The following is a 72,089-nucleotide window of genomic DNA, read 5'->3' on the forward strand; positions in this document are numbered from 1 at the left end:
GAACACATCTTGTTTGCAGCTCAAGAAGGACTAGGAAATTCAGTTCAGCTCTGAAATACATAGGTATGCTTGTATGTTTGGTTACAATTTCCACGAGTCATGAAGTAGCTATAAACCTGTATCAGATTAAATACTGCTTTTTTGGTAGAATAAATATGGTCAAACAGGAAATGACAATGTCAAAGGTACAGCTTTTTCAAGATAAATTTATAATAAACAAGGAACTATCTATCACAAGATATACAACCAGAACCCCAAATTTTATTCATTTTCCTTATATCCAATCTAATCCTTTATCTTCAGCCTGAGATATTTTAAATTCTTCTTTTTGTGCTTGCAATTACATTTCTAATCTAGACTGTATTGATTTTTCCCTTCTCCTATCTACTTCCTTATTGACTTCCCCACTGCTTCCCTTTCCACAAAGTTAAATGTTATGACTAAAGCTATTATTCCTTTGAGTTACATAAAGAAAATTACTAAATAATAACATTAGTGTTTTTCACATAAAGGGTAAGTTATTTTGCTTTCAATCTGGAAGCTACACATTAAATGCTCACCTAAATCTATTTTAGCCTATTGTTCTCTACATATTTCCATATCACTTTTCTCTACCATATCGTCTAGACTTACATCTATAAAACAGCATTCCTGTTCTTTATCAATACTCTATTAAGTGCTTTTAAAATTTCCTTCCCAAATCCTTTACTGGAAGATTGCTTTGGCCATAATCAGAGGAATAATGAAACTTTACTTCCTATTCTGTCAGCATTGCTGATGAGCAGGAAATATGATGCTAGACCACTCTCTTCCTCAGTCATTACATAAAATCCAATGCAGTCAATAATGTTGTAAAGATTTTGTAGGGTTATCTGATGGACACTTGTCTTATTAGGGAGACCACTTCATGGACAGTGTAGGTGCTTGACCACTGCAGTGTACACTTGAAGCTGAAGCTGAATAATAATGAATGTGAACTACAATTTATATATATATATATATATATATATATATATATATATATAATATATATGTGTGTGTGTACATATGGTCACAGGAAGTGGAGTACATATATATGGTCATAAGGAATAGAGACAGTGAAAATGTAACAGCTGTGTGCAATGTCAGAGGGGTAGTAGATTGGGGGAGGGGAGTTATCACTTTGTGAGGGGTGTAAATGTCTAACTATTATATTGTTTTGTACACCTGAAACTAATAATAAAAAAGTCCAATGCAAATGAAGTAACATTTCCTTCTGTTATGCATAAATGATCACCTCTGAATCAATCTGCAGACTGCAGGAAGATGTGATAAAAGTGAGTTCTTGAATATAAACAATGAAATCAACATTCTCGAGCTCTATGCTATTAGATTAGGCTAGGCGATGCGGTGGTAACAAAAAAGACCCCAAATCTCAGTGGCTTCACATATAACAATTTATTTTTCACTCTGAAACCGTTCACTGCAAGTCCATCAAGCCTCCAGGGCAGGTCCCTTACAAACCGTGACTTAGGGATCCCCGTTGCATCAATCTTGTAGGTATGCTGTCTGCAGCATGGTGCTTTCAGGTTACTGTGGCAGGTAAAGAGAGAGCTGGAGGATCCACGCAGGACTTATTATTGTTCCAGTAGCGAAACAACACATCACTTCTGTTTACAATCTCTCTGCAATCCCTCTGCTAGAAGTAGTCCAATGGCGTTGCCTAACTACAAGGGGCTGGGAAGTGACGGGAGCACAGAGATATTTCATAAGCTGTTAATATCTTTGCCACATTCTACAAATAATATAAGCTTTTCCAAATTTCAATGAACAACAATTTTGAAAAATTCTATATGGATACAAAATACCCCTGAAATATAATAATTTTATCAGTATATAGATATATATATATATATTTTAGGAAACAGATGTTATGAAGCTTTAAGGTGATCTGACATGGCATTACATTTATAATTTTCCAAGAACCTTATTGAGAGATGTTGGTATTTCCACTCCCAAAATTTTGGGGGGCCAGTATGTTATTTATCTCTTAGATGATTTCTACATTTATAATAATTTTGCTTGAGATTCAAAGAAGCTGACATGAAATCAGCTATTTAAAAAAATAGCTATTGACTGTCTCATCATGCCAAAATATTTTGTACATATGACATTACAATTAGCATAACCTCTGCAACAGGTGTTTTTTGAGACACCAATTTATAAATCACATTACTCTGATATATAAAAATGTAAAGTAAAAATAATTTTCAACTCATTTCAGCATTAGTGGTAAACGTGAATCAGCAACAGAAATGAGGCACCGAATCTTAGTAAAATATAAGACCAATGATGTCATTATATCCCAAATTTAATTCCTAGTTTAATTCAATATTAATGCTTAAGACAACAAACTTTTACACAGCACATTTACTAAGAGTGTGGCAGTAGTTTTAAGTAACAAGACACACAGCGTACTAGAGGTCTGGCACTCAACTTGCTTACAGTAAACCAGCTTCAATATGAAGGCATTAAATATTTTTAAAAAACCTTCTTTTTATATGCTATTTTGGCAAGTGTGCAATTAAACACAGTAATGAAATGAATATAGTAAGATTAAGAATTACAAACTTGAAACTTGTATCTTAAGCATAAATCATATAAAAAAGGATTACTGGTTATATAGAATATCCCTGGATAATCAAAACTTAATAGTATAAAACATGCAAAATATTTCAGAATCTTTATTAATCAAAAAATACCAGGGTCTATGTAAAATTATTCCCTTCCAAAGGGTATCAAAGTTAAATCAAATCATGTAACACTCTAACGCTAAATACTATTCAGTACTGTTGAAGTAGAGGTAAATTTCATAGAATTGGGGGCTTACTTACACTGTTACGTTGCTGTCTTTTCTAGTTCACTTGAAGCAGCATACAACAACATCCCAGAATTTCACTAAGTAAGAAAAGAATGGCTGCTGCACTGGCAAAAATAGAATGTATAAGGATCAAAGGCACACTATTCAGCTAGCCAAAGTGATAGCAAACATTTTTTCCCCCACAAGCCCTTTCCACATGTAAACAAAAAAAAATTATTAAGGAGAAAAGTAAACTAAACTAAATTTATCTTCAAAAGTAAATATTTTGAGACATCAATGTTAAATCTATGCTTCAAAAATGTCAACTATAGAGGTCTGGACTGTATTTCAGACTGTATTTTAAAGATGTATCCAAATTAGATAGTTTTAACATTAGATATACTTTTTTGTCAAAATTATCTAAAACATTTTAATTCCAAACATTTTAACCACTAGTATGATAACAGGGTTTTAGCTCTCAGAGTAATTAAAACACTGTAAGGAAAAACACACAAACGAAATCCAATATTTAAGCTGCAGACAACAATTATGGCCCTTTCTGGCACAATGGCATTTGACTGGCAACTCAAAGTCCAATAATGATTCTAGTAACACAGGGAGACATGCATTTTGGTAAATGTGCCCTAACATTCACAGTTGAAATTTCCTTTAGACCTTGCTTTTTTAAAATAAGGAAATCTTGCTTTTTTTTCTTGATGTCATCCTGACTCGTGACTTAATTCGACTTCTTTTTCTTCTTCTTACCATGTTTCTTGTGCTTCTTCTTCTTCTTCTTCTTCGCTTTTTCTGCTGGTTTTTCTCTCTCTTCATATCTTCTCTTCTTTTTTGCTTGGACCTCCTCTTCATAATCTGATTCTGATGAGGACTCTGATGATAAAGGCTTATCCTCAGGGTAAGTCTTCTTTCTTTTTCTGCTGACATTTATATACTTTTCTTTCTCCGTTTCATCCTTTGATTTCTTTTTCTTTTTTCCAGATTCTTTGCTCTCTGATTCAGATTCACATGTAGAACTTTCTGATGATTTGTGTGAGCGATTCTTCTTTTTCTTTCTCTTTTTTCCTTGTTTCTTTTCCTCATCCTCAGAATCTGAAGAACTGCTTGAAGAATCAGAGCTTGATGAAGAAGATGAAGACCGACAAGATTTCTTCTTTTTCTTTTTCTTCCGTTCTCTTTTTTTGGATGAACTCTCATTTCCACTTAATACTTTTTCTCTGCTTTTTTCTAGTTCCTTCTTCCAATTCTCATTCATTTTCTCTTCAAATTCAGCTAATGCCTTGGAGCCTTTCTTTTTATTTTCTAATTGCTTCTTCACTTCTTCCCAGGTGGGCCTTGGTCGATTGAGATAATCTTGTATTGTTGGGCCTGCAGACTGAGCTGGGCCCCTCCACCTGGCCATGGCTATAGGATTCATGTAGGCTACCCGATTATCCCGCTTTCCCATTGTGCCTAATGGTTCCCAGAGCAGATTCTCAGTGGCTGAGGAGATTAAGGTTAGATGCTCTCCTTAAGTTCTTCAACTGCTGGTACGCCAAGTGGGTGCCATTCTGTGAGAGAAGCAGATGGAATGATTACAAAACACCTTTAATGTAAGACAAATTAAACACACAGCTTAATGGTTCACTGTCCATCACAAAGTACAGTAGAAATTTTCCAAATCTCAGACCTCGGGAACAAAATATACATATTTAAGATCTGTGCATATTTTAGACACTGTGGTATAAATATAACGTAAACTTAACATGTTTTATATACCTCATGAAGGTACTGACTGTTACCTAAAATTTTTAATATTTCCTATTATATTTCCTTTTAGTATTTCCTTTCATATTGTATAACATATATCTTTTTTTCTTTCTTTCATTCTGCTTTATATGGTATAAAGACAGAAACTTTTATTGCTAAATTCTGTACCAGGCAGACCTTTCCAACTTACAAAAATGCAGCACAATCTACTCCATTCTTTGACAGAAATCCAGAAATTCAGAAACATCTGAAAAAAGCCGTCCTTCTCTCATCCAATCCATTACTAAATCCTGCTGCTTAAACCTCTACAACAGATCTCACACCCATTCACGTCTTTCCAAATATGCTCTCATCAAGTTAGTCCAGGCAGTGTCATGTGTCACTTGGACTATTAATTTCTAGTATCTACAAGTCTTTATTTTCTACCAGGGACTTCTCAGTATTTTGCAATGGATTATCTCATTCAATCTCTAGACTACTATTATGAGGTTGATTCTGTTGTTACCCCTAATTCACAGACAGAGAAACTGAGGCTTAGAGAATGTGACTAACTTACATAAAGAAACTGAATAAATGGCAGAACCAGAATTTAAACCAAGGCAGCCTGACTCCAAACCTTTCACACTTAACACAACATTATACCATCTCCTTCTAGCAACCTTTTAATTGATTGCCCTATTTCTACCCTTACTCTTTTTTCCATTCCAGTCCCACACAGCAATCAGAAGGTTCTTAAAATAATCCAGTGGCTTTACATGTTAATAAGAATCATATCCACACTCTTATAAAGGTCCTATATGATCTGTCCTGCTTATTCATCTAGAGTCACTTACCCCTTTTCTCAATTCTATCTTTTTCAGTCTTCTCTTTCTGAACATACCAATTTTTATATTCTGGAACACACCAATCTGCAAGCTAAGCCATCATGGCCAGTTCCACATTATTCTTCACGTCTCAGTTTAAATGTCAATTAATCAGAAAGGCAACTATTAGGTTGAACTACATAAAATTGCCAATTTTATAAGACAAAAACAGTCGAACACCAGCAATTTCATATGGCTCAACCTTATACGAAAGTAGGTTGCCTTTATATCTACCACTCATGTTCGTTACTCTGTATCTGAGTTCCTTGTTTCTTTTATTCATAGCACATAGTAAATTGGTGATTATTTGATTTGTCCAATTATTTGAATGTGTGTGTGTGTGTGTGTGTGTGTGTGTGTGTATAAGGCCAGACAATTAAGTTTCCAAACTCATCCTAGAAAAAGTGCTACATACCTCATTGCTGAATATCACTATGGTCACCTTCTAAGTACTCCCCTTGGGAAGCTATGCAGCAAAACCGAAAGATTAGCAGCATCATTGCAACCAGTTCATGAATGTAACTGTCAGACCTCCTATATGTGTATCCACTGCTAAATAGGCCTGGAAGTGTAAAGGTCATGTTTGATCTGTCTTATCGACCATCGAGTTCCCATTACCTAATATGGCAGCTGGATCACATCAAGTACTTAATAAATATTTGCTCAATAATAAACAAACAAATGAATGGATAGATGGATGGGGAACTCTGGAGGACAGGGGCATTCAGAGAAGTCTCCTGGAGTTGGACATGTCTGTATGGGATTTTGAAGGATACATAGTTTACCCAGGAAATGAGAAACGAAGGACATTCCAGGCAGAGGAAACAGTATGTTAAAAAAAAAAGGAATCTGAAAGAGTACCATGTATTTAGTGCTGATGGAGCTTAAATTGAAGAGGTCAGTGGTGGGAGGTGAGGCTGCACAGACGGGAACGTAGCCCGATCAGGGAGGCCCTCTTTGTTTATTTTAAAATCTTAGATATTGTCCTATAGTTGTTAGGAAGCCAATAAAGTCTTTTAAATAGAAGAGAAAGATGATCAGCCATATTATAGATTTTTCTGTCAGTCTCCATCTGGAGTTTGACCCGTTTGAGTCAACCAAACATACCTATCTATCATACACTCAATGCCACAGACTTTACAGAGACGATTGGTGAAAGTTTCCTGCATTTCGTTTGCTGTGTTCTTATTCGTATTATCTTTCCCCTTCAGTTCAGTCCATCTCCTCTTTGGTCTTTCTGTCTTTTCCATTCTTACTCCTCCTCTAAAGATATGTCAAATATCATTCTTTCCTTGACTTGATCATCAAAACCCCTTAAGAATTTTAGTTCATATTCAACTTGCTGGTTCTCTTTGATACTGGACATTTAGAATAGCACAATCCATTCTAATTTCAGTTCCTTGAGACTCAGTCCTGACATCAGCTAGAAATATAGGTAGAGACCAGTTCACAAAGGCTTTGGATGTGATGCTAAGGAGGCTGGAATTTATTCTGTGGGGCTTACAGTGAAGCTAATGGGGAGACATTGACTATTTTAAGCAGGAGAGTGACATGCTCATATTTCAGTGTTTAAGAGACATTTTTTTACAGTATGAAAGATGAGTTGGAGGCAGAGAATATTGAAGGCAATGAATCACTTAAGTATTCATGCAAACAAGAAATGAAAGCATCTGACTAAAAACAGCGGCAATGCTACTGAAAAGAGGGGAAATATATGAGACATGTTGAGAGAATTCTACTGAAATTAAGGGCCAACTGTTTACAAAGGCTGAGGGTAAGAAAGGAATCTAGGTCAAGGTTCTGGCTTCAGAGATTAGATAAAAGGCAATGCCGAAGACTAAGTAATATAGGAAGTGGCATAGACTTTGCAAAAATGTCTAGGTTTGGCATTGGACTCATAAAGTTTGAGGTGCCTGTGAGACATCTGAATCAATCTGCATGTAGGAGACTGAATATACGAGTACCGGCAATCTGGAATGTGACCTGAGTTAGAGATATAGGATTGGCAGTCACGGAGTGATGACTAAAGTCATGGGAGAAAATTAATTTACCGTGGGGAGGATTTCAAGTAAAAAGAGGTTCAAACACTAGATCCAATTTAATAACAACATGCAAGGGTTTGGAAGAGAAAGTAAAGCCTACAAAGAAAACTTCAGAAAATTAGCGAGAGTGTTAAGAGCTAGACCAGTATCAAAAAACAAAAAGTAACAATCACAGAAACTTAAGGGAGAGAATAAAGTTTCAAGATGAGGACAATAATTCTCAAAGGCATATGTTCATGAATTTCACTTGAGCAATTTTTAAATATCAAAATGTTGGTAAATGAACTCAATATTCATGAATAACAAATGGGTTATATGAATTTTAGTACACGAGTATGTATATAATGGACTACTATATGCACAACATATTGTTGAGAAAAATTCACCAAATGTAAACATTGATTGTCTCTGCACATTGGGGAGGCATTATCTCCTTTTGTACATTTTCCTATACTGTCTACATTTTCTACAATGACTGGGTATTATCTTTACTTTCCAAAAATCCAGAAAAGAAAGAAAGATGTCATGAACAACAATATTAAATGCAGAACAGGGCAAGTAAGATAAGATCTTACTTATGTCCATTATATTTGGTTACTCAGAAATCACTAGTATGGTAATCCTTAACTTTTTGAGGAATCTCCATACTGTATTCCATAGCAGCTGTACCAATTTACATTCCCACCAACAGTATATGAGGGTTCCTTTTTCTCCACAGCCTCTGTAACACTTTTTATTATTTGCCTTCTTGATGATAGCCATTCTAAAGGGTGTGAGCTGATAGATATCTCATTGTTGTTTTGGTTTGCACTTCCCTAACAGCTAGTGAAATTGAGCATTTTTATTTTCATAAATCTGTTTGCCATTTGACCCAGCAATCCCTCTCCTGGGTAGGCACCAAAAAAAATCTGAAAACATTTATACGTAAAGACATATATACTCCGATGTTCACTGCAGCATTATTCACGTTGGCCAAGACATGGAAACAACCAAAGTGCTCTTCAATAGATGACTGGATTAAGAAGATGTGGTATATATACACAATGGAATACGACTTGGCCATAAGAAAAGATGAAATACTGCCATTTGGAACAACATGAATGGATATTGAGATTATCATGCTAAGTGAAATAAGTCAGAAAGATGAAGTCGAGAACTATATGACTTCACTCATATGTGGAATATAAAACTGAAAGCAACAAAGGAACAAGACAAAGAAACAAAAACTCATAGACACAGACAACAGTTTAGTGGTTACCAGAGGGTAAGAGTGGAGGGGGATGGTAGAAGAGGGTAAAGGGGATCAAATATATGGTGATGGAAGGAGAACTGACTCTAGGTGGTGAGCACACAATGTGATATATAGATGATGTATTGTAGAATTGTACATTTGAAACCTATGTATTTTTACTATTGTCACCCCAATAAATTTAATTAAAAGAAATCACTAGTAACCTTTGCTAATGCAATTTTAATTAAATAGTGAGGATAGAAACCAAATGACAGTAGGTTAAAGACTAAATGAGAGGTGAGAAAATAGAGACGTAGGTTAGACTCATTTAAGATTGAAAGTAAAGATACAGGAACATAACTATAATGAGGATGCAGAATTAAACAAAAATATGTTTTTATTGTTTGTTTTTATCATAGAATGAACAACCATATTGACAGGGTGACATGAAGGATAAAGTATAAAGAGAAAATTTTAAGAAGATAGGAAAAGGAAGAAATAACAGGTATGGCAAAACCGCAGAGGAAACAGAGAGGAATCAAATTCAAGTCATAGGCAGAAGACATCTCTTCATGGCAGAGCAGAGGCAAAAAAAAAAAAAAAAAAAAAAAGGTGTGGCTGCAAGGTTTTTTTGGGGGTGTGGATGAGCTATGAAAGGGAGAAAGTTGAAGTATTTTTCACATTATAGCCTTCATTTTCACTCAAAGGTAGGTGCCAAGGTCATCTGCTAAGATTAAGGCAGTTGAGGTAGCACGGGAGTTTGGGGACCAATAATTAAAATTACAGACACATGTAAAAAATGTAATTGGACTACTTTCTTATACTATATACAAAAATATACTCAAAATGGATTAAAGACGTAAATGTTAGGCCTGAAACCATAAAACTGCTAGAAGAAAATATAGGCAGTAAACTCCTCTGACATCACTCTTATCAGTATCTTTTTGGATATATCCCCTCAAGCCAGGGAAACAAAAGGATAAACAAACAAATAGGAATACATCAAACTAAGTTTTTGCACAGCAAAGAAACCAGCAACAAAACAAAAAGACAACCTAATGAATGGGAGAAGATATTTCCAAGTGATACACCTGATAAGGAGTTCATATTCAAAATATGAAAGAAGGCATACAACTTAACACCAAACAGACAAACAATCCAATTAAAACAAGGGCAAAGCACCTTAAATGGGGAGAGGACCATTTCTCCCAAGAGGACATACAGATGACCAACAGATATACGGAAAGATGCTTAATATCACAAATCATCAAAGAAACAAATTAAAACCACAATGAGATATCACCTCACACCTGTCAGAATGGCCATCATCAATAAATCAGCAAATAACAAGTGTTGGTGAGGATGTGGAGATAATGGAACCCTCCTACATTTTTGGGTGTGATTGTAAATTAGAAACAGAATGGAGATTGCTCAAAAAATTAAAATTATGGCGTTAAGGAAAGATAATATAGGAGCATTTGTGACAACATGGATGGATCTTGAGAGTATAATGCTAAGTGAAATAAGTCAGACAGACAAAACAGAGAACCCTATGATTTCACTGATATGTGGTATATAAATCAAAAACAACAAGACAAACAAATGAGAAACAAAAACTCATAGACACAGACAATAGTTTAGTGGTTACCAGAGGGTAAGGGGGTGGGGCGTGGGTGATGAGGGTAAAGGGGATCAAATATATGGTGATGGAAGGGGAACTGACTCTGGGTGGTGAACACACAATGGGATTTATAGACGATGTAATACAGAATTGTACACCTGAAATCTATGTAACTTTACTAACAATTGTCACCCCAATAAATTTAATTTAAAAAAAAATCACCTTAAACTGTAATTTGGGGACCCTTACAAATTTCATGGAGAGGAACAGCATGTTAACTATGTTTATATACTTTTATTTCAGTTAATAAAATTTAACAGTCAAAAAAAAATTAAAATTAGAGCTGTCATACAATGCAGCAATCACACTTCTGGACATTTATCCAAAGAAAGAAAAACATTAATTTGAAAAGATACATGCTCCCCTATGTTCATTGCAGCATTATTAGCAATAGCCCAGATATGGAAGCAACCTAGATATCTATTAACAGATAAATGAAAGAAGAAGATGACACACACAAACTCATACACACACAGGAATGTTATTCAGCAATAAAACAGAATGAAATGTTCCCATTTATGACAATGTGGATGGACACAGAAGGTATTATGCTAAGTGAAATAAGTCGGAGAAAGACGCATACCATATGATCTCACTTATATGTGGAATCTAAATAAAATAAACAAAACAAAGCAAAAACAGACCCCTAGATATTGAGAAAAAGCTGATGGTTGCTAAAGAAAAAGCTGATGGTTGCTAAAGGGGATGAACTTTAAAACATCAAAATTTAAAAAGGAGTTATTCTGATAATGGTTGCATAATTACATAATAAAAATGTCAAAAAATTAAAAGTAAAAAAATAACATTTGGAATAACTTCAGAGGGGAATTGGGAAAGGGTGCTGGCACAACACAACATGTAGGAGGCCTTCAGAACTGCAGAATCTGTGTGTTCTTTTCTCATAAGATTAAAGTACAGAGAAAAGAGAAAAAGTAACACCAACCAAGGCTCTTGTTCAAATACTCTTTGTTTAAAAGTATTGTGGCTTACTTTCTGTTTCTATCATAAAAATTAAATTGATTTTCTGTATCTTTATTTATATGGAGTATGCTAATTTTGTAAAAAAAGATTAGATATAACTTGTGACAGCCCTGTTGGTTAATCTGGGTGTTATCATAGTTATTTGTTCATTCATTCTTACAAGAACTCACATTTGATCATCTATTATGAGGCAGATACCATGTTATATGCCATGGAGATTACAGTCTAGCAAAGGCAATAGTCATTACACAAATATTAAGTGAATGAGTATATAATTATTATTGTGATTGGGACAATGAAGTAAATTTATAGGATGCTATAAGAGGTATAAGGAGGGATCTAATTCAGAGCGGAAGGTCAACTTTGAGATACTCATATATAATTTTAGACCTGATAGATAAATCAGAATTAGCAAGATGAAGGAGTTAAACAAGATGGGAATAATAAAAAGAGTCAAATTTGATCGAATGTTCCAGGCAGAAGGAAGAACAGATGCTAAGGCCCTGAACTGAAAAGGAAAAGCCAAATACAATGCAAAATATTCACATTATTATATTGTTGTAAACCAGCTGTCATATCACTTTTTCTCCTTCTTGAAAGTGATTGTGTCTATACCATTTTTCATTGGACATGCTCAGGTACAAATCAGTATGAATTTAAGTTACTTAAAAGCATATTTTAATGTTTCACAGTGTAATTTCTATTGTAAGTATCACCAAGTTTTGTTATTTTAGAGACCTACTCTATTTTACAAATAATTTCACTGAATTTTCAATTATATGTCTAACTGTAGATGGATTCTCACAGACAATGCAGTTGAGTTGAAAATCCTTTTAAAAATAGTGGGTAATCAGAAATAAATCCATGCCTATATGGTCATTTAATCTATGACAAAGGAAGGTAGAATTTATATTGGGGCAAAGACAATCTGTTTAATAAATTGTGCTGAGAAAACTGGACAGATACATGTAAAAATATGAAACTGGACTGACTACCTTCTTATGCTATATATAAGAATAAACTAAAAATGGATTAAAGACTTAAACGTAAGACCCAAAACCATAAAAATCCTAGAAGAAAATACAGGAAGTAATTTTGCAGACATTATCCTTAGTAATATTTTTTACTGATATATCTCCTTGGGCAAGGGAAGCAAAAGAAAAATAAACATGTGGGACTACATCAAACTAAAAAGCTGTTTCACAGCAAAGGAAAACATCAACAAAACAAAGAGACATCCTACTGAATGGGAGAAGATATTTGCCAATGATACATCTAATAAGGGGTTAATATCCAAAAGTTATTTAAAAAAAAAAAACTCGTACAACTCAACACCAAAAAACCAAAGAGCCCAATTAAAAAATGGGCAGAGGACATGAAGAGACATTTCCTTAAAGAGCACATACAAATGGCCAACAGACATATGAAAAGATGCTCAACGTCACTAATCATTAGAGAACAGCAAATAAAAACCACAATGAGATACCACCTCACTTCTGTCAGAATGGCTATCACCAATAAATCAACAAATAACAACTGTTGGAGAGGATATGGAGAAAAGGGAACCCTTATGCACTGCTGGTGGGATTGCAGATTGGTGCAGCCACTATGGAAAGTACTATGGAGGTTCCTCAAAAAATTAAAAATGGAACTACTTTATGATCCAGCAATTCCACTACTGGGTATTTATCCAAAGAAATCCAAAACATTAATTCGAAAAAAAAATAAATATGCACCCTTATGTTTATTGCAATGGTATTCACAATAGCCAAGATATGGAAACCAAAATTCCCATCAATAGATGATTGGATAAAGAAACTGTGGTATATTTATACAATGGAGTACTACTTGGCCATAAAAAAGAATTAAGTCTTACCATTTGCAACAACATGGATGGACATAGAGAATATTACGCTAAGTGAAATAAGTCAGACAGAGAAAGACAAATACCATATGATCTCACTTACATGTGGAATCTAAAGAACAGAATAAATGAGCCAACAAAACAGAAACAGACTCAGAGATACAGAGAAAAAACTAATGGTTGCTAGATTGGAGGGGGATGGGGTTGGGGGATAAAGTGAAGGGATTAGAAAGTACAAATCGGTAGTCACAAAATAGTCATGGGGATGTGAAGTACAGTATGGGGAATATAATCAATAATGCTGTAAAGATCATGTAAGGTGCCAGATGGGCACTGGACTTATCAGGGGGTTCACATCATAGACTGTGTAGATGCCTGATCATTGCACGATACACCTGAAGCTGAAGTAGAATAATATTGAATGTCAGCTATAATTAAATATACATATACATGCATATATATGTCACACACACACACACACACACACACCGCGGGTGCCAAAAAAATGTATTCACATAACTTGTATTCATCTTTTATTATTGGTATATATTGAGTATTACAATATTGTTTTTTTTCCTTTCTTAAAATGTGTATACATTTTTTTGGCATCCTCTGTAGTCATTAGGTGTATAGTACAGCATAGGGAACATAGTCAATGGTATTGTAACAGCTATGTATGGTGTCAGAGGTGTAGTAGACTGGGGGGTTATCACTTTGTGAATGGTTTAAATGTCTAACTATTATGTTGCTTTGCACACCTGAAACTAATAAAAAATATAAAAATAAGTAAAAAAATAAAAATAGTTCACAACCGCTCCAAGACTTAATCTGAAGTACTCAACTCTTTGATGAAGGTATGGACATTTGGATGAGGCCCTCTATAAAAATAAACAGGGTGTTTTTCGTTCATACTAGCTAATGTAAGTTTAAGTACCATGCTACTGGTACTTAAGGCCTCTTACAAAGCAACTTGAAGAATTTAAGATAGCAATTAATTACTAAATTACAAAATAATATTCTACACATATATACTAACAATACTTTTAATTATCACACTATGTTTCGCCATTTCATGTTGAATGATCACATAGAGAATAGCTGTAGCACCATCTAATTCACAGGCCAAGCAAGAGACAAAGAGGGTTTATAGAGAAATTTAATGATATCTCTCAATTTCCTGAGAGTATCTAGCTCTAACAAGTGTATGCAATATGATATCCTTCCCTCTCAATAAAACTCAAGCATGAACACATTTTATTCTAGTTGTTAGCATGACTGTTTTGAAGGAGGAACTATCGCTCTTATCTTGACTGGGATCAACATGATAGACAACCGTGATATACTGAAGCCATTCTCCTCATGTGAATTTCCTCTAGTACAGTTGTGTCAGGGAGCATTTGTCATTCTAGAGAAAAGGTGCAAAATTTGAAATGCTGCCTCCTCTTCCTTCCTTCTACAGAATTATCAAATGACAAGATATCAGTCTCTACCATTTTAAGGATGATACCAGAAAGCTTGTATCAGCAACAAAATATTGCAGATGCACAAGATAAAAATAGAAAAGAATGAATATAAGGGTAGAAGCTCTAAGTGTAAATTTTAGCTAAGTGTTTGTTTTAGAGAAACAAGTACTTCACCCATTTAATATACTAATACATTTTGGATGTTATATTCAGAAAAACAAATGGTGTAATTGTTTAGCTTTTATGCTAATGAAGTAAAATGCTTTTTTTAAGCAAACATTTTTTTTAATTATTGAATTTATTGGGGTGACAATGGTTAGCAAAATTACATGTTTCAAGTGTAGCATTCTGTAACATATCACCTATATATTGCATACTGTGTTCACCACCCAGTTAGTTCTCCTTCCATCACCATATATTTGATCCCCTTTACCTTCTTCTACCACCCTCCACCCCCTTTCCTTCTTATTTTAGAATGGTTTTAAATTTACAGAAAAGTTGCAAGTATAATAGAGAATAGCTGTATCCTCTGCACCCAGTTTCTCTTACTGCTAATATCTTACATTAATGTTGAACAGTTGCCACAACTAATAAGCCAATATGGACACATTAATCTTAAGTCCATTCTTTATAATCAAATTTCATTAGCTTTTAGCTAATGTCCTTTTTCTGTCCAAGGAATCCATCAAGGGTACCACATTACATTTAGTCACCATGTTGCTTAGACTCCTCTAGATCGGCAGTTTGTCAGAATTTCCTTGGTTTTGATGATTTTACTGTTTTGAGAAATACTGATCAGGTATTTATCTTTTAGAATGCACTTCAATTCAGGTTTGTCTGATGTTTTTCTCATGGTTAGAGTTAGGTTGTAAGTTCTTGGGAGGCAGAAAACAGATCAAGTACCATTCTCATTACATCATATTAAGAGTACAAACTCACATCACTGACGTTAACCTCGATCACTTGACTTGGGCAATGCTTGCCAGCTTTCTCCACTGTAAGATGCCCCTCCCATTCCATACTGTACTCTTTGGAAGGAAGTCACTATGTGCAGTCCATACTTAAGGAGTGGGGACTTATGTTCCACCTCCTTGATGGAAGAATATCTACATAGATTATTTGGAATTCATGTGTATCAGAGACTTGTCAATTCATCTGCATTAATTTATTATTCCAATCATTTATTGGTATCAGTATGGATCATAAATATTGACTTTATACTTTAGGTAATATTTTAATACTACTTTATTGTGTTGCTAAAATTGTTCCAGTTTTAGACTTTGGGAGCTCTTTTAGTTGACTTTTAAGTCCCTTTGACATACCACCATCATTTTGTTTCTTAAGCACTTACTTTCTAACTCTACAAGATGCCCCAGGATCATTTTGTATATCCCCTCCATTGGCCCTAGAATCCTACTGGGGAATCACTGCTTCTCGGCCCTCTTAGCAGACAGGGCTGGGAAATATATGAAATTATTCTAATTTATTCACTCGTATATTAAGTTTGAACTAAGTAGCTGGCACTTGGATGACAAATATACATTATTCAGAGATGGTATGCAGACCATTGTTTTGACTCTAATGTGACATCTAGGTGACATGACTGACTCATCATCAACCAAGTCCATGTTATGGTTATTTCTTGAGTAATAGGAAAGGATATCTTCTGCATACATTTCCGAAACTGTGTGGAAAGTCTAAGAGTATAGTAAAAATAAAAGAGCAAAGGCCCTCAGAAGAGCTAGCCTTGCCCCTTAAGCACTTTGTCCTAGTCAAGAAGCCATAAACAAAATGTTATCGTTTATAGCGCCAGTGTCAATGTTTTAAGAAACTGTAGAAATCCATTACAGGTAACCCCCATATAACACGGTTGTTAAGTACCTTAAAAATACAGTGTTATGCAAATCCGTGTTACATGAAACAAAGAACTAGTACAAAAAAAAGGATAAGGTTCCAAAAAATTTAAAAAACATACTATTATATTTTTATAATTCAGAGAAATATCTTTATTAAGGCAATTTTCACCAAAAGTATAACATATTAATATGTATTAAATAATGTTTTCTTTATCATCACTCCTAAGTACCATTAGCCGAGGGTGTTTTCTTTTTGACAAGGTATTTTCATCCGTTGAACTTTCTTCAGCATTATCTTGACTTCTATTCTGTAATTTTTGCCAAAAAAATCTGTTATTTTAGATTCCTTGCTTTTAGCTGAGAGATCTTTATAAATTTTGTTATATGGTGCTAAGCACTCATGAAATTCTCTCTTAAACTTTGTGCTTTTTTCGGTGGAAGGATCTTCATTTAGGAAATGCTGCAGTAAAATCTGATACGACATCCACGTTTGAGTGAAAAATTTCAAGTGAGAAATCTTTAGCTCTTAAAAGCTTTTATTACGTTTCTTGTTGTTCAGAGATTTCCCTAATTTTGAATGAAATATTTTTTGCTCTTAAAAGCTCTTATTACACTCCGTGTTGTTCGGGAATTTCTCTAATTCTCAAACCCTGTTAGAGTAAAACCCTGTGCTAGGATGCCGTGTTGTACGAGGGTTTTCCCCAATTCTTGAACTGTGTTAGAGCAAAACCGTGTTGTAGAAGTGCTGTGTTATACGGGGGTTACCCACATATACATACGAGGTCTGACAATTAAGTTTGTGAACTCATTCTAGAAAAAGCGCTACATACCTCATTGCTGAATATCACTACGATCACCTTTGAAGTACTCCCCTTGGGAAGCTATGCATGGATGCCAGCACCTAGTACACCCTTCAAAGCAATTTTGGAACTCTTTTTCTGGAATGGCCATCGGAGCTGTCGTCGTATTACCCTTGATGTCCTGAATGTCATCAAAATGACTTCCTTTCCATATTTCCTTTCTCTTTGGGTAAAGAAAGAAGTCACTGGGGGCCAGATCAGGTGACTAAGGAGGGTGTTCCAATACAGTTATTTGTTTACTGGCTAAAAACTCCCTCACAGACAGTGCCATGTGAGCTGGTGCATTGTCATGATACAAAAGCCACGAATTGCTGGAGAAAAGTTCAGGTCGTCTAACCTTTTCACACAGTCTTTTCAGCACTTCCAAATAGTCAACTTGGTTAACTGTTTGTCCATTTGATATAAACTCATTATGAATAAACCCTCTGATATCCTAAAAAGGTTAGCGACATCGTTTTGACTCTTGATTTGAACTGATGGAACTTTTTTGGTCATGAAGAATTGGCTGACTTCCATTGTGTTCTTTGATGCTTTATTTCAAGGTCATATTGGTACACCCATATTTCATCACCAATGACAACATGGCCCAAAACATCATCTTGCCTCTCCAAAAGGTCTCGGCAAATTTCAGCTTTCCTTTGCTTTTGTTCATCGGTGAGCTCCTTCAGGACCATTTCTACACACACCTTTTTCAGGCCAAGATTTTTAGTTAAGATTTTCCTGTCTTCCTGCCGATATTTACTTGGGTCTTCTATGCTTCTCACAGTCAGCCAACGATTTGGACGCACAATTTGACGAATTTTTGCAATGTTTTCATCAGTTCTCGTTACTGGTGGCCCTGACCTCTCTTCATCGGTGACACGTTCTCTCCCCTCAGAAAAATGTTTAATCCATTTGTGCACTGTTGTTTTCTTCATGGCATTATCCCCATAAACTTGGACTAACATGTCCCTGATCTCACTTCCACTCTTGCCAAGTTTAGTAAGAAATTTAATGTTTGTTCTTTGCTGTAATTCAAGCTCAGACATTCTCGCAACGGCACACAAGAACACTCAACAACAATAAAGAACGCCACTCAGCAAGATATCGCCACACATCAACATGAACACAGCTATGAGGCACTGATATACCAAGGTATGGTAGGTATGAAACCTTACCTAGGTGTTTGTACAGTGCTGCCCACGTAAGCACAGGGTGGCAAGATCGCGAACTTAATTGTCAGACGTTGTACACACCAAATTCAACTAAGTGTTTGCCGGGAAGGAACTTATTTTGTTAGTGCAATTGGTAAGTTTTGGATACACACTAGTGACTTCTTTGACTTTTGCATGACAACAGATTTCAACCTGTAATGAATGTTTAGATGTGGTAAAATGAAGCAATAGATGATGTAAATAAAATGTCTTAGGAGCACTGTTCCTGAAGGAGCACTGAATAGTGGAAAATTCCTGTTCTACTATTCAAGGGGCCATCTTACATGAACCAAAGCTAACTGAATTCTACTTTCTTTCCATCTGTGTGACATAATACCTATGAAAATACACTGCGAAAATAAGGTGCCACGTGTATTCATTGTTCCAGTTTCTATTTAACAAATGTCTCATAATATGAATTTTATAGAAACCCTTGACAAGATTCTTCAAGTCACAAAGCTTGGTAAGTCAATGTTTTTTAGCACTGAGCATCTAAAATCAATTTCATTCACATCTGACCAGGATATAAATGGAATATAATTCACATATTAAACTTTCAAAGTGAGATAGAACTCCACTTTCCATTGATTCTTTATAATTTTATCTACATGTTAGTGTTAAAAGTGACGTATTTCATATTAGAGGATCATGAGATGCGTCTTGAGGCATTTCACTGTGTATCTGAATTGATTTGTAGTCTAAAATCTGACAACTTTTCCCTAGGATCTAATAGTGCCAGGATACACTTGCCATCTCTTCTAACAACTGTTAAAAGATAAGGCCCTAAACATAAAAAGCAAAATACCAGGGGGGCTCGTTACTATTTTCCCAGAGAACACAGTTTAAAACACGTCTATTTATAAATGGCTTTAAACAGCCTTACTTGCTTTAACATGTATCAATGCTTCAATCACCCTCTTCTGTACCCTGCCACTCCACATGAATTTTTTAATGTATTTCTAAAAACAGAACAGAGAATTTGATGTAATGTATGCATATATGAATATACTGGCTATGAAATAGTTAAAGTATCAGTTATTTCTTGAAGCTCCGTACATTTGCATGTCACATTTCTTCTCACATTAGAAATGACCACATATGCATACAAGGTGTGATCAAACAATAAAATGAATGTTTAAATAAAAAAATATATTACAGTAAAAGATACATTGCCATTAATCCCCCTCAAAATGTTCCCTCTCACTTCAAACACACTTATCAATCATTCTTACCACTTTCTGAAGCAGTTCTGGAAGTCTTCTTGCGTGAGTGTCTTTAGTCGCACTGTCATGGTTGCCTTGATGTCCTGAATCAATTTAAAATGTTTACTTTTCATGGTCATTTTGACTTTGGGGAAGAGCCAGAAGTCACACGGTGCCAGATCCGGTGAATAAGGTGGATAAGGACACACTGTAATGTTTTTATTTGACAGAAATGGCTGTACCAGAAACGATGTGTGACAAGGAACCTTTCCCATAGTGATCACAAAATATGTGAATGCTGCTGCCGAGTGCCATCCAACAGAAAGGCTGGGATCTTCAATATGGGAAGTGGCACCTTGAACCTTAGTAACAGTGTGTGATAAGTTTCAACTTGTTCCGTGCAGTCAGTTGGTGTCAGCTATGGTTGAGAGAAGGTGTGTTTTAAAGTGTGCATTAAATCATCCTCCATCATGACAATGCTCCACGTCACACATCACTTCTGGTACGGCAATTTCTGCCAAATAAAAATATTATGATGTGTCCTCATCCACCTTATTTACTGGATCTGGCACTGTGCAACTTCTGGCTCTTCCCCAAAGTCAAAATGACCATGAAATGTAAACATTTTGAATCAATTCAGGACATTGAGGCAGCCATGACAACACAACTAAAGACCCTCACAAAAGAGGACTTCCAGAACTGCTTCAGAAAGTGGCAAAAATGATGGGATAAGTGTGTTCGAAGTGAGGGGGTAGGATTTTGACTGGGATTAATGGCAATGTGTCTTTTACTGTTAACAGTGTTTTTTTTTATTATGTAAACATTCACCGTAGCTTTTGATCACACCTCGTACGTCCTAAAAATTCAAAGGCCAGAGTACAAAGACTTATTTGTTACAATAATTATAGATGCTTATTGGAAATAATAGTAAGTTGTGCTGAGAAGCATCACTATCTGAAAATCTGTATTACCATTACTTTATTATGCTGATATCAAAGGGGACTACATTTCCATGACTGGCCTGATCTGAAAAAAACATGTGGAAGAGATAACTCAGAATTCATCCTGAGTGGGAGAAAAAACAATTCTCAATTATAGCAAGAACACTGAGGAAGGGTTGGTTTGATGAAGGCAGATAAAGTATCTTAGGAAAATTCAGTAGGCAGGCTATGTCAACTTCACTGATGCAGCAAATCATTATTAGAGTTCATTATCGTTAGAGTTGAAAGACCAGCTTCCCCCATTTATTTGCTGAGTGCTCTCAGACAAATTGTGTAACTTCTCTGTGTCTCCATTCTCATATCTGAAAGTTGAATTGATGTACGATCAGTCTCTTTTACAATCTCATCCCCTACCCAGGTTCAAATGAAATACTCTTTGGCCATGGTTTGACAATTATAAAAATAAATGTAAAGACTTCATATTCCTATGACTATTATCATGAATCACGATTACAACTGAATAATGATTACAACTATTCAGTATTTATCTTGAACAGATACTGTTCCAAGTGGTTTACACAAATTACCTAATTTAATGCTCACAACTCCGTGAAGTAGGTTCTATTAATTTCCCCATTTGACAGATGAGGAAATTCAGTCTCAGGAAGGTTAAGTAATTTGTGCAAGGTCTCATAGGTAGGAGGTACTAGAGCCAAGAATGGATCCCTAGCAGCCTGATTTAAAGCCTGCATTATTAAAGAATGTTGGAGCATGAAAAGTAGCTGCAAATTCTGGCTAAGGGTTCTAATGAAAATAAGATGGCTATTTGTAACTGTACATCTATCCTTCAAGTTCAGAGGGTCACAGGACAAATGCTCCCTTGAAAGGGCAGAAGAGAGTCTAATGTTAATAAAATTTAAATCGGTTGATAATATGAGTTTCCATAAATTGAAGCAGGTGTTCCACTAATTTGTCCAATCAATCTCAAGTTTTCAGATACATGAAGCATAAATCTCTCTTTGCGTAGGAGTGGAGATGGAAGTCTAGCTTAAACTAGACAATGCATTTTTCTGCATTACATTCTGGCTAGATACAACTAAATTTTATGATAATAAACATAGCTTTGGGAAATTTAAATGTACAAAAAACTTGAAAACACCATTTAAGTTATTATTTTGACTTCTTTCCTTATCCAACCTGATTACCAGCGCTGTTGAAATGGAGTGATTTAGGTGTTTCTTCCTCTCTTCACACCTGCCAAGTGTGGGGATGCTTAAGGAACAGTATTAACTACAATCGGCAAAAAGGATATGGAGACTGTCCAAATTGGCCTGGATAATCTATAAACTCTGCTAAGAATTACTTCCTTTTTTATATTCCAGATTCCTTACTACCTATCTCTGTTGCTTCACATGGCTGTATGTTTCTGCCATTTATACTTGTAAATGGTCATTGTAATTTCCTTTTCCCTCAATGGATTGCAGATTCTAAAGGGTAAAGGCTATATCTATATAACATTACACAGACTCTCATGCTATATCCACTGCTTTGGCATATATTCTGAATCACAGAATTTGCTAACCTGGCCCTTAAAAACATGCCATATCAGTTATTTTTACCTATGTATCATAACACTGCCAGCAGCAGTTATCATCCAGTACTCAGGAATATGGAAAAGTTCCACATTAGGAAGTCAGCTGTTTTCACCTAGACTCCCTGGGATCTTTTTAACTCTGACTGACACTGACATAATCTGCCTATATAATTGCCTGAATCAGGCGTCTGAAGTAACTAGTGCATTTGTTTGATTTAGTCCAAACTCAGTAACTTTAGGTATCTGTTTTTCTCTATGCTTCCATTGAGTCAATTCTAAGACAAAATCCCTCAACAGCCCTGAATATGACCATACACCTTATTTATGCAATCCCTTAAGTTTTCTGATAAGCAATCTGATTTGCAATTTATTTGGCTTAATCTATTCCAAAACATTTGAGCATGAAATTCCTAATCATGGAAGTAAATTTGATATTCTGTAAATTAGAGGAATACCTAAAATGTTTATGGCATGCTGAAATGGAAGAAAACATGTTTTTCATCACTCTGAATTATTGGCTTAGAAAATATTAGAAAATAAATCACGGTTCTACAATTTAAAATGGAAAATGTGTCTTAAACTAAGGTTGAATCTATACGGCATAAAATATATAATCTGAATGTAGGTGATTCACTTATTCACTCAACAAATGTTTATTGAGATACTACTATGAGTCAGGCACTAGTATTGAACAATACAGATAAAGTCCATGACTTCATGAGGCTTACATTTTCGAGGAGGGAGATAATTAACAAATGGGCTTTATTTCAAATATGTCAGAATGAACTAACCAAGACTTTAATAGAAAGTACAGGGTGGAGGGTAGCTAGAGGAAAAAGTTAAATGATATAATGAAAAGACGTGCAGCTAAATCCAGAATGTGGGACATTCTAAAAATCAAACAGCTGGTCTTTTCTAAAATTACACGGGGGGAAATGAAAACTGTTCTAGAAGAAAGATTTAAAGAGACATAATTAAATGCCAAGTGTGAACCTTGATTTTATCCTGGTTCAATAAAAAAACAGGTATACGACATTTCTTTCTGGAGTGATGGAAATGTCCTAAAATTAGATTATGGTTGCATAACTTTTGTAAATTTGCAGTAAATCATTGAAGCTTGCATTTAAAAGAAAATTACTCTCTAAATAAGGCAGTTAAAAAAGATTTTGAGGTGACATCTAGGGATATCTAATATTGATGGATATTAGAAACTATCAAGGAATTATTTTAACTACCTTAAATATAATAATATTGAGATTATGGAAGAGAATGTCCTTATTTTTAAGAGATGAAGGCTGAGATATGTGCATATGTAGTGTCATGAAGTGTGTAATTTACTTTCGAATTGTGCATCAAAACGGAGAAAGTGAATGCAATAAGTTGATAAAAGTTCTTGACTCTAGATTGTGGGTATATAGATATTCACTGCAAAAGTTTTTCATGTTTTCTATGAGCTTGAAAATGTCCTAATAAAAAGTTGGAGTACATATTAATTTTTGAGTGAGAGAAAAAAGGAGACTTTTGGTTTCCATTGGAAACTATTAGTAAGGAGTGATTTGATCTTTTGTTTTAGGCCATCTTAACAAACAAATTAGTTCTACTTACTGTATGATTTGATCAGCAAGACAGAAATCTCTCAATTGCTGAAAACTAAATAAACTAAGTTTATTGGGAAATAACGGATTGTGAAGCTGTAAAGAGACTTGGCCTCATGTCCCATCTGAAGCAATATAAATAGCAGTCATGCAATTCACCTTTCCATGCTGCTTCCTATCTGTTCCTTCTTTTACCTTTCAATTTTAGCTGGTTCACTTTTGTCCCTAATGCTCTTGGCATAAAAACCAAAGAATTTAACTAATTCTATGGGCTCTGACCTAAATAATCTGGTCACTAGCTTATCTCTTCAACTTTACTTTCTGCCCCACTCAGCCTCCACCCTCTCTGAATTTCAAATTCCATGGCTTTTTTTCAGTATCTCAGACTTGCCACTGTTCCCTCTACCTTTGCATGTACTATTACCCTCCCTAAGTGGAACTTGAATATCATTTATTTAGAAAAGTCTTTCTTTTTTCAGTTATACTGGACATTCAATATTATTTTATATTAGGTTCCGGTGTACAGCTCAGTGGTTAGACATTTATATGATTTGTGCAGTGATACCCCCTGATTAGTCTAGTACCCACCTGGCGCTATACATAGCTGTTGCAACATTTTTAACTATATTCTCTATGCTGTACTTCACATCCCTGTGACTATTGTGTAACTACCAATTTGTATTTCTTAATCCCTTCACCTTTTTCACCCAGCCCTGAAACTCCTCTCCCCTCTGGCAACCTTCAGTTTGTTCTCTATATCTATGAGTCTGTTTCTGTTTTGTTTGTTCCTTGATTTTGTTCTTTATTCTTTAGATATGTTAAGTAAGTCAGACTGAGAAAGACAAATACTACAGGATCTCACTTATATGTGGACTCTAAAGAAAAGCCTTTCTTGACGTCCTTGAAAAAGTCAGGTCTGACAATACGCTCTGAAAGAACCTTGAACTTTTTCTTTTAATACTCATAGCAATTATAAGTATCTAATTATTTGTATAATCACTTGTTTAATATAATTTCCCTCCACTATATTATGGGTTCTATAAGAAAAGGATCTATGTGTATTGTGCTCACCACTGAAGCTCTCAAAAAGACATCAGTATACAAATGTGCTATTGTTTCTCTCAAAAGTCACTTTTCAACCCCATATTCTTTACTCCCTACTCCATTTCTCTGTTGTCCTTTTTAATAAAAACTCCTGGGAAGAGCTGTTTATAGAGTTTTCAACGCCTCTCTTTCCATTCTTTTTCTTTTTTAACTAAAGTTTATTGGGGTGACAATGCTTAGTAAAGTTACATAGGTTTTAGGTATACAATTTTATAATATATCATCTATATATCACACGGTGTGTTCATTACCCAGAGTCAGTTCTCCTTCCATCACCATATAAAGAAGATAAAGATGTGAATTATATATACACACAATGGAATACTATTCTGCCATAAGAGGAAATAGCCATTTGAGAAAACATGGATCGATGCTGAGATTATTATGCAAAGTGAAATAAATCAGACAGAATAAGTCGAGAACCAGATGATTTCACTGATAATGTGGGATATAAGACTTCCATTCTCTTTTGATTCCACACCAATGGGGCTTTCACCTCAACCACTCCATGGGGACTTTTGTTGTCCAGGTCAGTAAAGACCTCCACGTCACTAAATCTGATGATCAATTTGCATTATCTTTATTTCATTAATAAGCATCAATTGACAGGATGGATCACTCCCTCCTTCTTGAAACACTTACCTCAAATGGCTTCCAGGATTACACACACTCTTGGTTTTTCTCTCACTTTCCCAACTGCGTCTTTCCAGTCTCCTTTTTAGGTTCTTTCGCTTGACCAGAGATAAATGAGAAATCAGATAATATTTGTTAAAATCCTTGCATTAAGTTGGCAGTAAGTTTTAGGTTGTAGAACTAGAACTTAAAGTAACCAAAAAAATAATGTAACCAAATTTGAAGAGGTATGCTGACCAGAAAAAAAAGGTTCTTTTATTCAGGCAAAGTAACAACCCTACTTAAAAGGTTATGTTAGCACTTTCTTACCATTACAGTTATTTATTCCATTGTAAATAACTACTAAAAGTAACTACAGATTGCTCCCTGCTTTCACACTTTTCTTACCTATAATTGGTCACCCAATGTTTTATTCCTTCCTCATGACCTACTGAAACTCCTTCTACACTCAGTGGAATCACTGCTCTGAAACCCACTTTTTTTTTTTTTTTTGTATCAATACTTTCATTTCATCCTCTGTAAAGCCATCAGATGTTTAAAAAGTTTTTAAAACATAAATAAGAGTTTCATTTTCAGAACTTAGCTTAGTTATGCATGGGTGAGATCATCACACATTTAATATAGTCCTCCAAATGAGTAATGTATAACATAAAAGGAAGGTCCCTTAGAGTCTGAAATTCTTCCGTTTTAAAATCCGTTCCCTTCCCATCTGTCTTCTTTGTTCAAGAAGTTTGTAGTCATTTTCAGAACCCACTCCAGAAACCAACTTTTTAATTTAGGGATCAGGCAAACCATTGAGAGCAAAAGATACACGAAGAAAAACAACGCCAGGTCAACAAGGACAAAGAGTCAGAGGTGCAACCTGTAGGAGTGTTTTGGAAACGGGTGTGCAGCTGTACTTTGTGATTGTGCTGCTGCCTCGCAGCTTCACCTAAGCCTTGCAGCTCCTGGGACCATCCCAACCTGTCTTCCACTGCCACACCCACGTCCATCTCTCTTGCACCAGTCACCACGCTCCACAGTCTGAACATCTGGAAACTCCATGAAACCAAATTTCTTTAAACAAAATTCTGCCCCAACACCAGGATTCCTATTTTATATTTCCATAGTGCTTTCAAATTTACAAAGTAAATTAACAAGAGAGCTACATTGGGGTAAACTGTATGAAATAATTTAACAATCCAAAACAATCCAAGGAATAAGATCTACCTACCCGTCTCCAACACTGGATTGGGGACTCATGTATTCCAATCTGCTAATTGGGGCACTCTCTTTGTTAGACATTGCTGGATACTTACAGCAAGCTCTCTGATTTTCCCTAATATAGTACTTTTCTTTCTGATAATTCAGTTTATTGTTAAATTATTAGATTTCATCTTTCCAATTTATGATCTCATTCTATTCATGACCTCCCTGCAACTCAGCCAAAATTTTGGGTGTTTTCAAATCAAATCATATACTTATAAGCAGTCTCTTGGGTTAATTTTACAGGTGGCTTACTTCCCTGTAGCTTTTAATTTCCTTTAATTTCAGTTTGAATTTCTGACCCCATTGCACTGATTATACAAGGCACTTGGTATTTTGCAAGTATAAGCAATACATTTTTAAAGAGCTCTTAGGAATATTCAGTATGATATCTATACTGTACTATATTCTAATAGTAAAAGTTTCATGGCAGAAATTTTACACTATAAGCATTAATTACATTATGACAATTAGAGAATATTTTCAAAATTTTTTCCTGTGTTAAAAGACATTCCATAAAGATGGCAAATAAGTATGTGCAATGATGCTCAACATCATATTTTGTTAGGGAAATACAAATTTAAACAGCAACAAGACACCACTATGTACCTATTAGAATGGCCAAAATGCAGAACACTGACACCACCAAATGTTGGCCAGGATGTGGAGCAACATGAACTCTCATACGTTGTTGGTAGGAATCCAAAAAATGGTGGGTACATCCACTTTGGAAGACATTTTGATGGTTTCTTACAAAACTAAACATACTCTCACCATACAATCCAGCAATCATGTTCCTTGGTATGTATCCAAAGGCATTGAAAACCTATGTCCCAACAAACACCTGCACATGGATGTTTATGGCAGTTTTAGTCATAATTGCCAAAATTTGGAAGCAATCAAGATGTCCTTCAAAATGTGAATGAATAAATAAACTGTGGTACATCCAAACTTTGGAATACTATGCAGCACTAAAAAGAAATGAGCTATCAAGCCTTGAAAAGACATGAAGGTAGCTTAAATAGTTATGACTAAGGGGAAAAAGCTAATATGAAGAGACTATATACTGAATGATTCTAAATATATGACATGGGGCATAAAGGGAGAATCTACGACCTTGTCTAACAAAAATATCAAAGCAAATCTTGAAATAAAAGTATATCTCAGTGACATCACACACACACACACACACACACACACACACACATACACACACAAGATTTTAGGAGGGTCCTATAAATAATACAGATTTTTATGCAAATGCTGTACACCAGGTAGACCCTACATATATACATACACATTTTTCTTAACTTTTTTCTCTGTCGAGTCCATCTTCCACAGTGGCAAGTCTAGTTACTTTCCTTAGAAAAACAAAACAAACCTGATTCAGTCATTCCCTAATCTTTACTTAATTAAATTTGAATTCCGTGATTTGGCAGAAAGACCCTGGCCTCAACCTTCTTCTCCAACCTCACCTTCCCTCAACTCTCTTCCTCTTATTCTTTGCTCTTCCTCCATATATCACTAAGATGTGCTTCAGCCACAGAAAATACCTTACTATTCCTCAAATATTCCAAGACTGTTCCCAACTCTTGACTTTAAACAAACATGTTTCCTTTGCGCACAATAACTTCCCTTTAATCTCTGACTTTTCACATCCTCCTAGTAGGAAATCATTTATTTCTTCCTTATATTTCCATTGCACGTGCATTCATCCATTCAACCAATATTTACTGAGTGCTTACTATGTACCCGGCACTGTGCTAGAAATTGTTGGTAACATTACAATACACTCATGGTCCCTAACCACATAGATTTTAGGAATGCTAATATTAAACAATCCACAAATAAGTACATAGTTAATATTACACTAGTGCTATAAAAACGTATAAGGTTTGATGGCAGCACATAAGCAGTACTTAGTCTACAGAATCAGGGAAGACCTCTCTTTAAAAGATAAATAGTCATTAGTCAGGTAAAGGGGATGGGAGTCTGTCCAAGGCAGAAGGAAAGCATAGGTGAAGGTGCTGAGGTAGTAATGAGCTTGGCTCCTTCAAGAAACAATAGGCCACAGGGCTGCCATTTCGATTCCCACATGAGCCAGTGACCTGCGCCCTCCACAACTAGATTAAAGACAACAAGCTGCCACTGAACTGCTGGAGAGGTGGCTGGATGGCTCAGTTGGTTAGAGTGTGAGCTCTCAACAAGGTTGCCGGTTCAATTCCCTCATGAGATGGGGGCCTGCGCCCCCTGCAACTAAGATTGAAAGCAGCGACTGGACTTGGAACTTAGCTGCGCCCTCCACAACTAGACTGAAGGACAACTACTTGGAGTTGATGTGCCCTGGAGAAGCACACTGTCCCCCAATATTCCCCAATAAAGTTTAAAAAATTCATTTAATGTTTTAAAAAAAGAAACAATAGGCCAACATGACTGGAGAGTAATGACTAATGGTGATGGTGGTACAGGATAATACTGGAGAAAAGGGCAAGAGTATAATCATGAAGGACACTGTAGGCAATATGAAATATTTTGAACTTTGTCCAAAAAGCCATGGGAAGAGTTTTGAACAGAGGAGAGAGACATGCTCACATCTGCGTTTTAGAAAAATCACTCTCAAAAAAAAAAAAAAAAAGGAGAGAAAAGAAAAATCACTCTACTGTGTGGAAAATAAATCAGCAATAAGTATGACCAGATGCAGAAGGAATGTTAATCTAAGTGAGAGATGACGGCTACTGGGACGAGCTTGGGGCTAGAATGCCATGACTTTTGAACAACACCCTTAACCGAGTATCATACTGTACAGCAAGTGTGGAGCCACTGAAAAGTTTAAGCAGGGAAGCGATGTGATCATATTTTCATTTTTTAACAAAAAAATGTAATGAAAATATCAAACTAAACCCAAATAAGTGTGATTCTTTTCTGCGTAAACCTAGGAAACAGTGCACTATTTCACAACATTTCCCATTGTCCATCTCTCTCTCTAAGGTGCAAGTTTCCTTTAAAATGATTATGTCTAGTAATTTTGCAAGTGGTAATCCAGTTTTTGTGTCTTTGGTTTTCTCTTTACAACATGGGGCTAGGGTGTGAGGAGAGAGGAAAGGTACCCCTATTATGTCTAAAGTATCTCTTTTTAACATAATTTTTTGTTCATAAATTTCAATATTTTCATTGTTAAAAGACCACCTTGACCCTTGTATGGAGAAATGATGTTAGTATGCTAGGAAAAACTACAGGGCGATGGGTTAGGTAGTAGTCCAGGTATGATAGTTTGGAATGGGACGGTGGCCGTAAATGAAGATGGTCTGGACTAGGATACTGGCACTAGAGTAGGAGACAAATGGGCAGATATGAGACACTATTTCGCAGGTAGAAACAAGCGGATTCAATGACTAATTGGATATGGGGTAAGGGAGAAAAGGAATCGAGGATGAATACCAAGTGTCTGGAACCTGGAAGACAGAGGTTATCATTTATTGAGATGGGCCTCACTAAAGATTAGTAGTAAAGGGTGGGTGAGAAAATTTGCTTTTGGACATGTTAATTTTGAGATGTTTGCTAGACATCCAAGCAGAGATTCTGAATAGGCCGATTATTACACAGAATCTGAGTTGAAAAGTGGTGCACATTGGCTGTCAATGTTGCATTTCAGTTAGTTTAGACTGACATTACATGGAGAATCTCTTTAAGGCAGCAGTAATGATCTGTTATTACCTGTGGTATCAAATATATAAGAGGTACTTAACATATCTGTTTGCTTCTTTGAATTTGTATCAGTCACAGTCACTGTTTCATCACAATTCTAAATACAAAATTAATGCAGTGCAAAAAATTATTCAGTAATCTATATTTTGTATTTACAGGACAAGTGGTAGTTTAGCATTTTTTTTTTTGACTGAATTGGCATAGCTTCTATTACTGGGCTTTTGGAGTTAGCAGTGCCTAGAACACAAATTCTCACAAAAATACACTCATGGTATAATAGAACTTCTAGCTAAGGCTGGATGAGGAGATCAGGAAATCTCCCCCCAAAGTACTATAAACCTGCACAAAATTAACAACAGCAACCATTTCTACACTTTGGAATTTGATCAAAACCATACATCCATCTAAGAGTTTATTCTTGAAAAATCACTGACCTTGGGGTACAAAGAGTAGGAATGTGTGACATTAGGCTCTGGAACTGCTTCACACTCCACACCGTCCCCCCCAGTTCATTCAACTCAGAGGTTCTGTAAGGATTTATACACTGAAAACCACAAAACATTGCTGAGAAAAATTAAAGAATATCTAAATAAACTGAGAGACAGTCCTTGCTCTCAGGTTGGAAGACTCAATATTATCAAGATGGCCATTCTCCCCAAATCAATGGATAGACTAAATGCAACCCCTATCAAAATCCCAGCTGGCTTCTTTGCAGAAATTGACATTGACAAGGTGATCCTAAAATTTATATGGAAAAAAAAATTATATGGACCAGAATAGCAGAAAAAAACTTGAAAAAGTGGAACAAAATTGGAAGACTCACACTTCAATTTCAAAACTTAAGAAAGGCACACAGTTAATCAAAACAGTGTAGTATTGGCACAAAGATAGGCATATAGATATGTGGAACTCAACTGAGAACTCAGAAATAAAACCTTACATTTATGGTCAATTTATTTCCCACAAAGGTACCAAGACAATTCAATGGGGGAAAAGGATAGTCTCTTCAACAAATGGTGCTGGGACAAGTGGATATCCATGTTAAAAAAATAACAATAATAAAGAAATTAGACCCTTACTTTACACCATACACAAAAAATTAACTCACGATGGACCACAGACCCAAATTTAGGAGCTGAAACTACAAAACTTCTAGGAGAAAACATAGGTGAACAGTTTTTTCATGACATCAGGTAGGGCAGAGAGTTCTTAGATAGAATATTGAAAGCATAATCCAAGTAAAATGATATATTGGACTTGATCAACTTTTACTTCTCAAAAATAACTAATAGGAAAATAAAACTCCATGCCTCAGACTAGAAGAAAGTATTTGCAAATCATAGATCTTATAAATGGCTTGTATACAGAGTAATTGAATAACTCTCACAAGTCAGTAATTACCAGGGAGAGAAAAAATTCAATTAAAAATGAGCAAATGATTTGAATAGACATTTCACCAAAGAAAATGTATAACTGGCTTAAAACGGATACAAAAAGATATGCAACATCATTGGTCATTAGGGAAATGTAAATCAAAACCCCAACAACAAATTACTACATATCCATTCGAATGGCTATAATCAAAAAGGCAAATGATACTAAGTGTTAAGGATATGGAAAAGTGGATCATTTGTGTGCATTGCTGGTGACGATGTAATAGGATACAGCTACTTTGGAAAATATTTTGACTGTTTCTTAACAAGTTAAACAAATGTACCATATAAAAGCAATTTTATTCCTAGGAATCTAACCCTGAGAAATGAAAATTTATGTCCACGCAGAGACATGTGTGTAAATATTCATACTAGCATTACCCATAATAGCAAAAAAAAAATCACGTAAAAAAATCTAAATGTCTATCATGTAGTAAACAGATGAACAAAACGTGATATATCTACATAATAGATTGCTGTTAATCACTTAAAAGGAACAAGCTATTGATACATGCTACAACACGGATACATCTCAAACACATTATGCTCAGTAAAAGAAGCTACACACAATGGACCACATACTGTATGATTCTACATACTTTTACGAAATGTACAGAAAAGGCAAATTTATAGAGATGGAAAACTGAAGAGTATTTGTTTAAGCCTAGGCGTGGGAGCGAGGATTAACTGCTAATGGGCACCAGAGGACTTTTTGGAATGATGGAAAAATTTTTAAAACTTAATTGTGTGTGGGGTGATAGTTGCACAACTCTATAAATTTATTAATCATTGAATTATACACTCATAAAAGTGAATTTTGTAGTACGTATATTTAAATAAATCTATTAAAAACACACAAGGATGTAATAAATGTAAGAATTTGGTGGGCTTCTTTTAAGACCCCTACTTAGCTTTCTTTAGGACTACTATATGTAGTAATTTTCATAATTTATCTACACTAATACTCCTTACACACCAATGAATCACAGGCCTATATCTCTAGCCCTGACTGCTAAGCCTTTTTCCAGTTCTAATCTCATATATCCAGTTATTTGTCATACTACACCCTGCAAAAGTTAACCACCTCCTCATCTCCACCTCCTACCTCAATAAGCTTTCCTTCTCAGTTTTCCCATAACTAACAGTGGCACTTATATCTATTCTGTATTTCTCATAACGTCAGTGTTGCTTTCAGTCTCACTACTTTTATCCCCATATTAAATTAGAAACTTAGTCAAACTAATTTTTCTCCAAAGCATCTCTGAAATTTGCCCTTTCCACTATCTAATCAAGCATCATAGCATGCCTTGCTGATTTTAGGTCCTTATATACAGATGCTAAAGCAATCTATCTCAATCACTATTTTTCACATCACTACTGTCCTTGAAAACCTATAGTACCTTTAGCTATACATATACATATGTATTTTTTTATTGCAAGAAAAATTACCTGCTGAAAAAAATTTTAAACAAAAAGCAACCATGGAATATGCCATCTACATGTAAGCATAGTTAATACCTTGTTGACCATAATTTCATATATTTTAATGTGCATTTATCCCTTTTATTTAAAAAATTAAATTTATATACATAATATTTTATAACCTGCTTTCATGACTGAATACTATATTTTGATCACCTTTCTAAGTCAAAAAATATTGATCACTGTGGACAGATTAGTGTTCCTTTGTGTAGATGGACTTTATTTAAACAAACTATTGCTGTTCCTTGTTATATTAAATCTAAAATTATAAAATTCCCTTTCAAAGTCTTCTCCAACTCTGTGTTCTCCAATACCATCTTATTCTTTTCCAACGTGAACCTTTCATCCCAGACAAGGCAATCTGTTTGTACCTCACATATATTAATATGTAGTGATTTCCTGCTTTTTATGTCTTTGTAAAGCCCTAGCACCAATATATAACATTTTCACATGATATTTTTTGTGTATTACTATAATTGCTCCTGGGATGCTTCATGATTTGATTTTTTTCTCTCCTAAATTATACTATAAGCTACATCAAAGGCAACTTTCAAGGTTTTATTTTCTGTACCTTCAAAAGAATTACCACAGTGCTGAGTATACAGTAGGCAATCATTAAATGAATGTTGATTTAAATGAATAACTCACATTTCTTGCATTCATTTATCGTAAGTTTATGAGTGCTTACTAGGTGCATAACACTGGGTTGTCATCCAGGAAACAAAGAAATACATGATACATGGTATCTGTTCTCCAGCTGGGAGAAATAAATAAGGCACGGGAAGGGTTAGACAACACAAGGCTGCCATTCAAAAAGGATTTCAAGAAGCAGTCCATGAGTAAGAAAAAATGAGAAGAGAAAATGAGTGATTCAGGGATCAGAAAAAGAGCTAACTGAGCCTTAGTAGAGAGAAGTTGGCTATTAAGAAGTGAAAGAGGCTGAGAGCATTCTCAGGGATGCAGGGAAAACAGACTAACTGAGAAGGACAGAGATGAAAATTCAGGGTTTGTGCAGATAATATGGAAGAAAATTAAATTTGAAAAGGTAGGTTGAGGCCAGAAAGCCAGTGGTCATGAATGCCTGGTAAAGTTGCCCAGGCTTTATCTTGTTAAAATAGCCATTTCCTGAGCACCTACTATGTGACCTGTGGTTTACATGCATAGTGGGCACTTGTTTACATGCATAGTGGGCATTTGCTGGATATTGGGCATCCATTTCCACATTCTCATGGCACTCTGATTTTCTTTTGAGAAGAGACCAATGGGACTACAACTAGAGGCCTCACCGCTCCATAGTGAGGGGCACGAAATTAAATTGAAGATGACTGACGTTCCAGTTCATCTCACCCTTAACATCATGATTAGACTATTCTGGTTATGAGGCCCTAGCTGTGTTTTCTGCTTCCTAGGTATCTAGAGACACTTCAGTTCCTGCCTGTTTCCAGACCTGACTCACTAGCCTCCCAGATTCTGTAAGACCCTGTTATTTCTCCAATCAATTAAATTTGGAGTAAGATAGCCAGAGGTGATGCATGTTGCTTATAATTAAAAAGTCCTAATTTGAAAAGCTGTATATTATTTCCCACGTCACTAAACAAGGAGACTGTAGATTAGTGAGATTAAGTAACTTTTCAAAGCCATACAGCTAGCAAGTGGCAAATGTGGCCATGTTTGACTCTGAAATCTAAGTTCTACAAAAGTGCTTACCAAAGACTGCATGGGATGACCAAGATTCAATTACAGTCTGTCAGACTTCAAAGATGCTGTTCTTTTTCCAGATGGTGTCCATTCTACCTTTCAATGAGGATTCAGTGCAGCTTTTCAAGAAGGGTGTGACATGTTGAAAATGGCATTTTAGAAAGGTTGATTTCACAGCAGAATATTAGGCTGGAAAGGGAGCAAGAGAGCTTGAGGTAGGAGATAAATGAAGAGAATGAGGCAAATGATCCAGATGGGAAATGACAGTTGCCTGAAATAGTGAAACGACAGTAGAAATGCAACAGAGTATAGGAGGGAATAGTTACTAGACTACTTTGTCAGTTGTCATAACTGTCTCTCTGAAATGGACATCCCATTAATTTTTTAAATTATTTTAGAATGACTTTGGTCAAGTGATTTCAAATTACAGTCTAGTAAGAATATGATTTTTACTGGATTAAACAGAATCTCTTAGTAAGCATATTGTAATCTTAGAAGCAAACGTCCACTTGCAGCTAAATTATGTATACATCATTTGCAGAAAATGCAATTTGCCTCGTGATTTTATAATCAAGCAACATTTTATGGCCTGAAATTTCTTCAAATTATCACAAAACCACAAGAAGAAAGGATATCACAAAATCTAAATAGATATTTACAGGAATTGGCTTAAGTTTTTCCCACAAAGGTAAAAATAAACTTTGCAGAAGAATGGTTGATCTACTCATGATCTCCATTTTCTAGGCAACATGAGCTTCTAGAAGCAAGAGTTATTTTCTTCATTAGGAAGTAGCTGTACAGCATAGGGAATACAGTCAGTAATATTGTAATAACTGTATGGTGTCAGAGGGGTACTAGACTTAATGGGGGGATCACTTCATAAGTTATATGAATGCCTAATCAATATTTTGTACACCTGAAACTAATATAATATTGTATGTCAACTGTCATTGAAAACTAAAAAAAAAAATTGAAAACAAAAAATAGCTGTACAGGTTAATAGGAAAAATGATACAAGTTTCAGAATAAGAGGAAAGGAAATAACTCAAATGAAAGAAAAGTTTACTTAGATTGTGAGCATAATGGAGAGGAGGGCAGTGCTGTCTCTGATAATGTTTTAGTGTCCCATGGTTTGGGAATATCTTTGCATAAAGGCTTCAAATATCAATCAGAATAAAGCATGAACTGGCTGACAAATGGTGCATTTTGCAAGGGACCAATATATGCGAATACCTCAGACCAGGCTGTATGAGTGCTGCTCAAGCAAAGGATAGCTCCTGCTTTGAAAAGACAGTAAATGGGACAGTACTCAAACCCTCTGCAGAAACCTTGCTTGACTAAATAACAACCCAAATTTTGTTCAAACAATTTCATTGTTGCCTTATTTGTCCCTTTTATAACTTATAAAAATGATACACACTCATTGTTTAAAAATTCAAAAAATGTTTCAGAATAGAAAATACAATGTTCAAGATTTGCCTTCCATCTAATTACATTAGTTTGGTGTGTATCTTTTTAGACTTTTTGATAACGTGAACACACACATGCACACCCCATATATACAACTGTACTTTTAATAGAGCTGAGATCATACTATAGATACTGTTTTGCAACTTGCCTTTCTGCTTTGACACACTACTGTGTAGAACCACTCTTGTTTTCAGTTATCAAGGCAGATATGTTCTCAAGCTCTGGTTTCCGGCATTTTCCCAAGCACTTAAATGATTCAATAACTGTTTTCTGTGTAAAAAAAACTAAAACAAAAACAAAAAACCCTTGACTAGCCGACAAAATAATAAAGAAATTGGGGGATTTGGTTTTTAATACTTTGAAAGAAAGGAAAATTCAATGTGACATATAGATGATGCTTAATTCAAACATCAAGGCTCTCATAACAACAAAATAATAATCTGGTTCTCCTAGTAGCCTTTTCAAAATTATCTCATCTTATTTAACTGAAACTTTATGAGTATCCATTTTTATGGTACCAGAGTACAATTTATTGAATGGAGATGTTTTCCTTTAAAAGCCTATTGTTTGTAAAGCAATCTTCACATCATTATTTTCTAGAAATTTTGTCTTATGAAAGAAAATACAGTTGTTTTTCCAGTATCTGCGGGAGATTGGTTCCAGCCCCGTCTTCCCCCAGGATACCAAAATCCAGGTGCTAAGGTCCTTTATAGAAAATGTCATGGTATTTGCATAAAACTTATGTCTGCATATAGGCTACAGCAGGCTATTCCTACACATCACTTCATTCACGTGGATTCAGCATAGTGCTTTGGCGAATGGTAAATTCAAGTTTTGATGTTTGTAATTTTCTGGGATTGTTTTTCAAATATTTTTGATCCATGGTTGGTGGAATCTGCAGATGCAGAACCTGCAGATACCGAGGGCTGACTGCATTAATTAAACAGAGGGCGTAAGTAAATACATTTTAACTTAATATTAAATATGGATCCTCATTAGATTCTAGAATTTTTGTCTTCTGAAGACTCTGCATGGCCTCCTAGCTATTAATAATGTGTGAGGTGCTCCTATTTAGAAGTTGGTTGCTAAAACACTAATTCTTTAAATACTGAAAACTGAATAAACTAATGTGATTTGCTGGATGGCAATTATGCATCAGTAAATTTGGCACATTTAAGGGAACAATTGTTAAATAAAAGTGGGATGTAATTAAAGGCTAAAAAAAAGACTTCAGCAGCAAGCAAAAGCAGTCCCGCTAACAGGAAGCCAGATCATTAGTTCAAGTAGTTTAATACCATTAATAAGTGTGTTTTGTGCAGAGCAATACTCTGTGCAAGGACAGAGGGTTATATATAAGAAAATATCTCGCTCCCTGTCCTAGGGAAATTTAAAACATACTTAGGAAAAGAATGTGTGTGTGTAAGAAATGACCAGTGTGGCTCTGTTATAATGTTTATGACAAAGCATACAAAATGCAATGTAGCCTGAGTAAATAAGCCCCAAAGGAAATGAAGAGCTAAAGAACTATATTCCATTGGATAAAATAAGTCTAGTAAGGAAGTTAGAACACACTGATTGAGCACTCACCATGTTCTAAGCGGTTTTGCATGTATTATGTTATTTAAAGCTCACCATGTCTCTGTGAAGTAGGTTCTATTATTATCTTCATTTTACAGATGAGAAAACTGAGGCAGAGAGAGTTGAGAAATTTGCCCAAGGTCACCAGAGAGTAAAAGACACAGCTTAAACTTATATACACAGGCCTGATTCCAGACAGTGGAGTATCACTAATATCTTGGGATTAGAGCAGGGCTATAAGTGTTTTCAGGAAGATTTTCCTTTTCCTTTTTTTTCTTCCTGGAAGATTTTTTCAAAGAACTCTGTATAACATACATTAGAAGTTGGGGAACAAGTTAGAGGCTATTGCAAGCAGATTAAACATTTAGTCTAATAATTTATGTAATTTTGCCTTTGTCAGTTTTAATCTTTCTTCTAGACAAGGCAAGACACATTCTCATGATGCCAGAAAATGAAATTGTGTGAATTAGAACAGTTGGTTACTTCTAAACAGAGAATGCTTAATTAATCTTTTAGATACACAAGCACTGGTTATAAAAGAAGACAAACCTGTTCAATATTATAATTTTGAAATTTTGGTTACATCTGTTTTAAGAGTCACTAAAACAAAGTTATGAATCTGGAGAATTTATGGCTCCACTTCTTGTTCCTCCTCTGTATTAAGCAGATTTTCTGATGATAACTAAAACCAGCAATGAATTTGACATCCTGTCCATTTACTCACTTGTAGTCAGTAAAGATACAACTTCCTCAACTTCTCTTTCATTGAGGAGTTAAGAAAACAGTGAAGTGTTAGCTATCTTCATCTTAAAAGTATTAATACTAGATTTGCTGAAGCATTCGTCTTTACTACATGGTAAGCATGTAATTTAATTGAAAAGCCTGCCACAATGGAGAATAACTAAACCAAGGATATTAGTACTCACCTTAACAACAAAATGTGACTTTAGATCACAAGGCAAATCCAACTTCTTTTTGAAGTTGAAAGGGATGGTGTGCATATAAAGCACAACAACTGAAGCTAATTAAGCTCATTAACCTTGGCCCTAGATCATACTTAAATGGGATAGGAATCCCTATGTGGCCCTGTGAATGGTACAATAATAGTAACAGACAAAACTTATAGAGCTTTCATGCATCTGATAAATAATTTACATAGATTATCTCCTTAATTCTTACATAACAGCCTTATGGAAACAGTTCTTATCATTATCCTGTTTTTTTATTATGTTTATTCTTTTATTAAAATTTATTGGGGGTGACAATGGTTAGTACAAATACATAGGTTTCAAGTGTACAATTCTGCAATACATCATCTATATATCACATTGTATGTTCACCACCCAGAGTCAGTTCTCCTTCCATCACCATATATTTGACCCTCTTTACCCTCATCTACCACCTTCCTCCCCCCTTACCCTCTGGCAACTACTAAACTATTGTCTATGTCTATGAGATTTTGTTTCTTTGTTTTGTTCCTTGGTTGCTTTCAGTTTTATACCCCATATACCCCATGTGGTCCTATGAATGGAATAATAATAATAATCATATTAATAATAAATACTTATTGAGCTTTTATGCATCTGATAAATAATTTACATAGGTTATCTCCTTAATTCTTATATAATAGCCCTATGGCAGCAGTTCCTATCATTATCCTGTTTTAATAGATAAGGAAACTGAGAGTTGCAGATGTATGACTTGCCCAGGGTCATACAGACAGTAAGTGGAAGGATTTAAATCCTGGCAGTCTGATCCCAGAGCCCATGCTGTTGCTTGAAACTGACAGGAGAATGGATCCGATCATCATAGTGAATTCTCCTGGGTATCAATTTTACTCAGGGACAAGGAATCTTATATAAAAACTAATGTCAATACATTTTGGAATGCAAATGAGTCAAATATTGAAAATAAATCCATAGTTAAAATGTACAAAGCACTTTCCTGCTTTTAGTGGGTAGCTTTAGGTCATACATTCAGGCTCCTCAAAGTACAGGTTTCTTTGCTGCTAGGGATACTTAAACGGAAAAATTCCTAGAATATTTTTCCTTTAACTGTGGATGGGATACACTGCCATTTACTTTAAGCTCTGACCTCCCAGTGTTTGGCTGTTAACCAAAAAAGTCATTAGGCTTGTTAGAATTAATGAAAACCATCTTTTTCATCAAATTAGCTTGTTGTAGTGTATCTTGTCAGTTCAAGCTATGACTCTTGTGTAAGCCAGAGGAACCTGAGGACTGTGCGACTAAAGGTGCTGACACCCTGAGAACATAACTATTACAAGAGGAATGGAAAAGTGGCCACGGCTGTCACTTAACTCTAGTTCCAACACCTCTGTACAGGTGTTCATTCACTTTTGTTCATTAAACATGGTACGTATAGTAGAGTGGTTAAGAACTCAACATCTGGAAACCAACCATCTGGTTCCACATCTGGGCTCTTCTAATTATAAATTATGTGACCTTGGACAAGTTATTCACTTAGCCTTAGGACAGGATACTAAGGATGATATAAAAATAGTATCTTATAAAGATAGCATGAGGATGATAATTAACTCCTTAATGGGTTCATTAAAAATAAATAGTAAAACTAGAGCACTTGGTCCAGTGTCTGATAAATTAAAAGTGATAAAGTTAGTTATTATTATTCAGTGGCAACAATGAACACTTATTGCACAATGCTTAGGATAATAATCCATTATTAGAGGACCTGAATAATCTTTATTTACTCCTTAATCTGCCCTAAACTAAAATCATTAACATTTACAAAAATGACTTTTTTGAATACGCAATAATATTTGTGAAAGTGTGTTAACTGTAGAATTATTTGCAGTAATAAATACTTGGAATCACCTAGAATGTCCATCAATAGGAAAGGCCTCATTTTCCTGAGTCTGTATAAGTAGATTGGACTAGATGATGTCTAAAATCCCTTTCACCTGCAACAAGGCTGATATTTTCACCGAGTTGTTAAGTGGAGAGGCTTGAGGCTATTACTCTAACCATAGAAAAGAAAAATCTAAGATATTAGGTGGGTATTAAATTTAAGTCACACTGCTTTTATTCAACATAGTATTGAAAGTCCCAGGCACAGCACTCGGACAAGAAAATGAAATAAAAGGGATACAAATTGGAAAGGAAGAAGTAAAACTGTCATGATTTGCAGATTTCGTAATATTATACAGAGAGAACCCGAAAGATTCCACCAAAAAAACTATTAGAATTGTTAAATGAATTCGGTAAAGTATCAGGACACAAAATTAATATTTAGAAATCTGTTGCATTTTTATATTCCAATAATGAACTATCAGAAAGAGAAATTAAGAAAACAACCTCATTTACAATTGCAACAACAACAAAACAACAACCACCCCCAAAAAACAAGCCTAGGAGTAAATTTAACCAAGGAGGTAAAAGACCTATACTTGGAAAATTATGAGACATTGAAGAAAGAAATTGAAGACACAAATACACGGAAGCATACACCGTGCTCATGAATAGAAAGAATTAACATTGTTACAGTGTCCATATTACCAAAAACAACTGATTTGATGCAATCCTTATCAAAATACCAAGGGCATTTTGCACAGGACTAGAATAAATAATCTTAAAATGCATATGGAATCACAAAAGACCCTCAAGAGCCACAGCAATCTTGAGGGGAAAAAAGAAAAAACAACTGGAGGTAGTAGGCTACCTGATAGGAAATTATACTAAGAGACTAAGTGCTCAAAACACCATGGCACTAGCACAAAAACAGACACATAGATCAATGGAAGAGATTAGACAGTCCAGGGGGGAAAAGAAAAACAAAACACGCCTATAAGGTCATGTTATCTATGCCAAAGGAGGCAAGAACATACAATGAAGTAAAGAAAGTCTATTCAATAAACAGCGTTGGGAAAACTGGACCGATACATGCAAAAAAAAATGAAACTAGACCATCACTTTATACCATATACAAAAATAATTTAAAAATGTATTAAAGATTTCAACGTAAGACCCAAAACCATAAAACTCCTAGAAGAAAATATAGGCAGTAAACTTTCTCACATTGCTCTTAGTAATATTTTTTTTCTGATATATCTCCTTAGGCAAGGGAATCAAAAGAAAAAATAAACAAATGGGACTAAATCAAACTAAAAAGTTTTTGCTCAGCAAAGAAAACCATCAACAAAACAAAAAGACAACCTACTAAATGGGAGAAGGTACTCACCAATGATACATTTGATAAGGGGTTAATATTCACAATGTATAAAGAACACATATAACGCAACGCTAAAAAAATAAACAATCCAATTTAAAAAGAAACAGAGGACCTGAAGAGACATTTCTCCAAAGAGGAGATACTGATGGCCAATAGACATATGAAAAGATGCTCAACCTCACTAACCATCAGAGAAATGCAAATTAAAACCACAATGAGATATAACCTCACTCCAGTCAGAATGGCTATCATCCATAAATAAACAAACAACAAGTGTCGGTGGGGATAAAGATAAAAGAGAAATCTTGTGCACTATTGGGGAGATTGCAAATTGGTACAGCCACTATAGAACACATTGTGGAGGACCTTCAAAAAACTAAAAATAGAAATACCTTATGACCCAGCAGTTCCACTTCTGGGTATTTATCAGAAGAAATCCACAACACTAATTCGAAAAGATATATGCATTCCTATGTTCACTAAAGTGTTATTTACAATAGCCAAGATAAAGAAGCAACCCATGTACATCAATAGACAACTGCATAAAGAAGAAGTACAAACAGAGTGTGCCAAAATATATACACATTTTAAGAAAGAAAAATTGTATTAAAATTGGAATATGCATCAAAATGGCTGTGTGAGGTGAGCCTCTGTGAAGCTCCTCTGGAATTTACAACTAATCGAACAACAATAACTCCACAAAGGACTCCCTAAACAGCAGACAGGCAAGACGAAGAGGCCCACTACTTAATTCACCTAAAAGTGGGGGAATCGAAAGAGCAGGGAAGGAGGGAAGGGAGAAGTGCGCAGACGGAGCCCTGCGGGCCCAGGACGCAGACCTAGCTCAGTGCTCCGAATTCACTGCATCCGGGAACTACCGCAGCTGTGGAAGAGGGAAGAACTCGGACTGCTAGGGCTCTGCTTACGGCCCACAGGGCTGAGGGGGCAGAATATAACACGGCTGAACACAACGTTCACGGCAGAGACCTCAGAGCAAAGACTGAGGGAAGAAGGCTGAAAACAATGGTTTAAGCTCTCATTGCCAAGCAGAGAATGGAAGCTTTAGGCACTGAAACTAGTTGCCCCCTCCCTACCCTCCCAGAGCTTGCCCTGCCCCCACCAGCCCAGTGATACAAGCATAACACTAGCAGTTTCAAATCAAAAGAACAGAATATTTGTTGTTCTGAGACCTGTGGACTACAGACACAGATTCTGAGCCCAACTAGTTCCTGCAAAGGGAAGGAAGCTGTGGAAGCAGGACTGGCTGTCGTGGTGGTTGCTGCCATTGCTCTGGGCCACCTCTCACAACTCACCCACTGCTGGCCCCACGTATCTGGGCGGACCCTGCAGGAGTAAATAGAACTGCTGAAATATATGGGCTCTGAATCTGGTGCAGAAAGAACTTTGGAACTTCAAAACCTCTCCGCATACCCACATGGACACTACACCCTGTGACCCAAAAGAACTATTAACAGAGGAGAAGCCCGACATCTCCCAGGTAATCCCCCCGTTGTGTGAGAAGCTGGAATAGTGCAGAGAAAACATAGCACTACCGTGTGAGAGAGAAAAAAACAGGCTGCAGTCGGAGAGAAAATAAAACATTCTACCAAAAAGTACTGGAAAACATAAGAAAGACCTCTTCCTATCAACCTGTTGCAGAAGCCAATCCTGTAGATGTCTAGGAAGAGAAATAATAAATCAGTAATTTCCATGAATAACAAAGGCAACAAGACAGCTCAGAAAGAAAGTGAAAAGTCTCTAGAAGAAAAACTTAAACATATGGAAATATGTGACTTAAATGACGGAGAAGTCAAGATTGCAGTTCTGAAAAAACTCACCGAGATGCGAGAAAACACAGAAAGGCAATTTAATGAACTCAGAAACACAATAAAAAACATGAACATTGTATGAAAGAGATTGAAATTTTAAAAAAGAACCAAATGAAATTACTGGAGATTAAGAATTCAATAGAAGAAATTAAGAATGAAATAGCCAGCTTAGGTAGTAGAATTGACCAGATGGAGGAAAGAATCAGTGACATCGAAGATAGAAACCTGGAAATGACACAGATGGAAGAAGAAAGAGACTTGAGACTTAAATGAAATGAAAAAACTCTACCAGAACTTTCTGACTCCCTCCAAAAGAGCAATATAAGAATAATGGGCATACCAGAAGGAGAAGAAAGAGAGAAGGGAACAGAGATTATATTCAAACAAACTGTTGATGAGAACTTCCCAAACTTGTGGACAGAACTGGATCCTCGAAACCAAGAAGCAAATAGAACACCTAACTACCTCAATCCCAACAGGCCTTCTCCAAGGCACATTGTATTGAAGATGTCAAAAATCAACGACAAAGAAAGAATCCTCAAGGCAGCCAGGGTAAAAGAAGACGGTAACCTACAAAGGAAAGCCCATTAGATTATCATCAGATTTTTCAGCAGAAACTCTATAATCCCGGAGGGAGTGGAAACAAATATTCAAACTATTCAAAGAGAGAAATTATGGGCCAAGAATAATATATCCAGCAAAGATATCCTTTAGATATGAAGGAGAAATAAAGACCTTTCCAGACATACAGAAGCTGAGGGAATTTTCTAATACACGACCTGCACGACAAGAAATACCAAAAGAGGCTATTCGACCACCATCAACAGGGACAATTTGTGGCAACCAAAACATAAAAAGGGGGAGAATAAAGGCCTGAACCGGAATATGGGAATGGAGAAAGTAAGCGTGCTGAAGAAATCAGAACACTCTAAATATCAAACTCTCTTTCACATAAATTTAAGGTTAACCACTAAAAAAAAAATCCAGAACTGAAAAATATACTTTAATAAAAGAAGAAACAGAGGGAAACATCATAGAATACCACTAAACAGAAATAATAGACAACAACAAAAAGGCAAAGAAACAATGGAGACACAGCCTTACCAGAAAACTAAAGATAGAATGACAGGAAATCCTCACATATCAATAATCAACCTAAATGTAAATGGACTGACTCACCAATAAAAAGGCACAGAGTAGCAGATTGGATCAAAAAACTAATCCAACCATATGCTGTCTCCAAGAGACACATCTCAGCTACAAGGACAAGCATAGACCCAAAGTGAAAGGGTGGAAATTGACACTCCAAGCAAATGGTACCCAGAGAAAATCAGGTGTAGCCATAATGATATCAGATAGAACACACTTCAGGGTGAAAAAGATAACAAGACACAAAGACTGACATTTCATAATGGTAAAGGGGACTATACAACAAGAAGTCATAACAGTCATCAATATTTATGGCCCCAATCAGGGAGCACCAAAATATATCCAGCAAGTACTAGCAGAACTAAAGAGAGAAATTGACAAAAACACAATGGTACTAGGGGACTTAAATACAGCACTGACAGCTATGGATAGATCATCCAAACAGAAAATAAATAGCAAAATAGGAGCCCTAAATGACACATTAGAGTAAATGGACATAACTGACACATATAGAACACTTCATCCTAAAACATCAGACTATACATTTTTTCTAGGGTACATGGAACATTCTCAAGGATAGACCATATATTGGGGCATAAAATCAGCCTCAGCAAATTTAAGAAGATTGAAATCATACAAAGCATATTCTCTGATCACAAGGCTTTGAAATTGGACATCAACTGCAAAACGTAAGCAGGAAAAAACACAAATACATGGAGATTAAACAACATCCTTTTAATGAACAACTCGGTCAAAGAAGACATTAGAGGAGAGATCAAAAGATACATAGAAACAAATAACAATGAAAATACTACCTACCAAAATTTTTGGGATGCAGTGAAAGCAGTTTTAAAAGGGAAATTGATAACATTACAGGCCTATCTCAAGAAACAAGTAAAATCCGAAATAAACAACCTCATGTTACACCTTAAAGAACTAGAAAAAGAAGAACAAGTGAAACCCAAGGTCAGCAGAAGAAAGGAAATTACAAAAATCAGAGCAGAACTAAATGAAATAGAGAACAAAAAGACAATAGTAAAAATTAATGTGACAAAGAGCTGGTTCTTTGCAAAGATTAACAAAATTAAAAAAACCCTGGCTATACTCACTAAGATAAAAAGAGAGAAGACACTACCAAAATCAGAAATAAAAAAGGGGAAGTTATCGCGGACACCACAGAAATACAAAGGATCATCCAACAATACTATGAAGGACTATTTGCCACCAAATTCAATAACCAAGAAGAAATGGTTCTTAGAACCATATAGCCTTCCAAGGCTAAACCATGAAGAACTGGAAAATCTAAACAGACTGATCACCAGTGACAAAATTCAATCAGTCGTCCAAAACCTTCCCAAAAGCAAAAGTCCGGGACCAGATGGCTTCACTCGTGAATTCTATAAAACCTTCAAAGAAGATCTAATACCAATCCTGCTCAAACTCTTCCCAAAAATTGAAGAACAGACAGTACTCCCTGACTCATTTTATGAGGCCAACATTACCGTGATACCAAAACCTATTAAGGACAACACAGAAAAAGAAAACGACAGACCAATATCTCTGATGAATACAGATGCAAAAATCTTAAACATAATACTAGCAAATCGAATACAACAATGCATTAAAAAGATTATTCATCACGACCAACTGGGGTTCATCCCCCGGGCACAAGGATGGTTCGACATCCGCAAATCCATCAATGTGATACATCAGATAAACAAAATAAAGGACACAAATAATATGATTATATCAATTGATGCAGAAAATGCATTTGACAAGATACAACATCCTTATGATTAAAACACTTAATAAAATAGGTATAGAAGGAAAATATCTTAACATAATAAAGGCCATATATGACAAGTGCTCAGCTAATCTCTTAATTAATGGTGAAAAACGGAAGCCCTTTGCTCTACATTCAGGAACGCGAAAGGGCTGTCCGCTATCACCTCTGCTTTTCAACATAGTGTTGGAAGTCCTTGCCAGAGCAATCACGCAAGAGAAAGAATTAAAGGCATCCAAATTGGGAAAGAAGAAGTTAAATTATCACTCTTTGCAGATGACATGATGCCATACATAGAAAACCTTAAAGACCACCAAAAAGCTGTTAGAAACAATCAACGAATACAGTAAAGTTGCTGGCTAAAAAATCTACCTACAAAAGTCCATTGCATTCCTATATACTAACAATGAAATCTCAGAAAAACAAATACAAAAAACAATTCATTTTGCAATCGCAGCAAAAAGAATAAAATACCTAGGAATAAACTTAACCAAGGATGTGAAAGACCTATATGCTGAAAACTATAAGACATTTTTGAAAGAAATTGAAGAAGGCTCAAAGAAATGGAAAGACGTTCCGTGTTCATGGATTAGAAGAATCAACAGAGTTAAAATGGCCATATTACCCAAAGCAATATACAGATTTAATGCAATCCCCATCAAAATCCCAATGGCATTTTTAAAGAAATAGAACAAAAAATCATCAGATTTGTTTGGAACCACAAAAGAACGTGAATAGCCAAAGCGATCTTAAGAAAAAAGAACAATACTGGAGGTATCACACTCCCTGACTTTAGCTTGTACTACAGGGCTACAATAATCAAAACAGCATGGTATTGGCAGAAAAACAAACACATAGACCAATGGAATAGAATTGAGAACCTACAAATAAAACCACATAAATATGGACAGAGAATTTTTGAGAAAGAAGCTAAAAACATACAATGGAGAAAAGACACCCTCTTCAATAAATGGTGCTGGGAGAATTGGAAAGCCACGTGCAAAAGAATGAAACTGGACTGCTATCTGTCACCATGTACCAAAACTAATTCAAAATGGATCAAAGACTTAAGCATAAGACCTGACACAATAAACTGCATAGAAGAAAACATAGGTACTAAACTTATGGACCTTTTGTTCAAAGAGCATTTTGTGAATTTGACTCCAAAGGCAATGGAAGTAAAAGCTAAAATAAACAAATGGGACTATATGAAACTTAAAAGCTTCTGCACAGCAAAAGAAACCATGGACAAAATAAAGACGCAACCGACTGAATGGGAGAAGATTTTTGCAAACAGTTCCTCCGATAAGGGTCTAATATCCAAAATATACCAGGAACTCATGCAACTCAACAACAAAAAAATAAACAACCCAATTGAAAAATGGGCAGAGGACCTGAAGAGACATTTCTCCAAAGAGGACTTACAAATGGCAAATAGACATATGAAAAAATGCTCAACATCCCTAATCATCAGAGAAATGCAAATAAATAGAGATATCACCTCACCCCAGTCAGAATGGCTATTAACAACAAGACAAATAGTAACAAGTGTTGGAGAGGCTGTGGAGAAAAAGGAACCCTCAGACACTGTTGGTGGGAATGCAGACTGGTGTAGCTGTTACGGAAGGCAGTGTGGAATTTCCCCCAAAAATTACAAATAGAATTACCATATAACCCAGGAATCCCTCTCCTGGGTATCTACCCAAAAAAATATGAAAACATTTATACATAAAAACACGTGTGCTCCAATGTTCATTGCAGCTTTGTTTATGGTGGCCAAGACTTGTAAACAACCAGAATGTCCTTCGATAGATGAATGGATAAAGAAGTTGTGGTATATATACACAATGGAAACTATTCGGTGGTAAGAAAAGGTGATATAGGAACATTTGTGACAACATGGATGGATCTTGAGAGTATGATGCTAAGCAAAATAAGTCAGACAGAAAAAGCAGAGAACCCTATGATTTCACTGATATGTGGTATATAAACCAAAAACAACAAAAGAACAAGACAAACAAATGAGAAACAAAAACTCATAGACACAGACAATAATTTAGTGGTTACCAGAGGGTAAGGGGGTGGGGGGAGGGAGATGACGGTAAGGGGAATGAAATATATGGTGATGGAAGGAGAACTGACTCTGGGTGGTGAACACACAATGGGATTTATAGATGATGTAATACAGAATTGTACACCTGAAATCTGTGTAATTTTCCTAACAATTGTCACCCCAATAAATTTTTTTAAAAATTGTAATATCCAATTATATTGAAAGCAAAAGATGAATACAAGTCACCTTTGACTTGTGCAATTACAAGAGTTGTTTAAAGTGGTTACCATCAGCGTCCAGACACTTCTGATTACGGCGAACTATTGCTTGGGCAACGTTGACCAAAGTGTGCACTTGTATATATATTTTTGGCACATACAAAGTGTCCACTTGTATACATTTTTTTCGTATATACAAGGGATTATTACTTGGCCTTAAAAAAGAATGAAATGTCACCATCTGCTACAACATGGATAGACTAGAGAGTATTATGCTAGGTGAATAAGTTAGATAGACAAAGACAGATACATTTCGCTCATACGTGAAATATAAAGAACAAAATCGATGAACAAACAAAACAGAAACAGACTCATAGATACAGAGAACAAACTGATGTTTGCCAGATAGAAGTGGGGTTGGGAGGCTGGGTGAAAAAAGGTGAAGGGACTAAAGTGTGGGTAGTTACAAAATAGTCACAGGGATGTAAAGTACAGCATAGAGAATGTAGTCAATAATATTTCAGTACCTATGTATAGTGCTAGGTGGGTCCTGGACTGACTGGGAGGGTGTCACTTTATAAATTATTTGGATGTGTGACGACTGGCTGTATACTTACCCACCTGAAACTAAAGAAGTTAATGTTGGATGTCAACTGTAATTGAAAAAATTTAAAAACATAAAAAATAAAGTTAAATTAAGTCACAATGCTTAGCAGTCTAAACTTAACTAACACATAAAATGTTAAAAAATCAGAAGTTATATTGTGATGGTTCAGTGTGAGGTCGGAGGGATAGTGGATGGGGGGAGGGGGGTTCACAGTGTGAGGGATATAAATGATGAACGTCTAAGTATTACCTTGTCTTGTATACCTGAAACTAATAAATAAAAATAAAAAAAATAAATAAAAGAAGTTATTACTTAGCATATTGGGGGTTATTTTATTATATAAGATATAAGTAGTTCATTGTATGCAAATTTTGTACTCAACCTTCATAATCAAATAAAAAATAAATGGTATCAAAAGTAAGCATGAGATACAATGAATTTAAGGTTTAGAAAATAAAAAATTGTATAATTTAAAACTATCAAGAAGTTTGAAACATCCCAAGAAATAAAGGGAGCTCTGTGTTGTGTAAAATGTTAAAATAACACTCGGTTTGGGATTTCATTTAAAACTATGTTGATTCCCCACCCCCAAAATTTAAAATAACAGAAGACATTCTATAGGCAGATAATGCCAAGCAGGATGAGTGGTTATTTGACCTTAGAACTACCAGGACCTAATATTATTATTAATATAAAGGAGTTGCTAACATCCATAACATTTCTACTCTTATGCTATTAGAATTGGAAAATTGTGATTTGCAGATTCCTATGCTGCTTTCAAAATACAAGTCACAGCATAGGCACAAAGAAATGCTATGAATGGCTTGAGACTATGTAACAAGAAAGATTTCTTTATACACCAACTTGATACAAAATAATACTATGAAAAGTAGCAAACAATATTGATTTTGAGTTCCATGTGCTATTACTCGCCCCACTTCAGAGAGAAAGAACAGAGGTAATAATAGTGAGGTAACTTGTCCAATATCTAATAAACCTAGTAAGAGGAAAACCAGGATTCAAACCCAGGAATTGACTCCAGAACTTGTCTTAAACTCATTTCGTTCCTAGGTCTCATAAAGGAAATCAAATGCTGAGATTTGATTATTATTGGAATTCTCCTCTTTTAAACTCTAAGTAAGGGTTTTGTGAATTGTGTGTATGTCATTTGATACAAAAATGACCATGACCTCTGAAGAGCTGTGGAATATGTATTTATTCCCACCAGCAGGAATATTTGCAGTACTGTAAGAATCATTTTTCCTCAGGACATATTTAATCAAATTAATTTATTTGGGTATTCTGGGTGAAAATTACATAAAGTGTCAATTTGGCCTTGTTCTACGTTATCCAAATATAATGCAAAATTTAGAAGTAGTTACTGTCGTCATACGTACATGCATGGGCATTGCTCACCATTCAAATCCTTTGAACTTTTCCTCCCTTCTTAGTAGAATTACATAAAATGCTTCCAAATTTTCCAAATAAAAAAGGTTTCCATTCTTTGAATTTTAGTGTGGGAATTCTTCAAATGAGTACTATGGGCAAAAAATTCTTGAGGACCTCTATAAACGTGTTGCTCTGTGATGTGGATTTATATTTTTTTTAAATGCATGCTATTTTTAATTTGTAAACTAGCATTAAAACAAATATTCTAATCAGTAACTGATTTTCCATCACTGCCATTGCATTAATTGCAACTACCCTTTTAAACACCATGCAGTGAAGACTATGGTGCCAGAAATGTAATTCACAAATGTTTCATTTAAAAATAAAATACTATAGTTATATACCATACCGTATTAATTTGTGTATATTCTTATTTTAGGAATGAGTGTGGAATGAGATGATTTTGCTTTGAAAACCACCTTGTGAAGTAAACATTTTTATTACTATTCCTTTTGTAAATATAATTTATTAACAGTGTAAAAATACTTTCTATTTACATTTTAGCAAACAGGTCTATCTTATTAGAGGCCAGAAAAACAAAGGCATTCTTTGTTTTCCTGAATAATGCTAGCTACCATTCCTGTGGCTGAGCTATAGACAGCCACACACTGGTAACTCCAGAAAATAGAAGAGCATTTGTGTTTCTTGTTTTGATTTGTTTTCTAGTTTATTTCTGCTGTCATTCGCCTCTTTCAGATATTTGAAAGCAGAAATGAAAGGCCGAGGATCCAGCTGCAATAACTGTCTTCATTGTAATAAAATTCTGTTATCCCACAATTTGGTTCTTATCCCCTCCCAAACATATCTAACAAATATTTACCAATTAGGTGATTAAAATCAGTACACAGGGGAACAAAACAGAGAGTTCAACATACATCCACACATATATGGACAATTAATTTTTGATGAAGATGCAAAGGTAATTCAGTAGAGAAATGATAGTTTTGTGTGTTTTTTTAGTACTGATGCTGGAACAATTAGATATCCACATGTAAAAAACTAATTTCAATGCTTACCTGGTACCATATACAAAAATAAATCAGATTTAAATGTAATACCTAGAAGTATAAAACCTCTAAAAAACAAAGAAGACTATCTTTGTGACATTGGGCTAGGCAAAGATTCTTAGAGCTGATACCAACAGAATGATCCATAAAAGAAAAAAAAAAGATAAACTGGAGTTAATACAATTGCAAACTTCTGCTTTTTGAAAAACTGTGAAGGGCACTGTAAGAGGATAAAAAGAAAATCCATGGACTGGGAGAAAATATTTGCAGAGCTCATAACTGATAAAGGACTTGTGTTCAGAGTACATAAAAAATTCTCAAAATTCAACAGTAAGACAACAACCCAATATAAAAATGAACAAAATATGAAGAGATATTTCACCAAACAAGATATGTGGATGGTAAATCAGCACACAAAAAGATGTTCACTATCATTACTCATTAGGGAAATGTAAAGTAAATGAGATACTTCTACATACCTATTAGAATGGCTACATTGAAAAAAAAACCCAAAACTGACCATACCAAGTGTTGGGACTCCTGGTGGGAAAGCAAAATTATACAAACACTTTGGAAAACAGGTAATTCTTGAAAAGTTAAATATACACATACTATGTTATCCAGTCACTCCACTCTAGGTATTTTTCTAAAACGAAATGAAAATATATGTCAATACAAAGACTTACACACAAATGAACATAGCAGCTTTATTTGTAGTAGCCCAAAACTCAAAACACCACGCTCATCAACGAATTGTGGTATGTCTAAGTAGTGGATAACTACTTAGTAACAAAACAGGAAAATGACTCTTCATACACACAACAACAGGGATGCAGCTCAAAATAACTATGCTAATTGAAAGACAAGCAAAAGAGGAATATATTGCCTGATTCCATTTACATAACATTCTAGAAAAAAAAATGCAAACTAATCTAAATAGAAACAGAGGTCAGATCAGTTGCTGCCTAGGGCAGGGGAGGGATTACCAAAGGGCATGAAGAAACTTTCAGGGGTGATGAAAATTTCTATTATCTTGACTGTGGTGATGACTTCACAGGTGTACAAATTTATCAAAACTCATCAGACTGTACACTTTATGTACAGTTGTCCTACTATACTTCAATAAAACTGTTTTTAAAAAGAATTAAGTTGTATATTCAGATAAAAACCCGTCTAGATAAACAAACAAAAAAGAATAGCATAATAAGTCCAAATATAAATGAACTTGCAACGCTTGGCTTCTTAAATATCTACAACAAAAGATAAAGCTGCAGCACTTGTCACTGTGCATTATGTATGTGTGTTTGTGTGGCAGGGATAGTGGGTGGTATTGTGTATATGTTCATAACAGGAAAAGTACAAATAGATATTAACAAGCCATGTTCAGCCTGAATATACCAACAGATTCTTAATAAATGTCATTAATAAAGCGTCATCTCATGTAGAAGCATGAACATGTAATCCCCCCAAAATATCATGAAATAATGGAACAGAGAACATATAGTTATACAAGTAATTTATAGATAGCCTTATGAAGAAAAACAAACATATCCTATGCTGGAATTAATACTTATAAAAATATTCATGGTAGAAAATATACGGTATTATGCATAAATTAAATTAATTATATGAAGAAAAGACATTTTCTTTTAGGGACCTGTCATTATAAAATTAAGTTAACTAATAGACTGGAAAAAAGCTATAAAAATAAGTGTGTTACTAGGTTCTTAGGTAATGCATACACATTAAAAGTAGACCATTGTGGTTATAAGAACTCACCTATAGTTTATGGCTTGGGAAAAAATACTTCCAAATTGAAAATATGAATAGTTTACTAACATATTATCTTTGTATGAGGTTATTACAAGCTGTGTTCTCTTTTTATTCTCCCTATTCCACTCCAGACTTTCCTGTATCAGTTTAAATGATTAATTACTAATCTTTGAAAAGCATCTTAACAACCCTTTAAGTAGATCATTTTAGAATAAAAGCTGTAATTGAGTCATATTTGTCTAATATCATAAGTCACAGTTGCCTTGAATCAAGGCCAAAATTATATTTTACCTTTAGGATTTTACCACCAATTAATTTCTTTCTTAATTCAGTGGGAAAACAAGCAAAATATATGAATAGGCAATTTTCAAGTGTACAATAAACATGAAAAGACATTTAATCTTATCACTAATCTAAGACATACAAATACATAATAATAACAAATTAATTTGGAGATATTCATTAAAAATGTGAATGGTGATCACCTCTGAGTGTAGTTTGAATTACTTTTAATTTACTTCGATTTCAATATAGTATCTGTCTTCTTTTCAATGTATATCATTTCCACAAAATATAAAGCTATTAAAAAACTGCCTCATTAGTTGCTTGCTGAAAAATTATTGCCAATGAATCAGAAAAGAGAATTCAGAAACAAAATTAAGCGATTTAGTTATTATGATTAAGGTGGTATTTCAAATAAGTGTAAGACAGAAAGATTATCAAATAAACAGTACCAAGAAAATTAGCTCATTAAAAAAATACATATGTATTTTAAAAATCTGGATACCTAACTCACTGCTTACTCCAAAATACTAATTTCTGATGGTACAAAATTTAATGTGTATTTTAAGCCATTAAAGTAATATAAAAATATAAGACCATTCATTCAAAAGATATCCATAATTTTAAATAAAAATAACAGGTTACAGAACAATATTTATGGCATAACCCCACTGATTTAAATTATTGTTTCCAAATTATATGTTTTCATTAAAAGTATGAAACGAAAGGATACACACCCAGTAAATTTTATTCACCATTATATTGCCATCCTTTACTACACATGCCTGGCATGAGACAGGCATAAAAATATATTAGCTGAATGACTAAATAATGAGCTCTTATGCATTGTTGGTGAGACTGTAAATTGAGATAACTTTTCAGGAGAGAAGTTGGCAATAAGTATCAAAGAATAAAATGAGCATACTATTTCAGCACTCCCATTTCTAGGCATTCATCCTATGACTAATTTTCACGAGCATATACAGTAGGTATACAGAACTAATTTTTTATAACTGGAAAAAAATGTTAGTGGAGAGATAGTTGGGAAATAGCTGCCTTGCAACAGGAATCTGGTTAAATAAATGAATCAAAGCAAATATTTCTATTGAATATACATCTATTTTAAAATAAGACGTTGATCATTTACCTTGAAAATATAGCAACAATAAATTGATAAAAGAGCAGGTTACAAACATAATATCACGTCACATAGATAAAACAGTATATATAGATAGGCAAGCGTGTGTATGTATAAATAAATTTCTGGAAGGAAATGCATGAAAACGCTAACAACAGTAATCATCCGGTTGTTAAGATTGTGTATTTTTACTATCATTGGAACTTTCTAAGTTGTATTTTTTCTTTACAATGCTTATATCCTTTGACAATCAGAAATAAAAGTAAATTCATTTACAAAATGGAAAATAAAGGTGCTTCCTAACTTTTAAAAAATATGACAAAGCACAAATCCTATAATGAAAAAGTAACATAAAGGTTCATCTAACTTTCATATTTTCACTTATTTGAAATGAATAATTCATCATATTTTATATATTGATTTATTACTTGTATTCTATGAACACGTTTAGATAGTGAATGTAATTAATAATTATTTTCTACATTACTATGTCAAATCACCTCTGTGGATTTTTCTGCTATCATAGAAATAACAAGGTATCTTCCAATTAAGTCTTTAAAAGACTACATCCTGTGAATTTATTCATATACAGATAGGTAATTCTTGTCATTCATAAAAATGGGCTAAATATGTTCCTTACCTTCCAATGAAAAGTAAACACTGGTCTTTTTGGTTGTACCAAGGGAGTTGCTCTGTAGCAGGAAAGAATCCTGTAAATAAAAATAACAGATACCTGTTTTTAAACTTCATTTTGCATATTAATGGACTTCTAAATCATACTTAGTACGGTTAGAATTTCACAATGTTTGCAGCAAATGAGTGGCAGATGACACTGTAAAGTATACTCTGACAGATGATGCACTTTCCCTAGCACAAATCCCCCCTCCCATCCTGCTGTTCCTAGAATTGAAAACTGCTGCACAAAAGTATAGAGCAAACCCTCTGCTTTTAAATAATACTGCCTAACATTTGAATGCCCTTTTATTTTATCTACAAGGTTGTTGTAAGCATTGAGAAGGGCTACGTGGCAAGTCAGCAGCAAGGCTGGGGTATATTATATGCCAGCTTAAAAACAGAAATATAGTAAAAATGGTGTAATTTGACTCACGGCAACAGGGGTTCACAAACCTTGTAGATGGATTAAAGCAGGCTTGCCAAACATCACAGACAGCACTTATTAAAACTGCTACGTGGAATGCAATATGCCTGCTTTCTAGCCCCTCCCCCCTTTGCCAATAAACGACTCCCCCTTTTTTCAGTGTAAAAATACATGCTCATAGAATATTTAGAGATTTTTTTTTAAAAAGCCTAATCACACTTCCCAAGGATGCCATATGAAGTATTTTCATCCAAGTTTTTAAAAACAGATTTTTGTGAAGAGGCCCCTGACAAATAAGACGGGAATTCAGGATGAGCGGAAGGGAGAAAGATACTCCTCTTCCCTTGTCAGGAACTATGGCTAGTATTTTTACCTCATATCTAAGCTTTTTTTAAAATTATAAAACTATAAAGAGAATTTTGTAGGGATAAAACGCCTTCCAGGGGTGTGTGCCCCAGCTACCGAGAAGCATCTGGGAAGGCGGGCGGAGCCTAGGGGGAGCCTAGCGTTTGGGCATTCGTTGGGCTTAGCGATCGTCAATCAAGCTTGCCCAACAAATGAGGTGCGAGCTAAAGGCACACTGGGAACTAAATTAAGGGGAGGTAGGGCTGGAAGGGGAGGGGGCTTGCGATGTAAACGGCGGAGAGATCTCGGGGTCTCACACTGCACCCTTCCGCCGCGGCACGCCTCTGTCCGCCATAGCTGTAGCCCGGAGAAGCTTGCCGCCGCCGCCGCTCGGGTCAGGCCTCTACCGCCACCTCCGCGCGATCGCCGCAGCCCCGCCCCTCCCTGCGCTACTGCTGCCTTCGCCGCTGCCACCTCCTCATCCCGAGCCTGGGCCATCCAAGCATCCGTGAGTCATTTTTCTGCCCATCTCTGGGCGCGCGGTCTCAGCGGTAGTCGCCACCTTAAGAGGTTTGCAGGCTTGCACTATGGCAGAAGCGGATCTTAACATGGTCTCGGAACCTGCCGCCCATGGGGTTGCTGAAGAGATGATGGCTAGCTCGTCTAGTGATTCTGGGGAAGAATCTGATAGCAGTAGCTCTAGCAGCAGCACTAGTGGCAGCAGCGGCAGCAGCAACCGCAGCAGCAGCAGTAGCCGCAGCCGTAGCCACTTATATAGAAAGAAGAGGGTACCTGGGCCTTCCAGAAGTGTGCGGCGTGCTCCGTCGGGTAAAAATTTCGTAGATCGGCTGCCTCAGGCAGTTCGAAATCGTGTGCAGGCGCTCAGAAATATTCAAGATGAATGTGACAAGGTAGACGCCCTATTCTTAAAGGCAATTCACGATCTCGAAAGAAAATATGCCGAACTCAATAAGCCTCTGTATGATCGGCGGTTTCAAATCATCAATGCAGAATATGAACCTACAGAAGAAGAATGTGAATGGAATTCAGAGGATGAGGTGTTCAGCAGTGATGAGGAGGTACAGGAAGACAGCTCTAGTGGAATGCCTGCGTTAGAGGGTGAGGAAGAAGACGACCCTAAAGAAAAACCTGAGGTAAAGGCTGAAGAAAACGAGGTTCCTAAAGAAATTCCGGAGGCAAATGCTGAAGAAAGAACAGAGTCTAAAGATTTTCTGGAGGCAAAGCCTGAAGTAAAAGAAGAGCCTAAAGAAGTTCCCCAGGCAAAGGCAGAAGATAAAGAACAGCCTAAAGCAACAGAGGCTAAGGCAAGTGCTTCAGTAAAACAAGCTCCTAAAAGAGTTCCTGAGGTCAGGCCTAAAGAAAGAGTGAATCTGAAAAGAGCTCGTAAGGGATGGCCTAAAAGAGAAGATCCTAAAGGCATCCCTGACTATTGGCTGACTGTTTTAAAGAATGTTGACAAGCTGGGGCCCATGATTCAGAAATATGATGAGCCCATTCTGAAGTTCCTGTCAGATATTAGCCTGAAGTTCTCAAAACCTGGCCAGCCTATAAGTTACACATTTGAATTTTATTTTCTGCCCAACCCATACTTCAGAAATGAGGTACTGACCAAGACATATATAATAAAGTCAAAACCAGATCATGATGATCCCTTCTTTGCTTGGGGATGGGAAATTCAAGATTGCAAAGGCTGTAAGATAAATTGGAGAAGAGGAAAGGACATTACGGTGACAACCACTCAGAGTCGCACAACTGCTACTGGAGAAATTGAAATCCGGCCCAGAGTGGTTCCTAATGCATCATTCTTCAATTTCTTTAACCCTCCTGAGATTCCTAAGATTGGAAAGCTAGAACCACGAGAAGATGCTATCCTTGATGAGGACTTTGAAATTGGTCAAATTTTACATGATAATGTCATCCTGAAATCAGTCTATTACTATACAGGAGAAATCAAAGGTACCTATGATGATGGTAGAGATTATGGAAACAGGAAGTATCGAAAATAAAAAAACTAGCTACCTGAAAAGAATTTTCAAGATCTCAAAACTTCAAACAGAAATGAAGCAGGTTTATATAGCCTTGAAAAAAAACCTGTCCTATAACCTCAACACTACTATTCCCTACAGCCTTGTGTTTTTGTATTTTCTTGGTGGTCTAAAATATTGTCTTAAAGTGTCTAAGTACCAGTTTATTCTATATAGCCTGTTGTAGAGTAATATTCTTTAAAACCTGTAAACTGCTGTCCTGTTATCTGAAGCATGTTAGTTTGGTGCTACAGAGTTTTGATTTTTGTGAAGTCCTTTTGTCATGTTCCTATCAGAATGTAACTGTGAAAACTGTTAGAATTGTTATCCCAAACAAATATTTGCTTGAACAAAACAAGTTACTAAAGTAACAATACAAGTGTTTGTTTATTTGTTTCTAGCCCAGAAGACTAGGACTTTAAAACTACTTGCACTAGCTGTGCCTTCATTACTTTGCTATAGAAATACAGTACTTATATTAACTAGAACAGTGCATTGTGAAATTTGCTTGAAAAAAGATGAACATACTTTTAAGAATGTCTATCAGTACTATATATGATATAACTGAGCTTGTTTATTTGACGGTGTGTGGTCTACAAATGTAATCATACTGAAGTTATTGTTTACCACTGAAGTGTTAATATGACATAGTATTTTAAAAAGTTTCCTCATATAGAGTGTAATTGTAAACTAAATTACTAACCACATTTTTGTACTGTGTTCTACTTTGCCTTTCACTGAAAATGATCACTACATCATTTGATATTTTTTTCATGTACTTCAGTTGCAACCTAATATAAATAAATGTCAAATAAAGTGTATCATGCTATAAAAATCTAGCATTTTTTCCTAATTATAAAAAGTAGTGCTTATTGTATAAAAAGTAGAAAATAGGGAAAGGGATTTTTTTAAAAAAGTATAACTCATAACATTCTGCTATATTTTCCAAATCTTAGCTCTTCTTTGGAGGATACACATTCAAGTGATTAGAGAGAAGGGACAGGGTGGGAGACCAGACAAGGGAGAGAGAGGCAGATAGGAGGGGGAGGGAACATGGAGGAAGGTGGAAGAAGGGAGAGGGAAGAGGGAGGTGAGAAGGGGGGAAGGGAAAGGAAATGGGAGGAGGGTTTAAGAAAAAGCAAGAGAGGGAGGAGGAGGGAAAAAGGAAGGGAGGAGGGAAGGGGAGGGCAGGAAGGGAAAGGGAGGAGGGTAAAGAGTGGAAAAGATGGGAAGGGGTGGGGAGAGGAAAAAGGGGAGGTGGAAGGCAAGAGTGATTCCCCCAGAAAGTACTTCTATATAAACTGTTGCTTTCACTTCTACGAGCAGCATGGGTAAATGACCCAGGCCCAAGCTTCACCTGGACTAGGGAGGTGGTCATACTCCCAAGTGTGGCTAATCTTTCTCTTATAGGTAACAGCATCCTGTCACCACTTCTGCACTGTGCAGCTGGTTACCAGGTAATTGGGTCCTAAGATTTTGATTTGAAATTAGTGTGAGGAGGAGGACCCTTAAACTCAGTTTACCAGAGAGTTTTTGCAGTGGACACAAAGGCACAAAATAAATAATAACATGGCATTTTACTTCACATTTGCCATTTCCCTGTCCACATATGTTTTCCTTGAAGACCTTACAGGAAAGAGATGTGGTAGGAGGAAGACAGGATTTGGGAATTTCTGGGTCTCTAGGCAGTAAAATTACATAATAGTTTTCCCAAATCCCACCATATGTAGTTTAGTTATCTTGCTTTTATTCTTGCTTAACAACAGCCCCTATATCTATAAATGTAAAATATTACAAGCCATGATATACTATATTTAACCAATCACATATGTTTGGATATTTAGGTTATGATTTATACAGAATCAGGAAGCAAATGATTGCCTTTAAGGATTCCATTGCAATTTTTGAGAGTGCTTTTGTTTTATTTCTGAGGGATTTTTTACTTTATTTTTTTTTTTATTAAATTTATTGGGGTGACATTGACTAGTAAAATATAGGCTTAAGGTATACAATTCTATAATACATCATCTATATATTGCTGTCATGCAGGATGTCATGCAGGGTCTCCTGTCCCGCTCCCCACATAAGAATGCAGGATGGTGTGAGGCCATAAAGGAACACTCACGGAGCCATAGATAGGGGAGTCATACCACGATATTCTTGCTGGCAGCTGGGTTGGAGACACAGGAAGCAGGAGCCACACTGTGCGCAACCCGCCGTCCTAACTGCAATACTCACTTGCCAACAACCATCTTCTTGCTAGCCCCCATTTGCTGCTAGCTTAGCCACGGCAGTTATATTAGTGGCCAATGGCTCACTTGTTACAGGTGACGGCCAACTAGTCACAGCTGATGGCCATCCAATCACAGTTGATGGCCATTTACTACCTGAGTGAGCACCTTTCCACTTGAGGGTGAGAGCCTGGAAACTGCACTCCTGGCTCTGTCCCCACAATTGCATTGTGTGTTCACCACCTAGAGAGTCAGTTCTCCTTCCATCACTATATTTGATCTCCTTTACCCTTTTTTACCATCCCCCTTTACCCTCTGGAAACCACTAAATTGTTAATCAAGATTGGGTATGGTAACAGATTTACTTACATGCCGGGGTCAAAACGAATATTATAATAAATATGGTGTTCCTGGCTCACTGCTATAGAAGTTCCCAAATAAGATGTATACTGTGCTTGCCAGACATCACAGAAAGTAGAGCTATTAAAACTTCTATATGGAATGCAACATCCTCATTGCATCTTTGAACACTTACCAGAGTATTTATTTCAGCCCCTTCCCGCTCTCTATTTTCCAGTATTAAAAGAATTCATGCCATTATAGAATATGTGCAAAATAGAAACAAATGCAGAAAATAAAAATCATTTAGAAGCACACTACAGTAAAATATGCCCAGTAGGTAGACTGGTGTATTTCCTTCCAGTCTGTCTCTTGGTTAAGTTTTACCACAAGTTCATGTCTCAAATCAAAAGATGTATTCAAGTTGGATGGGTGTAAGAAGCTAATTGGAAAAACAGCATATTGGGATTTTTACCTTTTCAGTTTTATCCTGGGAGAAGGGAAACAAGGGTCAAGGATTTTTTCATCAGTAAAGCTACATGCCTGAAACACAAGCTGTCTGTCTGTGTTAGGAGCTTTAACCACTCAGATAGTGGAAGTGGATAGAACCAGGAAACCCTTTGGTATCCACAAGCATTAGGATGCGGTTTGTCCATCACACTTGCTCAGCCAATGAATGATGTCAGAAGGAGGAGCCTACTGGGAGCGTAGCTTAAAAGCAGTGGGCCGTGGAGTGAGAACATTCGTGGGGGTCTCCCTCACCTTCTTTTTGTGTGCTGTTTTCTTTGGCTGTGATTCAAGGCTGAGGCCAGTTACCCCCTTCTCTGCCCCCAACCCGACTGAGAAGGTTGCCTCCTCCTCGGCTGCTGTCATCGCTGTCCCTTCTGTGAGTTCTTTTCCCATTCTGGATTGGGCTCTGAGTGTTCAAGGTAGTCACTAAAAGTTTCCTCTTTTCCTTTAACGTGGCCAGCTTAGATAGCCAGACACTTTCCTAAGCAGAAGCAAAGGCTGCTGAACAGACAGTTGTACACAGTGTGGAGCTAAGTAAAGAAAGTGACAACACAGTCAAATGATGCAAATGTCCAGTTCTGTGTGTGTGTGTGGGGGGGTCTTAGCCATATGGGTGTGTCCTTGATCTCAAAAAGCTTCAGGGGACATGTTATAAGATAGGAGCCTAATTTGAAAAGGACTTTCAGGCTCTTGGGAAAAAGTATAAACCCTCATTTGATAAGGTGTTTTGTACCCATCAGCCCATGAAATAGGACAACCTACAGTATAATAACTTCACACTTATGCATTACTTCAAATTTTATATTTTGTATGTTTTGTAGAGTATAGAACAAACTGATGGTTACTAGATTGGAGGGACTTGGGGGGCTGGGTGAGAAAGGTGAAGAGATTAAGAAGTACAAATTGGTAGTTACTAAAGCATCACTTTGTAAAGTACAACATGGAGAATACAGTCAATAATATTGTAACAACTATGTACAGTGCCAGATGGGCGCTAGACTAATGGGGGGATCACTTCATAAATTATATAAATTATATAAATCTCTAACCACTATGCTGTACACCTGAAACTAATATAAAATAATATTAACTGTCAACTATAATTTAAAAACAAAATAGTCACGGGGATATATAGTATACCATAGGAAACATAGTCAATAATATTCTAATATCTGTGTGCAGTGCCAGATGGGTAATAGACTTATTGGAGTTATCATTTTGTGAGGTATATAAATGTCTAATCACTGTGTTGTTTTGTATACCTGAAACTAATACAAATATTTTTAAACTTAAAAAAAATTAAATATTTAAGTATTAAAACACATGGCATTTAGAAATACACATTAAGAGTTGCAGGACAGCAAATTCTCTAAAGCATCTTTGTTCATTGCTATATAGTTTAGTCCTTATGAGGTCTTTTTGTCATACAGCTTTTAGAGTAGCTGAGAAAATTATCGGAACTGATCACTGAAGCTAATATTTACTTGGGGGGGGGGAAGCATACTTGAAGAGCCAATCCAAGTGTGGTTTTTTGCCTCTGGCTCAGAAGTAGGAAGGGTTTAAATCAACTTGCAGCAGGTATGCCTTATTATTATGCTATACTACATTACAAAATGTTATCACTTGAATAAAGTAGCATAGAGTTAAGAATTTTCAAGTACACTGTTTGTGGCTTTGAATGTGTCTGTGTGGGGACAGAGCCAGGAGTGCAGTTTCCAGGGTCTTGGCCTCACGTGGAAAGGTGCTGACTCAGGTAGTAAAGGGCCATCAACTATGATTGGATGGCCATCAGCTGTCACTAGTTGGCCGTCAGCTGTAAACATGAGCCATTGGCCACTAATATAACTGCCGTGCGGCCTGTGGGGTCTCTTGTCCCACTCCCCACATAAGAACGCAGGATGTGGCTAGGCCAAAAATGAACACCCATGGAGCGATAGGTAAGGGAGTCATACCACTATAGTCTCACTGGAGACTGGAGCCACAACCTTCAACCTACTGTCCGCTTTTCTGCCTGCCAACCGACCAACTCCCCAACCAACGCAGCTGTGCCAGTTATATCAGTGACTAATTGGCTAACTGGTTACAGCTGACGGCCATCTACTACTTGAGCCAGCACCTTTCCACGTGAGGCTGAGAGCCTAGAAACTATTCTCTGGGACTCTGTCCCCAGACTCCACCCCTACAGGGTATCGCCTCACAATTTACGTGAAAAGTATCTTCCGTGAGGGTCCCTTTGTCATATTAGCCTACAGGCACCTACGGACAGAACGAAACAGTAGGCTTAGGAACCAACAGTGGCAAATCCCTTCCATCTGGGAGGATACATGCCAGCTTTTTGTCCTGGGAAAGGAGGGTCGCTGCCACTGGCACCTTTCCTGGTTTGTGGTACCAGACCTTTATGGCAGTGCTTGGGGTCCCTTGCATAGTTTCAACATGTAACAAAACAGGGGACCCCATAATAAGCCACAGTGAGAGCACATAGGTTCCCCACAAAATCATCCCGGTATCGGGACCTCTGTATACTACAGTCACTTGCGGTGGCCACTCAGCCACCACCCCTGGTTTCTCTTGCAAATTATGAGTCAAATAGCCCCCAGGCCCAACCACCAACAGTGGGGGCTTTTGACCTGCCAGGGCCAAGTCCATTGCTGCCGTTCCCCTGCTTTCAAGCATGTGGGAGCTGGCAGCAAAATGTTTCCATTTCTGCCGTAGCCTGGCTTTAACAGTCTCACTTGTGGTAACTTGTAATTGAATGGGAGCGGCCGTTCGATGTAGCAGAGCTTCTACTGGTGCAGGCCCTCCCTCCTGTGGTCTCTCATTCAGGACTCTCAGGATGTCCCATAGACGCGAGGCCCAGTCACGCATCGTGGGAGGCTGTTTTGACACCCGGAAGCCTTGTTTCAAAAGGCCATTGTAGTGTTCAATCATGCCAGCTGCTTATGGGTTATACGGGGTATGACACAACCACTGCACGTCCATCCTGGCAGCCCAGCGCTGCACTTCTTGCCCCGTAAAATGGGTACCCCTGTGACTTTCAATGACTTGGGGGTACCCATAGAGGGTGCACAGTTATGTAAGAGTGACCACTGTATGCCACTGATCTGCAGCTGCACACGACCAAGCAAATATCAACCCCGTAGCAGTGTCCACTGCTGTGAACGCATACATCGCATTGCGGGCCTTAGGCAGAGGTAATCCACTTGCCAGCGAGTTAGGGGCACCCTTCCTCGCATAATCTGCTGTGTCTCCCAGGGGAGCCTCCACCTTTGGGGGCTGTCCTGGGCACAAACGGCACAATCATAACAGGCATCTGCTATCTCCTGCCATTTCAAAGGCAGACCCCAGCATCTGCTCACCTGCCACATGGTTCGGCTTCCAGCGTGCTGTAATTTCCTATGCAGCCAATGGGCCACATCAGTGGCAGGAGCCCGTTCTAACCATCGGACTCGTGCTAGGGCATCTGCTTCATCATTACCTGGGGACACTAAGGGGGAGTGACCTGTGACATGCATTAGGGTCACCTCCTTTCTCTGCCCTAGGTCCCAGAGGTCCTGCCACATGGCTTGACCCCACAGTGGATGGTGTCCTACCAACCAGTTTTGGTGTTTCCATGTAGGGAGCCACAACGTTAGGCCCCAGAACACCGCCCAGCTGTCAATACAAATAACTAGGGGCCCAGGCTCATGGCTGATTACCAGCCACACAGCCCATAGCTCAGCCCACTGGCTACTCTGGCCCGTCCCAGTATCAAACCAAATGGTGTCTGTTTTGGGCTGCACACCAATAGCCGTCCAAACAGCTGCAGCTCCTCGGCTAGAACCAGCGGTAAACCAGGCATCCTCAGGTACTGGGGACTGTCCTTCTTTGTAGGGCGAGGGCTCCAAGTCCTCCCCTTTAGGCAGAGCACTTGGCTCAGCCTGGGCTACAAGCTCCACAGGCCCCAGGACCTGTTGTAGCTCTGTGCTCAAAGGGCTTGAGCTAAGGGTGCTACGTTGCTCCAAGTAGGCACCCCACTTGGCGAGGGTGGTGGTGCCTCCCCCGTTTTGGGTCCCTGGGTCCACATACGGACCCACACCTGGACGGGATAGGTTGTTTGAACCATCACCCATGCCGTTACTGTGATGGCGTCTGTGACCACTAGGGCTGCTTACACAGCAGCCAGCTGTTTCTCTATCAGAGAGTAGCGGACTTCCGTTCCGCTCCTTTCCACAATTGGGACCAAAATCCCACTGGCAACTGAAGACGCTCCTGCAGTTGCCAGAGGCCCCAACCGTACCCCTCGTGGGTTACGTGAACATCAAGTTCAAATGGGCGGCCAGGGTCCACTACTTGCAGAGCCTGTGCCTGCTGCACTGCCCGTTTCGTGGCAACGAAGGCTTGCTCTATAGCCTCTGTCTAATCCCATGAGGCCTGTTTTTTTATCAAGTTATACAAAGGCCTTGCCATTTGTGGTAAATAGGGTACAAACACCCAACAATATCCTAGCAGACCCAAAAATGTCTGCAGTTGGGAGACCTTGGTCGGCCGAGGAAGGCTGAGACCCCATGGGCCGCCCCACGTGACAGGAGTCATACCACTATAGTCTTGTTGGCGGCTGGGTTGGAGACACGGGAAGCAGGAGCCACACGATCTGCATCCTGTCATCTGCTTTTCTGCCAACCAACCAACCTCACTTACTAGCTGCAATCCGTGCTTGCTAGCTCAGCCACCATCTTCTTGCTAGCCCCCATTTTCTGCTAGCGTAGCCACGGCAGTTATATTAGTGGCCAATGGCTCATGGTAACAGCTGTTTTGTCAATAATTACCTCAGGTGTGACCTTTGTCTTCCCTGACCACACAACATCCAAAAACTTGACGGATAAGCCAGGGCCTTGGAACTTTTCCTCATTCACCTCCCAGCCACGTGACTTCAGGTGGCAGAGAAGAGAGGGAGCTGCTTGCTCTAAATCTGAAAGAGAATCAGTTGTTAGTAAGATATCATCAACATAATGAAACAAGGCCACAGAGGACGGGTGATTTCACTGTGCCAAATCCTGGGCTACGAGCCCGTGGCAGTGTCGTGCGGGGCGGTTTGCGGGGCCTCTAGTCCCGCTCCCCCCATAAGAATGCAGGATATGGCTAAGCCAAAAAGGAATACCCACGGAGCCATAGATAGGGGAGTCATACCACTCACTATACTCTCTCTGGCGACGGGTTGAGACACACGCAGTAGTAGCCACATGATCCGCAGTCCACCATTCACGTCTCTACCTGCCAACCAACCAACCAATCAATGCAGCCCCGCAGTTACATCAGTAGCCAGTTGGCTAACTGGTTACAGCTGATGGCCAACCAATCACAGTCGATGGCCGTTCACCACCCGAGCCAGCACCTCCCCATGCAAGGACGAGAGCCTGGAAACCGCTCTCTGGGACTCTGTCCCCACACTCTACCCCTCCAGGGTCTCGCCTCACAATCTACGTGACAAGCATAGAAAAAAATCATTGGCCAAGTCCACTACATAGTGATATGTTCCCAGGAGGACAGTCAGACTATCCATCAAATCGTGTATTGAAGGTACTGCCACATATAAAGGTGGCGTCACCTTATTTAACTCCTTATAGTCCAGTCATTCATCAGGTCCCACCTGGCTTCTTGACAGGCCAGTTAAAGGGACTGTGCGTTGGCCTCACAGTATGTGCCTTTTCCAATTCCAATATTGTACGACCAATCTCCTCCTGCCCTCCTGGCAGGCGGTACTGTCGCACTGTAACCATGTGCCAGGGCTGTGGCAACACTTGAGGAGGGTGGTGAGCATGCCCGCATGTCACCGCTTTCATCATCCGGATCTGGAGACGGAACTCTCCTAAGGACGTCTATAAGCTGAAGCCATGTAGCACGTCCAACCCTAGAATATACTCCGGAACGGGGGAGACATAAACCTTGCAGGTACAAGGGGGAAGCCTTCCTATACCCAGAGGTAAGGAAAACGCTTTTATAGTCACAGTCTCCCCCGTAGCCATCAATGCAGATTGCTGGTCGGGGAACAGTTCTGGGTTCCCATAAACAAGACTGCAATCTGTGCCAGTGTCAACTAGGGCCAAAACCCTCTGCACATTAGAAGGGGACCGATGTATGGACAGTTCCACGTGGGACCTCTGCTCCCTGCTCGTCCCCTCTGACTTGGTACCTTGGCCCCACCCCTAATCAAGCTGAAAGGAGTCAGCCTCAAGCAGCCGCATGAAGTCCTAGAGGGACACGGGTTGCGCTTTCCCAGACTTCTCCTTTAAGCTTCTCAGGGAATTGTGTTTCCGGACACAACTGTTTCCAAAGTTCCAACAACAGTGCATTGGGTTGTCGGTCTACTTTTTCCCTATCGACCCCTGCTGCCACGAGATCATGCCACATCTGTGCGCTTGTTACTCTCTGAGGCCCGCGACCTCGCTCCTTTACTTTTGATTTGGGCTTCCAGGTCTCAACTGTTTGGACCTCCTGTCTCAACTTTCTTCGCCTCTGGCTTTCAACATCCCCTAGGGTGGCCATGGAAGTTGTAACTTCATGGATTCGCCACCCCACAAAGGGTGTAATAATGGCAACTAAGGATCCAAAAGCACTCGCAGGTGCAGTATCCAAAACCAGATCTCTCATGCTGGCTGTAAAAAGCTCGTCATCCGGCCCCTGCATATTAGGGTTGAAAATAGCACGTCTCATACCCGTTTCATGGACGATTTGAGTAAGTTCCGTATATGACTGCCATTGACTCACAGTGTCTGGCAGCTCACCAGCCTGTCCCCATACTGTGCGTACCGCAGCAGTGAGCCACTCCATTAGAGAGTGGTTGCCCTGGTCGTGGACCAACCTATGTCAGTTCTGTAACCTTTGTCGCAGGGACGGATGCACTGTCACAAAGGCTAGCTTTTCCATCTTGCCTGGGGAGCAGAGAATGTCGTCTGCTCCCTCATCCCATAAACGTAGTAGCCAAGCCGAGACTGGCTCTCCAGGGCGCTGTCTGTACCGCCTCCCCAGCTCCTGCAACTCAGTGGGAGTGTAAGGGGTGTAGGTTGTGGAAACACAGTCACAGCTGGGTTGCCTGCAGCAACGCCCCCGGGACCCAAATGTTGCTCTTATTTTATCCTTTGCTTCAAGATTGGCTGGGCTTGGGGGTTGGGAGCCATATTGTCTCCACTGTCTTCCTCTGCCTCTGCCTCTGAGTCGCCACTGTGGGACCCCTCTTCTAACAGGCGGATCCGAGCCCTCCAGCACCTCCAACTGAGACATCTAGTCTGGCACCTGGGCTATTTCATTAGGCACATTTTCTGTATTATGACTCAAGGCCGTGAGGAACATCCAGCCCACATGGCCGGCTGTAGCCTTCGCCTCCTCCGGCAACTGTTCAGCCAAAACCTGCCGGTCCCTCTCCACGCTGGCTGGAGAGCCATTCATGTCCTCCCACCGCTCCTTGGGGGTCCAACTCCTGAGAACAGTGGCCACCGGGCACCACACACTGTGTGGGTGTCACATGTCCTCCTGCCCAGAGTCAGACTCCATTCCTACCTGGTCGGAATCCTGTTCACCATGCCAGGTGTCTGAGTGGACGGAGGCCTCCGTGTAAGATGTCCACAACCCTCAGAGCCTAAGGCAGCAGCAGATCACCAACATGAAGGCAACACTTTCTATGGCCAAGAGGATGGTGTGCCATCTAGAGGCTTGAGTCTCCCAGGCAGACCTTATCTTCCGTTCCAGGTGTCACTGTTCACGGGCCTCCCAAAACTGAGCTTTTACATGCGCAAACAGGTCCACCATCCTTTGGTAAATTTTGGCCAGCACGATACCCTGCTTACGAAACTGAGCTTTCATACCTGTAAACTGCTCCAGTACCTTCCAGAGAGTTTCAGCGGACACCACACCCTACTCGCTGCGCCATTTGTCACGCAGGGCGACCTGCGGGGTCTCAGCTCCCGCTCCCCACATAAGAACGCAGGACATGGTGAGGCCAAAAAGGAACACCCACGGAGCCATAGGTAGGGGAATCATACTATTATAGTCTCACTGGAGGCTGGATCCACACGACCTGCAACCTGCTGTCCATTTCTCTGCCTGCAAACTGACCAACTCCCCAACCAGCGCAGTTGTGGCAGTTATATCAGTGGCGAATTGGCTAAGTGGTTACAGCTGATGGCCATCCAATCACAGCTGATGGCCATCTACTACCCGAGCCAGCACCTTTCCATGTGAGGCCAAGAGCCTGGAAACTGCTCTCTGGGACTCTCTCCCCACAACTCCACTATCTATGGCTCTGTGGGTGTTCCTTTTTGGCCTCACCATGTCTTGCATTCTCTTATGGGGAGTGGGACCAAAGAGCCCCCATGGCACCCTGCCTGACAGCGTGACACAGATTTTAAAAGAAAATCATAAATAAAGCTCTTATTTTCCACTGTGGTGCTAATACAAGTTAGTGTTTTTCTCATCTTTTACTCATGACTTATATAAACTAAGGTGATTAAGTATATTTTCTTTGCACTACACTTCCCTGAAAGTTGTCACTTTATTATTATTTTATTACATCTGATTATAAAATATGTTCGTTATATAAAATTTGGAAAATATACTGAAAAATATAAAAATTAATTCTACAGTTAAAGGTAGCCACACTTTACGTGAAAAAGACATGTTATCTTTGTTAATGTGATAACTACTACTCTACCCCTTGTACTTCTCATTTAATACATTTTGAATACTTTCTATATTAGTACACATAAATGTCATTCTTTTTAACATAAATAGATATACCAGAATTTATATCATCAGTTTTTTTTTTGTTGTTGTTGTTGTTTTTTTTATGATGGGCAATTATATTAGGAGCATCTTTTACTAACTGATTAGTAGTTGTAAGCACAGTCTTTGAATAAAGAAAAAATATTGCATATGTTGAAATATTTTCCCTTTTGATTTTTTCAGTTTTTTTTCTTTTTCCTCCCAGAAGAGTTTTAATGTTAATGTACAATAGTCATATTTATCTTTTTTCCCTTAAATATCATTAAGAAATTTGCATATTTAGCTTAGGAAGACCTTTCCACAGCAAGATCAGTTTAGTTGCTTATGTTTTCTTACAGTACTCATGGGTTCATTTAAAGTTTTAATCTTTCTGGGATAATTTTGGCATAAAAATTATACCACTTTTGGTGCAAAGATACCACTTTTTTTCTCTCAACGCAAGTAACTGGTTGTTCCAACACCATTCATGGAATATTTACTGTCCAATGTAATTAGTTGCTGACTTAATTATATAATACATTCCCTTATGTGGTTGGGCCTATTTCTGGACTGTTGGTTTCAGAAATGTTACTCTTGTGTCAGTATAAATCATTTAAAACATACACTTCTCATATACATTTTATTATATGGTAAAAATAGTTCATTATATGTCATCCAGATCCCTCAGCCCCTCGCATTTAAATCTACACTCCCAAATTCACTCTGGGCACCAGGTGACTAGCGCTGCCTGTGCACTAGGCAGGGAACTCTTTGGCACAGCGGAGGACAACCCGGAGATTACCTGGTGGGCTTAAGCCAAGACTGGTGCTGCTTTCTGTTTTGCTTTGCTTGGTGATTTTTTTTTGTTTGTTTGTTTGTTTGTTTTGTTTTGCTTTTTTTGTTTTTTTGCTTTTGTTTTTGTTTTGTTTTGTGTTGTTTTGCTTTGTTCTTCTCTTTTTTCCTTTCTTTTCTTTTT

At 37.3% G+C, this 72,089-nt stretch overlaps 2 protein-coding genes across 5 annotated transcripts; one reads left to right on the forward strand and one right to left on the reverse strand.

The window, feature by feature from the left end:
• Positions 1-1,385: 1,385 nt before the first annotated feature.
• FAM133A (family with sequence similarity 133 member A) lies at positions 1,386-58,139 on the reverse strand. Of its 4 annotated transcripts, XM_081043394.1 has the most exons (5): positions 56,940-57,352; positions 56,452-56,521; positions 35,279-35,458; positions 25,716-25,804; positions 1,386-4,404 (listed from the first exon to the last, which is right to left on the reverse strand). In XM_081043394.1, the coding sequence occupies exon 5, from the start codon at positions 4,299-4,301 to the stop codon at positions 3,576-3,578; it is 726 nt and encodes a 241-aa protein (XP_080899520.1). In that variant the 5' UTR covers positions 4,302-4,404; positions 25,716-25,804; positions 35,279-35,458; positions 56,452-56,521; positions 56,940-57,352; the 3' UTR covers positions 1,386-3,575. The 4 variants fall into 4 exon arrangements, with proteins under 4 accessions (XP_080899520.1, XP_080899518.1, XP_080899519.1 ...); XM_081043392.1 differs by lacking the exons at positions 35,279-35,458; positions 56,940-57,352 and adding an exon at positions 58,048-58,139; XM_081043393.1 differs by lacking the exon at positions 35,279-35,458 and having other exon boundaries at positions 57,284-57,376.
• Positions 57,522-60,129, forward strand: NAP1L3 (nucleosome assembly protein 1 like 3). Its single transcript, XM_081043390.1, has one exon. The coding sequence runs from the start codon at positions 57,843-57,845 to the stop codon at positions 59,280-59,282; it is 1,440 nt and encodes a 479-aa protein (XP_080899516.1). The 5' UTR covers positions 57,522-57,842; the 3' UTR covers positions 59,283-60,129.
• Positions 60,130-72,089: the final 11,960 nt, after the last annotated feature.

Source organism: Rhinolophus hipposideros (assembly GCF_964194185.1).
Source record: "Rhinolophus hipposideros genome assembly, chromosome: X".
Classification (NCBI taxonomy): Eukaryota; Metazoa; Chordata; class Mammalia; order Chiroptera; family Rhinolophidae; genus Rhinolophus; species Rhinolophus hipposideros.

Coding starts and splice junctions, on each gene's coding strand:
- FAM133A (XM_081043392.1), bottom strand. CDS start 4,301: ATGGGAAAGCGGGATAATCGGGTAGCCTACATGAATCCTATAGCCATG.
- NAP1L3 (XM_081043390.1), top strand. CDS start 57,843: ATGGCAGAAGCGGATCTTAACATGGTCTCGGAACCTGCCGCCCATGGG.